The sequence below is a fragment of the Salvelinus sp. IW2-2015 genome, linkage group LG31 (genome assembly GCF_002910315.2).
Source record: "Salvelinus sp. IW2-2015 linkage group LG31, ASM291031v2, whole genome shotgun sequence".
Lineage (NCBI taxonomy): Eukaryota > Metazoa > Chordata > Actinopteri > Salmoniformes > Salmonidae > Salvelinus > Salvelinus sp. IW2-2015.
The window spans coordinates 7,614,605-7,686,693 of NC_036870.1; the positions used below are offsets into that span (position 1 = coordinate 7,614,605).

Consider the following 72,089-nt stretch of genomic DNA (forward strand, 5'->3'; position numbering starts at 1 on the left):
TTGTGAGTTGGACATACAGGCCCCTACTACCCAGTGCTGTCGGATGAGTCCATAGAGCAGACTCTCTCGCCCCTCTCTTCTTTCTCTCCCTTTCTTCCCTCTGCCTGATGTAGTGTGACAGTGTGCTAGCCCCCAGCACTCTGTTGGCGTGGAAACAATCAGCTTTGACAGAAAGGGGGTGGTGGGGGATTGGGGGAGGGAGGGCAGAGGGCTGCGGCCTGCGGCCTGTGTATGATGAACTGGATAGAAAGACCTGTGGCCAAAAGAGAAAGAGCAAACATACAGGAGAAGATAGATAGATAGATAGACAGACAGACAGACAGACAGACAGACAGACAGACAGACAGACAGACAGACAGACAGACAGACAGACAGACAGACAGACAGAACAGACCGACAACAGACAGCACAGACAGACAGACAGACAGACGTTAGATAGATAGATAGATAGATAGATAGATAGATAGATAGATGATAGATAGATAGATAGATGAATAGATAGATAGATAGATAGATAGATAGATAGATAGATAGATAGATAGATAGATAGATAGATAGATAGATAGATAGAAGATAGATAAGATAGATAGATAGATAGATAGATAGATAGATAGATAGATAGATAGATAGATAGATAGATAGATAAGTATCTTATCACTTTTACGAAAAGGATCCACATACCAAATTGAAAATGAACTAATATTTCCCATGAGCCATACAGTATATATATATATATATATATCCTTCTTGAGTATGAAATTGTGTGGGTGGTTTGAGTACTGGGCTTTTTCTTTGTTTCCCATTGAAAATAAAACAAATTATTGGTTCATTTCCAGCCAGACTTTGTATAATTTTATTTTTTATATATATATATATATATATATATATATATATATATATATCAGTATCCACAGCAGTGAATTAGAATTAAATGAATGATGAAAAGATCCTCATAGAAATACTAGGCACATTTTAATTAATGAACTGAATTTCAAACCACTTCCTGAATTGCCTAAATTGGAAATGCTTAGCGAATGCTCAAACTACCTTCGGTGCAACTGGAGGGCTGTAGCGTTACAACAGAAAGCACAACTAGGCTGTATCATCATAACCTTTACAGTTCTGTGAGGATAGAAATTGTTCAGAGAGCCTTAACAAAAGTGTTGATGGAGTGCTTTATAAATGCCAAGGAGAGTCAGGGATGGACAAGAAACATATGTCCTCATATAGAGAATGGGAAGTGCTCTTTGCATGACATGAAAATTAATTCATCCACACATTTTTCCTTTGATTTTGATAAGATGTTGAAAATGTATAAAGGTCAAATGTATCAGAAGTCCAAAGGCATACATGTTGTAAAGTTGCTATTGAAATGTAGGCTATGCCTAATAATAATATAATGTCTCCATAAAGTAATGTCTACATGTCTCCATAAAGTAAACCACCATTTTGACCTTATCTATTTATTTATTTATTTATTTAGGCCTTATTGACAGATATCCTCATGAATGCATAATTCATAGAGGCCTGTATTTGTTTTTATGTTGAACATAAAATGGCCTAATTCAATGAAGTCACCATTCATCCTGACTAATGCGTCATCATCTTAATGCACGTCATCGTAGGCCTATTTTAACATATCAGATTTAACAAACCTGTTGGCTGACATAAAAGGATGACCCTGATTGTGACCACAAATTAGCCTAGGCCGATACAGTGTGCCTATAGGCCTATATTTCAATTTGCTGACATGCCCGTGGAAATATTAGGCCTTCTGAAGTCTTGTATCACTGATCATTTTCCTGCCTTCTTGTCCAAGTCTGAGGGTTCTCTGCGGGTTTGCCAGGACATTCTGAATGTGGGGGTCTGAGACTGAGAGCATTTTTGGTGGGGTCTGGGGTATAAGGTTCAGCTGCCTCGGCTGCTTTAACCAGCTAATAAATATGAAAACAGCGTGTTAAAACTTTTATTCGTTCTCTGATTGAAATGATTATACCATTCTATAAAGTCCCATGTAAATCCTGAAACCTCATAAGGCCCAATGTTGTCCCATAAAACTGTGTCGGACAATAGATGGAGAAAGGGGGCTTTTTCACGCATAAGGGGTTTTCACAAGAGCACATTGAGAGAAGCCCCTCCGCGACACGCCCATGGATTATGTGGCTGTCGGTGAAAGCGCTTCTAGGAGCGGCAGGTGTGTGTGCCAGGCACGGGGGTCGTGCGCCGGCGACGGTAGGGGAGCTGGCTATGTCGAATGCGCGCAGCTGCCGGCAGGATTTTTTTCAGAGCTTGTCACTTCCATTTAACTTGCTCTCTTTCACCCCTTGAGATGAAGTGGTCTCTCGTGCCCAGGTTCCCTCGACGTCCTCTCCCGGTTTAGATACGAAAGGGACCACTAAACGGTGACATCCCATCAACAAAAGCGAGCGGGGCCCACTACCCATCCCGCCTCAGCGCCATGAAATTGTGGATTAAACCGATAAACGGTGCCACTGATACCGACCTCGCATTTCTTCAGGACCCATAATTGAATGCCAAAATCTAAGAAGGCAAGGTTAAACAAAGCCTTAACACAATAACTCCGTCTATTCCCTCGACACTTCTATTCAAGCCCCAGATTTCTAAATCATGATCCACCACATCATAGGCCAGTCTGTTGGTTAGTGTGAAATTGTTCTTGCAATATTGCAGTAACTTATCAAATAAAACAGGTTACAGTCTAGCCTACTTGGTCAATTAGGCTATCTCACAAATCCATGCGAATGTTGTCTAAATTCACAAAGAAAAATCTGTGTGTGAAGATCAGGAATCTTATCTCAGTAAATTGAACCATGTCAAAACGCTTGAGCCTCACAGCCACAGCCCCATCTTCCAGGCTGTTTTTATCTTTCAGTGTTTACAAAAAGACAAGCATATTTATTGTTTTTTTGTATGGTGAAATGTGGGCTTTAACCAGTGTAGGCTATTCCCTCAAATGGTTTGCTCCGTGCACCTTGATCCCTAATCTCTGTCGTTCAAACCATGTCCCATTCCAGCAGCTCTCCCCTGCGGGCAAGTTGGGTCCATACATAATCCTCCCAAACCCCGTCACGTATCCCACTGGGGTTTGGCTAAAGTGCTATGTCTGTCAAAGCACAACATTGTCTGCTTTTCACACCATTTCTGGCAAAAAGGATTAATTCCCCCTATAAATACAAACAATACGACTAAATAACAGCAACCTTACAGTGTGTATGAGTGTGTGTGTGTGTGTGTGTGTGTGCGTGTGCGTGTGCGTGTGTGTGTGTGTGTGTGTGTGTGCGTGTGCGTGCGTGTGCGTGTGCGTGTGTGTGAGTGTTAGAAGTATTGACTGAGTGTTTTGTGAAGATACATAGAAAGAAAAAAAAAATCTGCTCAGTTCACTAATGTAATTCATCATATTCTACTTGCCGTCTCGTGCGGCTTCAACCCGTGAGTCTCTCTGCTGTATCCACGGCTGTCAAAATGGACAGTGCTGCAGCAGCAGCCAGTGAATAAAATGAAATATGAAATAGTGTGATAAACTGGTAGATAATAATCTTTTCATTAAACTTTCATCCCGGGCTAACTTAAATATTCAAGAGGCCAATTACATAGCTTGTATCTTTTTTCTTTAACACGAGCAGTCAGGGTGAGTGTATCTCGCTTAAGGGTTCAGTGAGAGCATCATTACTGAGTGGTCATGGGGGAGTTGACCCATCTCTCATGTGCTGGGCAGGAACCAGACTGAGAGATGGAACAGGCTGGCTGATAGCTGTCTAAATAAAGGATAGACAGACAGAGAGGTGTATAGATTTTCCAGGCGGATAGTGGAAAGATGTGTGCATTGTGATGTGTGCCACAAACAGTGTGCGTGTGCACGCCACTCTGATCTAGTCTCTCTCTGTCTCCCTCTCTACTCTCTCTCTGCTCTCTTGCTTTCTGTGTGTGTGTGTGTGTGTATGCGTGTGTGTGAGTCAGTGTATTAGCAGTCAGAGCACTGAAGCCCAGGGGGCGATTCCTGTGTGTGCTTGCGATAAGGGGAAAGGGAGGAAGGATAGGGGGGGAAAGGGTGGGATAGTGTGTGTGTGTGGGGGGGGGGGGGGGGGGGGGGGGGGGGGGGGGGGGGGGGGGATTGTGGAGGGGAAGAGAAGAGAGGATGAAGTTGGGAAGGGGGGTTGTGCAGAGAGAAGGGGGGTAGAGATATAAAGAAAAGAGAGAGTATGAAGAAGGGGGTGAACAACTAGAAGAGCTGAGAGAGCTTCCTCTGTGCTATCAGTGCTCCTGGATCATGTCCCCATTGGGCGCTCTCTCTCTCTTTCCCTCTCTCTCTCTCTCTCTCTCTCTCTTTCCTTCTCTCCCTCCCTTTCTCTTTCCAAAAAAGAGGAGAAGAGTGTCTTGGCAGGGTAATTAAGAATGGCTCTAAACACAGGAGTATGGCAGGAATGCTCCAGATGAAAGTAAATGATTAAAATAATTACAGGCTCAGAGCTGACGAGCCGSAGTGTGGGGTGGCCGCCGGACATTTGTCGGTAATTAGATAATTAATCTGAATGCAAATGATGAGCCCTAACGAAGCAGTCAAGCTGAACCAGCGACAACTGCCGAGAGTGAAATAAGGGGAGAGAGAGAGAAATATGAAAATGAGTATAAAATATCCAGCCTCCAAAGTCAGCCTACCAACACACAAAGCCAACACACATCAGAATTGTAAATCAATAACTCTAGCATCCAGTTTGAGTGGAGCTTGTGCATAAAAAACTCCTCACATCTCTACATCTATAACTTTCACTCATTGTGACAAGTAGACATGAATAACTTGTTAAAAATACACAAGCCTACAAAGGGTGCCTGACAGTCAGAGCTCGAGCAACTGCATAGCAATTTCTAATGTTACAAGGTGCATTTCAGAGAGCTCAAACTGGAGGCTTACAGAGCCCAGAGAGACAGAAAAAGACAGAAAACTAATGATGAGTAATGCTAAGACTTTCTGCAAGCAATTTAAATGCATCTGCAAATTGTGTGTTTATGGCTTTCTAACCTGAGTGTTTATCATTCTCTAACCTGACATTCAGCAGGTTACAGAGTTTGGACCGAACAAACTGAGCGAGCAATCCCACTTGAAAACCAAAGCAAACGGAAATCATACTCAATAAAAAGACAAATTCATTATACAATCTAAGATGTATTATAAAAAATCAATTTTGCTTTTATGCAGAATGTGTGTGTGTGTGTCTCTTTCTGTCTGTGTGTTCAACAGTTTTTTTAATGTTTCTTTGTTCTTTGATCTTGCTTTAGGCTATTAAACATCCCAATTTAATTCAATACAATTAAGTAGTCTGTATATTCCAGAGATACAGTAGATTGTACCACAATCATTTGCAGTAGGCTTTCAGTGGCAGCACCCAGACCTGGGTCATCACGAGTTACCACAGCCACAAAGTCATAAACCTCGCCCATTTCGACAATTTATATTTTTGAAATATTATTTTAAGCCTAACCCTAACCACACTGCTAATCTTATGCCTAACCCTAACCTTAAATTCATGTTTTTTTTGTTTTCAATCATTTCTGACTTTGTGGCTGTGGTAACTAGTGGAAACCCTGGGTCACATGAGGAGAAAAGCGTCATATTTCATGACGTCAACATTATGCGCCTCTCATTCAAGTTTTGCTGTGTAATCTGAGGAAACGAACGAGGTTGCGTTGTTCCTCAGGCAAAGTTTTACTTCAAAATTGTTACTTGGAAGTTACAGTATGGAATATTTGATCGGAATTCAGGGACAAGACTTTGTCATAGTTGCTGCTGATAATGTTGCAGCCCACAGCATCGTTAAGATGAAACAGGGTATGACATTGCTCGTTTGCAGTTAGCTAGTCGCTAAGTTAGCCAGCTAGCTAATGTTATTTAGCCTGCTTTTGTTAGCCTTGAACTCATTTGTAAAATCAGCAAAATGTCCTAAATGTTTGTCTCATACATTTCTGTTTTGAGTCATATGACGTTACTGAAACAATTATAATTGTTGTTACCTAGCTAGCTAAGCATGCTAGTTTACATGTTATGAGTTAACAGTAGTTTAGCAAACTTGCTAGCACCTATGTGAGCTAATTAGCTAGCAAACTTCCTCCCTGGCCAATGAGTCGAGATCAGAAAAGCGGACACTAGTTACCGAATTGATTTGGSTTCCAGTTATCACCAACGTTTGTTTGCTAACAATCGTGTTGGAAGAGCTAGTAACCTTGTTTACTTGCATGTCCACAAACTCCAAGCAGATTTGCGCTAGCTACCTAAAAAGGCTAGCCATCTTGCTAACTCGCTTCATTCAATTGTGAAAGTGAAAGTAAGCAAGGAGGGCACACACTAGCAGGCCCAGATTATTATCAAAATGACTTGCAATATTTTCCTCAAAGTAAGAAACATCTGAACGAGTAGAGCTATTTGTAATCAAACTAACTTCAAGAATGTATTATTTGGCTTTATTTCCATACATCATGTTGAACATGTCACTGGAGTGCGTATGTGATTAAATAACTAACACCTTGTCTATCGCCCTCAGACCAGGACAAGATGTTCAAGCTGAGCGATAAGATTCTTTTGCTATGTGTGGGAGAGGCAGGAGACACAGTACAGTTTGCAGAGTACATTCAGAAGAATATTCAGCTATACAAAATGAGGAATGGTAAGTGCCACCATTTCTTGTTTCTCTGGTGTCAAAATAAAGATGGCCTAGTACTACTCATGCCACTGCTACTGACATATGTGCATTCAATACTCGTTGTGATTATTGTTTGGACATTTTATTCATGAATGTTTTCCCCCCGGTTATGTGCTACCCCATGGTGACATCTGATGGGCCTTTCAGGTTATGAACTCAGTCCAACAGCAGCAGCCAACTTCACACGCAAGAACCTTGCAGACTACCTTCGAAGCAGGGTAATTATTTAATGTGGACCAATGCTTTTATTTCTTTCCAATGTAGCCTAGCATACCATACTGCGATACTCCAACGTTGCTCTGTGCTATTGCCACTTAGCCCGTGTCTGGGCAAACCCATTTTGGTGATTTCTGGTATGTCATCAACATAAATCAATCACAGCACATTTTTGGACTCATTCAGCAGTTTTTACCTGAATAAATACAATACCATTGGAAGTTCAAGTTGAAAGTTCAAGTTATACTGATCAAAAATATAAACGCAACATGCAATCATTAAAACAATTTTACTGAGTTTAGTAAGGAAATAAGTCAATTGAAAGAAATGAATTAGGCCCTAATCTATGGATTTCACCTAACAGGGCAGGGGCGCAGCCATGGCCTGGCTCCCAAGGGGTTGTGCTATACCCTCCCAGGCCCACACATGGCCACACCAGCCCAGTTATGTGAAATCCAACCACTGGGGAGCCAGGCTCAGCCAATCAGAATGATTCCCCCCACACACAAAAGGTCTTTATTCCAGACAGAAATACTCCTCAGTTTCATCAGCTATCGGGTTGACTAGTCTCACACGATCCCGCTGGTTAAGAAGCCAGATGTGGAGGTCCGGGGCTGGTGTGATTACACGTGGTCTGCGGTTGTGAGGATGGTTGGACGTACTGCCAAATTCTCTAAAATGACGTTGGAGGTGGCTTGTGAAAATTCACTTCCCCCCCGGCAAAAGCTCTGGGGGACATTCCTGCAGTCAGCATGCCAATTGCACGCTCCCTCAACTTCAGACATCTGTTGCATTGTGTTGTGACAACTGCACATTTTAGTGGGCTTTTACCTGTGTAATGGTCATGCTGTTTAATCCGCTTCTTGATATGCCACACCTGTCAGGTGGATGGATTAACTTGACAAAGGAGAAATGCTCACTGACAGGGATGTAAACAAATTTGTGCGCACAATTTGAGAGAAATAAGCTTTTTGTGCGTATGGAACATTTCTGGGACCTTTTATTGTAGCTCATGAGACATGGGYCCAACACTTTACATGTTGCGTTTTATATTTTTGTTCAGTATATATTCCTAAAACTTAAATTGAAAATGATGCAGCTTCCTGTTGACACGACATATTGATAAATAGCCTAATGTCAAAACAGTTTAAGTGTCCAAGTCAATATCTAATATGCAGAAAGTTTGATATATTGAAAACTTAAACATAAAATGTGTTATCTACACATACATTTAAAAAAAATTATGAACACCGTTTAAACTGCACACGCACCAAAAACCCTGTTATTTTGTCAATTGGCAATAAATTACTGATTGATTGGGGGGGGGGGGGTGCGCTGTTAACTTCCACAAGGCAAAAAAACACTTGGAAACTGAATATATTTATGTCATTGGTTAGAGGAAAACCTGCATAACACAGATGGCTACATTTTAGAATGTTTCATTTTAATATGGCGGTCACCAAAACAGAAAGAAAAACACAACACTGTTTAGTCAATCATGTCTAAATTCCTAATCTGGCCCTCGTCCTATCATGGTCACCTAATCATCCCCAGTTTGCAATTGGCTTATTCATCCCCCCTCCTCTCTCCTGTAACTATTCCCCAGGTCGTTGATGTAAATGAGAATGTGTCCTCAGTCAATTTACCTGGTAAAATAAAAATCTATTATCACTTTGATATCAATTGCGTGAGAGGGGGGAGATGAGGTTGCATGTCCTGAACTAACATGCTGACCAAACCGAACGCGCACATGTTGATTTTGTACCCCCCACACCAGACACGATCAGGATACTATGCAGGTTGAAATATGAAAACAAACTCTGAACCAATTATATTAATTTGGGGACAGGTTGAAAAGCATTAAACATTTATGGCAATTTAGCTAGTTGGCTTGCAGTTGCTAGCTAATTTGTCCTATTTAGCTAGCTTGCTGTTGCTAGCTAATTTGTCCTGGGATATAAACATTTAGGTATTTTACCTGAAATGCACAAGGTCCTCTACTCCGCCAATTAATCCACACAAACGGTCAATCGAATCGTTTCTAGTTATCTCTCTTCCTTCCAGGCTTTTTCTTCTCTTGACTTTATATTGCGATTTGCAACTTTCATAAATTAGGTGCATTACCGCCACTGACCTCGTTCGTCTTTCAGTCACCCACGTGGGTATAACCAATGAGATGGCACGTGGGTACCTGCTTCTATAAACCAATGAGATGGGAGAGGCAGGACTTGCAGCGCGATCTGCGTCACAAATAGAACTGACTTCTAGTTTAGCCCTTGGCAACGCAGACGTTCGTTGGCGCGCACAAGCAGTGTGGGTGCAATAATTGAATAATATAGATTTCTACATTTATTTTGCAACGCTCGCGCATGCGACGCGAGCAGTGTAGTCAGCCTGTAAGGCTCCTATCTATATTTTGGAATGGTGGATGTTGATTTCAGGAGGCTGCCATCACAGAAAATAGGTATCTTTTTTCTTTGCTTATCTTCAACGAAACACAACCCACCATAGGATACCTACCAACAGTGACAACAGTTTGCTGCTATTTAAGTGATAGTTTGACTGTCAAATCCGAGTATTGGTGTGTGGCTGCGACTTTTATACAGAGACCGCCCCGAATTATCAGTGTCATTTGATAAAGAAAATCATAATTGCAGTCTTGCGACCCAGTGCGTATGACAAAACCAAAGATGTGGATCTGTTTTAAACTGGTTGGAACCAAAATAATTTTACAATCGTTTAGTTCTGAACAGAACCCCCCCCCAAAAAAATTCATTCCAATGTTCTGACCAGCAAAAAAAAAAATGTTCTGGCTTATATCGTAGATTTTTTAACCTGTGAAATCAACAGTATTTTACTTTTTGCTCATTGCATTACTTCACCAATCAGTGCGGATCTTTCAGACAAGCTAGTTGTTTACATGCATGATAGACATACACGTGTAGCAAATGGCTCGAGAGAGGGTAGAGGAGGCGGCTTGAAGCGCTGTGCATCTTGTTATGACATGTATTATATGAATTAGGTCCACAGAATTATACTTAGGAGCTGTTTCTATAGAGGAACTTTGAATGCCCTTTGAGCGCTAGCTAGCTAACAAGCTTGAGCGAGGTAGCTAGCTAACGAGCTTATGTGCGCACCAGAATTAAAAACACATCTTACCTTGTTGTAGTTAATTAATCCAATGTGGAATGTGATAACTAGGCCTATAGTATCCTTAACTAGCATTGAAAATGTTAATCCATACATCTCTAGGTAATCAAAAAGCTCTCTCCCTGTCTACTGAATCAAGCTTGTAACGTCGGTACAGTAGCCTATGCTTTGGAGGGGCAGGTAGCCGAAACACACAGGCAAAGATTTTCAGCTTGCAGGTACGCTGGAGTAAGTTTCTGAGTGAGTGAGGGCTTTGCATAGGGGTTTTTCTATAAATCATGGGGCCAATGTGTGACATTGGGATAAACAAAACCGATTTTTATCCAGTTCCACATGTGTACTTAGAGGAATATATGCACATTGGCACACAACTCCACCTATGCAACAACATAGGCCTAGGACTATACATCCTTTAAGCAGGACTCATAGAGACATTGGCAAGTCAAATTCAAGGACGTCTTCAAGCACTTAATTGTAATTTTTATATAATTGTACATAAGACTTAATATAGACCCCCCCCCCCAAAAAAAAAAGTGTAAAAAAAGTAGGCCATTATCACTTTAAGAATAATGCATTTTTAGGCCTTGTCAATGCATTGATATTCAAATTATTATTACATTTTAAATTATGTGAGAATGTGGAATTGCCTGACTAAATAAATTGGATGCATGCATGGAGATTTTTCTATAGCCTATGTGGCCGACACAGGCACARACAATAAAGCCATAAATAGCTGTAGCATTAATCTCACCATGGCTGTTTTTTTAATGAGCAACCAACCAAAAACCTTGTTCCCTTTTGTAATGGAGGGATTTGTATAGGAAGCCAAGTTAAAGCCAGCATTAGATGTTGTCGTCCTCAAAACTACACATAGTTTTACCGCAACAGAGTAGCGCAACACCTTTCAATAGAAACGGCTGGAAACAAACCAGAGTGGCCAAAAACAATTATTAAAATGAAATCGCAAATAATTATAAGGGAGCAGGAGACCCTTTTGGCTACAATAATTACAAGGACTTCTCAAGCACCAACTTTAGGAAATGTCTGATTTTCAAGGTATGTCTGTTCCAGTACTTGAATTTCTGAGCTCCAACAAGTTCAAGTAGCCTAGGCTACTTCAAGCCCCTTGTAGTATTGTTTTTAAAATTGCAGGTGTAACATGGAAACCAAAATGTATTTGTCGTGTTATTTCATTACCAGATCTACTAGGCTATGTCATTTGTCATCTTTATATACATAATAATTAATAGGAATAACGTTGGGCGCTGCGAAATAGTCTATGATTGCGCACAGTATACTCCGTGTCTAATCGAGGCGCAAGCACATGAAAACACAAACTCATTACCTTGACGCTTTCTCTGTTCAATCTAACGACACCCTGCTGAAAATCAAGCAGAGAACAGATGATCAACATCAATACGCTAGGGATACTAGATCCAACGTGGATCCGGGCTGTCTTCACCGGCGTAACGAATGAGAGACATAAATATTCTGGACGTTCCTCGCCAACACCTTTATTCCAGCACTTGAACTGTTGTGATACTCAAACAGCTATTGGTCACTTGACTGTCATTCAGGAAATTATTTCCAGGATAAGACGTGTGAAAATATCACAATGTAATTCTTTTTTAACCTTTATTTAATTAGGCAAGTCAGTTTAGAACAAATTCTTATTTTCAATGACGGCCTCGGAACAGTGGGTTAACTGCCTTGTTCAGGGGCAGAACGACAGATTTTTACCTTGTCAGCTCGGGGATTCGATCTTGCAACCTACTAGTCCAACGCGCTAACCGCTAGGCTACCTGCAGCCCCTAATTAAACAGCTCAACACCAAATGCGCATCCAGCAAGTATTATGCATCATTATTGAAGGACCACATTAATGACATTATTGATTTAGGTTTTAAGTATCAGGGTCAGGTGACTGTTTTGGTTAGAAGCATTAGATTTTCCAATTGCATACATTTTGGGGGATTTGTGTGCCCATGAACTGTTTTCACCCCGTAACATAAGGAGACACGAAATGTTACGTAGTTATGCTGTGTTTCTGATATCTATATACAAAAAAAACTGTCCAACAGCTAGATCCAGGATTCTTACAGGGTTCAAGTTCAATGTATAATTTAACGGATTAATACTTCATATATGATATAACTACAAGTTCCACTGCCATAAATGCAAGGACAGAAAAGTATTSTTTTATGTCAAACGATTTTGGACAAGTATGTCAAGACACCAAACATGAGAAATTAACAGGTTTTCAATGAATTTGATCAAATATAGCAATGTTCCCCCTTATAGCTTAATGTAATGCCATTTTTATTTATTTTTTAATAGATATCATCAATGACTTATTGACATCTATAACAAGTTGTCCGGCATAGGAAATCCTCACTGGTACCCTAGTTTATATATACCCATAGGCACTTTGTTTTGTTGTGGCACTATAAAGAAAAATGCCTGGGACGTAAAATACCGTTAACTGGTTACCATGCTTTTAAAATAACGGTTCTGTTCCGGAACAGTGTGAATCACTTTCGTTCCGTTTCTGTTCCTTGAAAACATTTTATTTTCATGTTTTCAGTTAATGTTCCTTGGACCGCTTCCAACCCCTGGTTTTAAGCACTTGATCTTGTATCATCGTGTTGACCAATCTGAGGTTTAAAAAAAAAGATGTGTAATTCCCCCCAACACAATTCTTGTGTAATGTAGTAACACATACTGTCCACATGAAAAGTAGCGTAAATATACATTAATTAGATATGACAAAATAATCTTATTTTAGGATGATGGTGAATTATTTGTTCAAATATCACATAGCTATATTTCTCACTAGTTTAACCATTTTTAAAGATGGGGGGGGAAATGCTCCTAAGCTAAATTTTACCAGGAGCTCTGGACTAGAGCATCCGTAGGGTCTGTGCAGCGGGCTGAATGTTTGACGTCCCTACTATGTCACATTCAGGTCGGAATTCAGTCTAACGGACCTGCGGCACTTAACTTTTGCGGAGCGCGAGACATTCCCATTTGTTTTCCGAGGAGAACTGGGCACAAGCATGCCTGCCTCTTCCAGTGAAGCAGCAAAAAAAAAAATACCTACTGCTGTCATGACGCGCTAGTGGAGCACACGTTACACGCATCTTGTGTCCGTTGTGCACCTCTACTATGTCGTTCTGCGATGTGGGCAACGAGTTTATTTTGACTGATCCCAGAGACTGTTGTCAATATGTTGCGAGTTGTGGCCTAAGTGTCGCTCCAGTCTCAAGGGTAAGCAACAGAAATGAAGCGCAACCCACCGGGAGCCTGTTCTACCACTCCCTGGTGTGAAGCATTGAACGTGTGTGTATGAAGATTGTGTGTGTGCCCGAAGGAGAGTGTGGGAAGGACATCCGAGTCAAGTCTCCTCGTATCCGTCCCTCTAAGTCTCATATGGTTGCGGCGAGGTTAATATGTTAGGAGTAGTGCAGCCGCTGCCTGTCACAATAGCAGAAGGATGAAAATAATTACAAAAAACAATTAGTGGGGCTGAGGAGGGAATGTGGGACACAAGGAGGGGGGAGCGGAGGGAGGGAGGGAGTGAGAGAGGGAGGCTAGAAAGGGGGACAGTCCCAAGGGCTTTGAACTAGGCCCAGAAGTCAACACGGCACAGAAGGGCGTGGGCAAGTGAGAGTCGGTGTTACAGTTGGGCTGCTACTGTTTCAATATGTGCTTTAGATATCGGATAACATTACAAAATATTCCGGAATTCATGCTTGCCCAAAGGCAGTAAAACCATTTATTTTTTTTATTTTTTTTACCCTGTGGTACATATATCCTTGTTTATGTATATTGAATTTCCGTACGCTGTTCTCAGTTCTCGCAGGGCTTCCAAACAGTTTCTCCTCGACATCCCACACCTTCCTTTAGCTGTGCTCTCCAATTCACACCCACCCCAGAGTATTTGGACATGCACATATGTTATACAAACACGTTTTCCACTCGCTCCAGAACATTTCTGAATATTTCTCTCTCGTCCACCTGAGTGGAGGGTTGCGAAGCTGTTAAGTGAAGAGGATGTCTCTTGTGGTTCGAAAACGTCAGGGGATGAGTGGTGGTGATAGAGCTTGGCATTGGGGGGGGATGCACTGTGTACCTACCAGGAATCCAGAAAAGCAACTGGGCCTCTCGCTAACCCCAGGTGCGAGCGCCAAGCGTCAGCGATGGTGTGAGAGAAGGGCAGCCTGAAGTCAACTGCATTATGTATTTCAAAAACTTTATTCTTAAAATGGACAGCACAGCCACTGTTCTTGTTTAAAACGTGAGCGGTGATGGACTTCACAGGCTTTCTCTGTTATAAACCATTACCTCAGTCGTATGTAGCGTCTTGGGTTGTATCCCAAAGAACAAGTAAGCCCTCTTGCTTTATTTAAAGATTTAGCAAAAAGGCCACGGCAACAGTTTGTCTGGGGCTAGTGTTGCATATGGGGTTTTTGTTTTTAAGTACAGCGCGGGCACAACTAATTACTAGTGCCATATTGCACATGACTCCCCTGTTCCAGCACAGATGAACAATTAATACAGCAGATTGAGGGGAAATGCCAATAAAGAGAACATGTCCTGGGGCACAGTGCAAAGAGGGTGGGAGGGAGGGCACGGTGCAAAGAGAGGGGGAGGGAAGGAGAGAGGGAGCGAGCGCTGGCACGTGGAAGACGAGAGGGAGAGCGAGCGGGGTTGATTTACCACGGTTCACTTCGTGCATCACCAGACACAACCATACATCCTTTTTAGTTGAATGCCGAATACCGTTGGACACCCCATCTCTCTGGTGTGTGTGTGTGTGTGTTGGGGTTCTTTTGAAGACATATGTGTTTGGGACTTGGCGTGAGTTCAGGTGCTGGATTTAACGAGCCTGCTGCCTGGTGGCCTCCGAGGTGACATGAGGAGGAAGGGTTATTTCGATGCCAGCTCCAGCACTGTATTTTTACGCCGTAACCTGTAAGACAGGTGTTGCTCGGGTGAGTGCGGGTGACGCCACGGGTGTTTCCCGGGGCACACCAATGAGTTCAGGCATGGCCTGGCGAGACATATCACCCCTTTCCACAGGGAGCGTGACAAGTCCGCCTTTCTTTCCCCTGTAGAAAGGGTCTCGCACATACACAACATTGATACTTGGGGCAGGTGTTCAGATTACAGCAGGTTACTGCAGCTCATGTGTATCACTTAGCTGCTGATTATTTATTTTTTTAGCATTCACTTCATAGCATCGGTAGGTTTGACTCCTTTTAAACGGAAACTCTACATTTGTCGAATGACTGGTTTCACACCATGACTGGTTTCTGAAACTTCAATTTGTCCTGATTTTAGAGGGATTATAGCAAAAGGAGGGAGGATGGCGAAAGAAGAGTATTGCGAGCGTGTAGAAGAGCTCATTGAAACGGAGTGGCTAGAAGGATGAAATAAGTAATTTAAGGGAGAGGGAAGGAGAGCGAGACTACAGAAGTTTTTAATGAGCCCTGGCGTTACTCCAGGGCATAGGGTGAAGGCGGGAGTGGGGGGGTGATGGAGGGAGCAGCGGGGGTCCGTTTCCCAGCAGATGATCAACTGCCAGTGACACCACGACCCCCCCCCCCCCCCTCAGTCTCTACAACACACCTCCCACCTAACCCCCTCAGTCCTCTCCAACCCACCTAACCCCCTCAGTCCTCTCCAACCCACCTAACCCCCACCCAGCCCTCCAACCCGTCTAACCCCCTCCATCCACCCCCCCCCCCCTCCAGGTGTGGCAGTTTCACACCCCTCCCTGTTGTCTTGTGCTGCTGCTGTTTTATCTTCCGTTTTGTTGACTCCCAAATCAAAGCTGATCATTAATAGCAGCGATGTTTGAACAATCTGAAAATAAACTGTCACTGGGTATCTTTTTAGTTGCCTTCTATTGTGCTTTTAATCACACTGCCGCTTCCTAGTGTCCGGCACCCAGCTTGTGCAATGATAGTTTGGTGTGCTGACCGTGGAGAGAAATCGCTAGAGAAGGTGTATTATTAAATTGTTTAGTCTCTATGGGACTGGCTATTGGTCAATGTCGTAACACCAACCTCGGAGGATAATAACAGAGGAAGAGAAAACAGGACATTGTTGTTTGGATGCGGACTTAGAATTGTAATTGTGTGTTATAATTTTCTGTTTATCGTCCTTCATCACATCCCCATTTGTGAGAATGTTGTCATAACACGGTAATGTCAAGATATGGCAACAGTATCGCCGTAACAATCCCAATTGTTTTTCCATATCTTCACTGACCCATACCTCTCCTTTCCTCTCTCACCAGACTCCCTACCATGTGAACCTGTTGCTGGCTGGGTTTGATGAGACGGACGGCCCAGGGCTCTACTACATGGATCACCTGTCTGCTCTGGCCAAGGCCCCCTTCGCTGCCCACGGCCACGGAGCCTACCTCACCCTGTCTATCCTCGACCGCTACTACAGACCAGGTGGGATCGCTCTCTCTCTCGCTCTCTCTCTTACTGTTCCTCTATTTTATTGGCCTCTTTATCTCTCCCTTTTCTCCTCTTTCTGCCTCCGTCGCTCACTATCTTCTGTTCCATTCCTCTTCTCGGGTTCCCCTATTCTCTCTCTCTCAACACTCCAACGGGATTTAATATTAAATGATTGACGAGTTCTTCTATTTAAGTTCAACTTCATCTGGACGTGAAGCTAACCATATCTCTCTTCTTGGCTCTCTCATCACTCTCATGCTTCAGATTTGACTCGGGATGAAGCCATGGACCTGCTGAAGAAGTGCATTGAGGAGGTGAGCTCGGTTCTTTTTTCTGCTTAGAGCTAACTGAATAACGGCACTGTGCTTCATCACCACCACCTTTATGGGGCGGCAGGTAGCCTTGTGGTTAGAGTGTTGGGCCAGTAACCGAAAGGATGCTGGATCGAATCCCCGTAAAAAAAAAAATGTTCTTCTGCTCCTGAACAAAGCAGTTAACCCACTGTTCTCCTGTAGGCCGTCATTGTAAATAAGAATTTGTCTTAACTGACTTGTCTAGTTAAATAAAATAAAAATAAAAACTATTTGTGGGGTGTCAAGTCATCACATTCAGCAGTCGGGTGCATGTGACTTTAATTTGTCAAATTGAGATGTGTTTATATTAGGAAAACGACATTTTGCGAGAACTGTTCAATGAACAGCCATAACATGCATATAGCTTTGTTTCTCCTATACACTTGCATTGGTATATGACTCATGACCTAACTCCCCCTCCCTCTCTCTCTCGCTCTCTTTCCGCTCCAGCTGAACTACCGCTTCATCCTCAACCTGCCCTCCTTCAGCGTCCGTTTGATTGACAAGGACGGCATCCATGACCTGGAGAAGCTTATCCCTGTGGGCGCCAAGTGACCGCTCACTGCTTACCCCTAATGCCCACATTTTTGTACCGTAGACCTTGCTCTTTATGTTCCAATAAAACGTGACGCACTGTTGAGATATCTTTTTGTCCTCGTAGTGCTTTCTTCAGGGTCCCCTATAAAGAGAACAGCCTTCTGGCTGTGTTCTCTTGTTGACGCTGTAATCTGTGTGTGTGCTCCTCTGTGTTTGTATGTGTCCTGTACGTGCGTTGTCGACCATGAGAAAGTGGAGAGCCGTATGATCAGAAATGAATAATGAATACAAATATATAATAATAATGATGGACCTTTTCATCTAAAAGTACCTAAATTAAATGTGGGTATTTTCATGACTTTATTTCTGCTGTAGTTAAGTACCAAATAAATTATAATTACATTTTACAGATGTGTATTCTGTACACAGTATATTTTAAGTATTATGTTTATATACTATATACATAGGCTATTGACTCTTACCTACAGTGGTGTAAAGTACTAAAGTAGTTTTTTGGGGTATCTGTACTTTTATATTTTTGACAACTTTTAATTTTACTTCACTACATTCCTAAAGAAAATAATGTGTGTTGTACTTCATACATTTTCCCTGACACCCAAAAGTACTCATTACATTTTGAATGCTTAGCAGGACAGGAAAATGGTCCAATTCACACAATTATCAAGAGAACATTTATTTCAATAAAAACTGCCGTCTGGTTTGCTTAATATAAGCAATTTTAAATTATTATTTTTTGAAACTTAAGTATATTTAAAACCAAATACTTTGATACTTTTATTCAAGTAGTATTTTACTGGGTAACTTTCTATTAAGGTATCTTTTACTAAAGTATGACAATTGGGTACTTTTCCCACCACTGATTATGTAGCTGTAACAAGTATCACCCTAATTTTCCTCTGCATTCAGGAAAAACTAAACCGCTATACATCCGGATAGGAAAACTGGGCCACGGTAGTGAACATCAAGCCAGTGTGTCTCCAACTCCTCTCTCCTATATCACAGACAGGTGATTAATAAACATTAAACAATCCCTCCTCTCCCAAACACACCGGAATCTGACGGGAAGAGCAGCATATGTTTGCCTGGAGGCACAGAGAGATGGAGAACAACCCTGCTGAGTGTCAGATATTGGAGAGGGAGGGGGAGAGAGAGGGAGGGAGGGGCAGGTCACAGGGAGATAGATGGATGGGGGAATTGACACTTGGGGTAATATGGAGGGAGGGGGCAGGTAAGGAGGTGAAGAGAATGGAGAGAACCAGAGAGTACGAGCAGGTGATGAGAGGTGGTGTAACAGATGAGGGAGGGGGACGGGAGCTGAGGTGTGGAGTTTGTTGTGCACTGGGGTCGTGGCGGTCTCCCAGGTACCGGTGGGGCTGGCTGCTGCCTGGCGCGGTGACACAGTTGCCGCTGTGATGGTTAGGGATCGCTTTCACCTCATCGCTTTGGTGTAAATGGGCTCTGAATTTTGAGTGGCCCCCGGGGTGCAAGTTCGCATCAGTAATTATTTTGTGTGTGTGTGTGTGTGAGAGAGAAAGRGAGGTGGGTAGTGTGTCTATGGTTAATAAGTGGTGAATTGCTACTTTTTCAGAATATTCTGTTTTTGTAATGATTAGCAACAAATACTTTTTTTWAAACTTTTTTGTAAATATTTGAATTGAATATCTTAAAAATTATTCTTCAGATTTTTTATATTATTTTCTAATCACCAGAAATTGTACTTTTTTTAAACCATTAATATTTTGAAGATAGATCTATTTTATAGCCAGTGGCTTGTAGGTATTAAACTCCTGAATAAATAAACGTATTAGAATAATCCTTGAATTGACATTAAAAATACTGCCGTAGGAAAAGCATCCTTTCACCATTATCGACAGTGAATGATAAAACACGATACCCAGACAGTCCGCATCAGTGATTCTTTAATAATATATTACATTTATGCCGTAATACAAGAATTATAACAGTAATAACATTAACAATAAACATACACAGTAAGTACAAAATGATTAGGTTTTTTTCTTAACTTACCCACACCTACCCTCCCCTTCAACAATAGCTGCCTCTGACACCACGCCCCCATGCCCACCCCCAAAAACTCAATACCCAGCAGCACCCACATAGAATCGTAGTACACAAACTGCCCATCCTATGGGGTGGAGTTGGACGGTATCCAATGTCCAGATGAGGAACAAGCAAAACTGAGAAGGTTGGTTGTAATGGATATGGCTCATCTCTTGTGACGAGATGTTTTCAAAGCGGGTCCAAGTCCAGACAGTCAAACAGACCTTGAAGGGAAGTAACATAGAGATAAATAGTTGTATCTCTTTGGGAAGTAGAGGGGGATCCTATGAATGCAGGTTGGGGTATCATCTTGACAGTCAGACAGGGACAGAAGACCAGAACTCATCCAGAAAATGTCATTGGCAGTTAGAATTGGACACTGCCTAGAAAACCAGCAGCCCAGAAGAAAAAGTCCATGCGTCTTTGAGTGAGGTGGCCGACACATATACAGTACAAACATCACCACGCCCTTCCCTGTGAGGGATCGGGCCATAGCAGGAATTTCAGAAAGAAATCTCAGTCATTGTCTTCATAAAGGAGGCTACGAGAAGATGGAATAGAGAAATCAGTCCGTCCGTCAACCTCCAATCTCCATTCTCCTCCAAAGACGTCGTTTCATTATTTGCGGTGCTTCATCTCCTTCTCGTGGTGGCCCTTGCCAGCCCCCTGGTCCTTGTCCAGCATTTTGATGGCCTCCACCAGGTAGCTCTGGAAGGCGGAGAGGGCGGCGCAGATAGCAGGGGTACCGAAGCCGTGGGTGAGCAGGCTGAAGTGGGTAAGATTGCTCTGGACCCCGTGCTCCAGACAGGGGTTGGGACGACTCGCCCCCAGAGGAGAGCGGTCCTGGGACATCAGGTCCACAAACTCCTTGCAGATATCCCTGAGGAGAAAAAGTAGGAGAAGGGTTAGAATTGTTCAATGCTAATGTTAGTTTTGAATAAAATGTTCTTCATTATACCCGTTAACATTTTCAGGTCAACATGTAACAATGTAATGGGACGATAATCACTGTCATTAAAACTGTACACATTTCCTAAATAGCTTTGTCTGCTTAAGTTGAGCTGAAAATCTTTCACTCAATGCACACTATGTATATCTGTTTGTATATGCGATACTGGAGATAGTCTCACTAATACTGAACAATCTACTGTAAGAGTATACTAGGCCCAGACGGGGATTATGAGCCACTCACTTGGTGGCCAGCAGCATACTGCGTCGTGTGGGAAGCTGCTCGGGGTCACTCTGCCTACACAGATACTCTGCTGTCGCTCTGGCAGGGAACTCCGTCTCGCACACGTACCCAAAGTCACGGGCCAGGTGGACCGCCTCACCTGGGAAGAGATAGAAAAGGTTGGTGAATGACTGGATGTCAATTTGGAAGGTTGGCAGGAAATAAGGCAAAACATAGCTCTTTGTGTGATGCTCTTGTTTGGATTCACTATTGGTTTATGTTACTGAAGGGACTCACGTTGTTATTACCAATTTACATTCAATTTAATTGTGCAAATACATTTTTGTTGAAAAGTGAATTACAGTGGCAGTAGATTTTACTAAGCGATAACTGGGAAGTATGTCCTCTACCTAGAGTTGTTCTTTAAATCTCTGTGTGTGTGTCTGTCAGTACGTCTACAAGTCACTGTGGGCCCCTTACCCTCCACTAGAGCCGTCAGGAGGGTGACGTTGGCGGCCTTGCGTCGCCCGGCGGGGAGATTAAGCCCGATCTTTTCCAGACGCTCTCTCAGACAGCGCCCGCCATTCTTTGACTTTGCCCTGAGGGAGGAGAGAGGAGACAGAGGGAGCAGCTTAAGACCTGTCTGTGTGGCCACGTAACAAACCACTGAGCCTAGTCCCTGGCTGCTCACTGAGTGTCCTCATGGCCATAGTCTAGTGCTGCTGCCACTTGAGGGTTTCATTTCATACCCYGCCATCATCATGTCCTGAGACATCTTAAGACCTGTCAATTAAAGACGTCTGGTAGACGTGTTCAAAAGTGAAGACGTCTGGATGACATGTCTATGGACGCATCTTAAAGACACCTCAAGACATCTTAAATATAGAAGACGTCTTAGAAATAATGCGACGTTTTAAGGAACACTATAAATAGTATTTCTGTGATTCCATTGCTTTTTACCACTTTTTCTACAGTTAGATATGGTGCCGAAGAATTTCATAGTAGGCAATGATTTGAAATATGAACCACTGTAATATAATGTATGAYCAACGGACAGGAAAAGCGCTTCATTAAAAAAAAAAGATGCATTAAAAATGAATAGAGGAATTTAAAATGTTTTGTATAATGTATGCATTATTACATTCTCTGTGGAGGAGTGGGACTTTTCTCACTGGATACATTAAGCAATCAGGGGTGACAAATAATGTATTCTATGGTTCAGAATACATGAATATATCTATTGTTCAGACTTTTCTTATTTGATTTATTATCATGTGTGAAGCCTCTCCACTGTTTCTCTCTCCCCACCCCTAACTCCAAACCCCACCCCTCTCACCTGCGCAGGACTCCGCCCAACAGGGAAGCGTTCAGGCACTCAGGTGGGGCCAGCCGTCGCTGCACCTCCCCCACGGTGACCTTGTACTTGGAGGTGGAGCTGAGGAGGGAGAGGCGGCCGGGGACGGAGCAGAAAACCTCCCCTGGGTTGGACACGGAACCAATCCCTAGACCATCCTTACTGAGGTGGAGAGCCGACAGGGACGAGCCGTTCAGCTTGGAGGGGATGGGAACTGTGGAGAGAGAGAGAGAGAGAAGGGAGGGAGGGAGAGATCGAGACAGATAGAGAGAGACGGGGAAATGGCGAGATAGGAAGAGAAGGAGAGATGAGAGGGAGAAAAAAAGAGTGAATAAAAATCATATTTCCACAATCCTTTCTAATAGACTTGAAAAATGGTCCTCCTTGATGTTCTAATGAAAGTCATGTGTTTATTACATTTACAGCTCTATTTCTGGTACCACTATTGTTGTTGTTGGGGTCACAGCAGCTGGGTGCCATGTTTCTTTTAAGTAACACATCTCATATAGATCTTATTCACGCCTCACTACTTTCACAGTCGCTTTTCTCTGACTGCTAAGCTTGAAGACCTTCATTCTCATGTACTGAGTGTTGCTACAACGTCAATTGCCACTTTACAGGTTTAAAAATGGGGACAGGCAACACTATCATATGAACGCAAATTATAGAATTGCCGTGGCTAAGACAGCATTTGAACCGTCAAAATCGGAAGCGTTGTGGTGATATTTGCCGTTTACTTGAGAGGAGTATTCGAAAAATGATTACGATTTAAACTGCCATTCAGTTCCTAATAATGATTTGTGTTGACGTTAAAAAAAAAATGGTCCCCTTAGCTTTTTCATTTGTGCTCAAACATCTTTGTTACATCATCTTTTAAACCTTTAATTTGTTTTCATGAGATTAGCTGGTGTAGCCCACTAATCACACATCATCCCATGCCAGGACTGTGGGCTTGGATCTAAAGCCTGATGAATTGAGAGCATTGAATGAACCCTTTCCCTCTGTGAGCGTGTGTGTGTGTGTGTGTGTGTGTGTGTGTGTGTGTGTGTGTGTGTGTGTGTGTGTGTGTGTGTGTGGTGTGTGTGTGTGTGTGTGTGTGTGTGTGTGTGTGTGTGCAAATGTGTGTTCTCTTTTCCCTCTTCTCTCTCTTGTATATGTTCCATAGAATCTTACCCAGCTCCTACTACCCTTATCCCTTTGGCTCAGTGCATCCTCCAGTGACTAGCTATACTGAATCTATACCCAGCTCCTACTACCCTTATCCTTTGCTCAGTGCATCTCCAGTGATAGCTATACTGGTTGCGGAGTTATTATCTCTGTGCTACTGCCAACTGTGCTAGTGCTGCCGATGTGATGCCGTCTCTCAACTCTCTCTCCGTGGGCGGGTGCATCTCTTTGCGACGCCCTGTGGCGGCACAGATTCCCGGACAGAAGGGAGCTCTCTCGATCCCCATTCAGAGCCGCAGGACGCGGGCGGAAGCAGCGAAGAGGTTCTCTCTCCTCTCTCTCTCTCCTCTCCTCTCCCTCTCTTCCTCTCTCCTCTCTCTCTCTCTCTCCTCTCTCTCTCTCTCTCTCTCCTCTCTCCCTCTCTCTCTCCCTCTCTCTCCCTCTCTCCCCTCTCTTCTCTCCTCTCTCTCCTCTCTCTCTCTCTTCTCTCTCTCTCTCCCTCTCTCCTCTCTCCTCTTCCTCTCCTCTCTCCGATCCCCAGAGCCGCTTATTCATGTGGGCTTTGAGTTTGTTCTTATGCTCTTAAATCTGTGGCCATGAGTATGCGCTGTAATTGATACATAGTCAACTCGGCGAATCACTGGAACGATAGTCATCCCTCATGAAAATGAGTGTTGGTTGCAACATTTTAAGCATTGCTCATGCATAGACGCCATGTCTCATGTGTAGTTACTCAAGCTGATTTGGGATTCAACTTGAAATGGTTAATCGTGCCCTGTGTCTTGTGAAAAATCCTAGTTCTAAAGTGTTGGTAATATTAGAGTGATCATACGGCTGTGAATTCCCCAGAACTCCTCTTTTATCACTCTCTTTCCTCCCTTTTTCTTTGCCCCACTTCTCTTCTCTCCTTGCTCTAATCCCCTCTTCTCTCCCTCTCTCTCTCATATGACCATGAACAGTTCATTAAGAATGACTGCTTCAGGTGAAGTCTGCAGCCGAGTATTAGAGGACTTCAAATGAAATAGCAAAACGAATTATTTTATAGTGTGTGTGTTGTGTGTGTGTGTGTGTGTGTGTGGTGGTGTGGTGTGTGTGTGTGTGTGTGTGTGTGTGTGTGTGTGTGTGTGTGTGTGTTGCTGGAGGGGTGGTTGGTGTTTATAGGAAAGGCTGCCCACAAACAACACACACACACACAACAGAGTTCTGCCATCCCTTACCTTTCTTAATGACGGAGTGGTCCAGGATGCCCAAGGCTGATCCCTCCTCCATTCCCTGTGTTGGGTAGATACAGTGGGCAGTCAGGATCATTTATTCACTACCCCCACCAGCCAATTCAAAACCAGTCTGGGCCAAGTGCAATCTATAATTTAGCTCTTATCACAGTGTATGAAAATTGTAACAGTTGATCGGCAGTTTTGCTACAGTCTCGCGGTTCGTTAGTGCAGTTTATTGAGAAGCCGGCATTAATTCTATGTTGAGGTGGTTATTGTAGGGCCAATAATACGGTATATTCCACTTAGCAGGCGCTTTTATCGAAGGCCACGTGAATACATTTACAGTGTATGTGAGCTCTATGAACAGGGTGGAGTTGTGGTCCACACCCTATAGGTGTGGAAGAAAAAGCAGTTAATTGCACTATTTGTTGAAACTGGCAGTGCAAATATACAATGTTGTGTGGTCAGAGAAGAAAAAAGAAGACAAAAGTTGGCCCTGCTTAACATTGTCTTTACTCTATGAAAACCTGGACATAGAACTGACATATTTTGTGTTTGTGAGTTGAGGGGGGGAATATTGGGCTATTGGCATGAGAATGAATCACTTTGGCAAGTCTATATGTCTTTTGCACATTTTATGTGTGTATTGTGTGTACTGTGTGTATTTTTGATATGTTAAGTTGTAAAAGAAAAAAACTATAGCCTAAATATGTTTTCACTTAAATTTACAATGAGGCTAATCACGAGCTAAATCTTGAAATCGCACCCCTTTTCAATGTGAATTCAATCCGCATCGGAAATTGTGAAAAATTTCATRTTAGAGCCCAATTTTCAAGTCCCTCTAAATCTTTATATAATGATCTATCTTAAGCCTACATATTTTTARATGGGCGGATTAGGCTGCCTACTTGTCTATTCAGCAAAGAAACAAAAAACTAAGTTGCTTGTTTATACTAATACACTCAGACATCAGGGGCCTGCCATTACTTTTTTTGTTTATATCATTGAACTCCAAAATAAAGTAAACAAAAGATTTCCCTATAACAAATTCAACAAACATTTCAACATGTTAAAGTGTGAAGTGTTTGCCATTTCTGGGGTCTTTCTATGATATTAGTTGTTTATGAATGTACTTTTACTGAAATTCTACATGTGTCATGAGAAGTATGATAAACATTCTTCTGCAGAGCGAGATGCTCTTTGTGTCGGTTTTATAAGGGGCTCAAACGTGCGAATTGAATGCGTTAATCAAATAAAGGGTCTGTCAAAAGAGGGCGTTTAACACAAACATGCCCCGGATGACTCCATGCCTGCCGCTTGAGTAAGTGTTTCTTTGTATTAATGACCACGGGAATCAATTTGTTGCGCCGAATTTTCTGTGAGAGATGCAGGATGCTTTGAACAAATGCGTCTGAATCTGCAGCTGCTTGCGTGTGGTTGACTACTCAATAAATCCATAGCAACGTTTAAACTATTCTTCTTGCTAAATTGAAAATGCATACCATAATATGTTGAACACTTCTCCCTATGACTTCAATGGATGTCGGCTAAAGCCATCAACGAAACGTTGGCTTGCTTCATGTGGTTGTGGATAGACCATAGGCTTAACAAATAACAATACAACTATTTAGTTAGAAAAGAATTACAATATTCCTAATATTATATTTAATATTATTACTATTATGTATTTCTAGGCTATTTCTGTTTTTTRTTTTCTTCAGGAGATGAATATAAATGGTGTTATTGTTTTCGCTGCAATTAATACATTGTCAATATGCTATTGAAATTAGAAATAAAGTAGGTATATATGTAAGACAATTGTATAAATCAGCCTATTAATTTGTTGATATTTCCGATATCCATGTCTACTTAAATTTACCTGAAAGAAATGGCGTATCCAAATCAACTATTTGAGAATTGCGTCCACAAAGTAGGCTAATGTAGTTAAACAAGGTCTAATAATGTAATTGTTAGTTGCTATCAGATGTAATTGTTTGATCTCTGCTCGCTATATTTACCTTAACAACACTTTGGGGATTAGGTTGAACTAATATCGTTTTTAAGCTAACGAGACAAGCGAGGCCCTGCAATTAGTGTACCAATTCCGTTTAGCGTGATTAGGCCTACATGTATCCATCAACGCAATCATCACGTTTCCAGCCTATTTACAAGGAAAAGATGTCCACGGTCTCTAAATAAAGTGTTAAAACTGTGCGTATACTRTCACAATAAGATCAGGGCGAAGAGCAAGGTCATTTKAATTTGACAGGTGACCACTTCGAGACAACTATTAGTCCAAATGTTGGGAAATATGCAATATTTGACTATATGAATTGCATTTACAATTAGGTATTTTGGTAGGGTGGGCCCTTTGGGAGATAAAAAACGATTGCGTAAAATACGCACCAAAAAAAATGACTATCACAGTAACAAAAGAAAAGTGACAGAAAGAATCCTTGCCATACACACAATTATTAGAATAGTTGTTATAGATTATTCCATTAAAAAATTGTAAACTAAATGCAGCAATTATCTACATAATGGGTGCATGGGTTAGGCTATGCGCTGGAAGGTGACTTTTACGCACGACCAATATAGTGTTTGTGAATGAGAGAAGGAATAATAAAAAGGTCCACGCACAAATAAACCCACCTGCATGTCCTCCAGTCCGTGATGTCCAATATGCATTCCAAGAGGACCGTCTCCTAGAGCTGCGGCACCCTCCCCGAGTCCGTGGAGAAGCCGGGGTACACCCGGGTACTCCCGACGGTGGTCGAGGCTTAAAGCCCGGTGTGACTGTGACAATAGCCCTCCCTCGTCCGACCGCGACCTCTGCGAGTGCCATGCCGCTTGCTGATGCTGATGTATGGAGTTGATGGAGTTGTAGGGGTCCGATAAGTGAGAGTATGCAGAGTCCTGGCTCTGGGAGTATGAGAGCGAAGACTGTGGGTATGGAGGGGGGAAGTACGGAGGTTGGAAGTCAGAGGCCGGTGTGTGGCAAAGCGGGGGAGCCGAGGAGTAAGCTGCCTGGTTCAGCGAGGAGAGTTGGGACAGTCGCCCACTCGGCGAGGAGCCGGTCAGTCCGTCTGCGCGGTCCTGTGCGTAAATTWAAAAGTTGGTTAGGCTTGTAAATCCACACATTTTTTATATTACATGCAAATGCGTCGATTAAATGCACCAAATGTCAGGCCTATAATTCAAGATTATTTTTTCGATTCAAATAATCTTTSCAAAACTATAAATAGTATCTTAAACTTTATCATAAGCACATTATAATTCGTTATTATTGTGTTAGGTGATTAACTGAACTGCAATGTAATTGCAATATAACACAAAAAGAAAAGGACCTTAGAAATACAATTTAAATCAGTTCGATAGCCTATATAAAACCGCACAAAACTTAGTCTAACATCTTGACCACAAAACAATACAAGTGTAGCCTAATATTCAACTATTTAATTCTAAAATGTCCAAATAACTCAAACGGAGGGTTTGATTTGCATGTAGACAGGCAGCAGGTGCCCCTGGCATCGCTGCCTGGCAGTGTCAAAAAGGTCACGGCCACTGAGAACCCCAACAGAACAAAGGACAGGTATCTAATGCGCTACAGCATTATATTGCCCCGGGAAATACAACACTCAATATGATGAAATATGTGCACACATTTATGACTACAAGAGCCTATGAAATATTTACAAAATATTGCAAATATTTTCAAGTTAAATATAAAGCGATATAACCTAAACATAACTTCTTTAGGTATTTTGTCTGAATGAGTCATCATGTAATAGTGTAATAACATACAATTATCAATGCAGTCATTTTGAAATATTCTCCAATCGTCATGTAGCCTACATTCCTCTCCATATGCATGCACTTCCTGGTTAAAAATCGATTTTTCTAAAGCTGGGTCACTCGGATCAATTTTGTTGTTGGAACAATGTCCATTTTTAGAAACGAGCAATGAGGGGATTTAAAAGCAAAAGGTCATTTAAAATATGTATACAATTATAAATGTCAACATATAACTGATAGCAACTAGACTAATACAGGCTACCATCTGTTTGCCTTGTACACTTCACATGTTTAGCAGTTTCAACTTTCATTATGCTCACCACAGCAAAACGCAATGGGACTTTTCAACATGATTATTATCTACCATCTCAAAGTGTCATCCTCGTTTAGTTGGCCCTKTTTAAATTAATATTTCTACGGACACTTTGATGCCGTCCGATTCTCCCTCCATCTGACATTCCGCATACAGCCGATCTATCCAGACAGCTGACAATGACAATAGGGGCGCCGCTAGTGCGAAGTTAACGTCACGTATCTGTGCCCACTCAAGTCAAGACAAAGTTGTAGAAATTGAAGATGACAAGACCATACAGGACCTAATCTGGGCTGCAGACTAGCGCGTAGTATTGAATGTACAGGGACTCACCATAGCCGAATATGTGTGGACTAACATCTCTTCTGGTAACCAAAATTCACAGTCTAGGATATGGATGCCGTCAATGTCTTAGCTACGTCACCAAATAGTTATAATCCAAGCTACTTTCATCTGTCTACAAGATCCATGCAGGAAGTAGCTCAAGTTTTTTTTCTTCTTGCTTTTAGAAATGTCTCAACGTGTCAACCCTCAAGCACGTGCGGTTTAAGGATGCTTCTGCGACACGCTGTCAGAAAGTGTCCTAAATTTTCCCCATGCGCGCGCTACTTATAGGTTTCTGAACGCGCTCAACAGAATGAAGGGAGGGGTTGGGGGGTCCAGTTCTCTTAAAGAGATATTCATTCAGACATTCATTCATTCTCCCACATTTATGTTTGTTTGATAATTGACCTACCTTTCCTTTCTTTTTAGATTAGACGGTTGTTAAACGTAGTTATTAAACTAGCCAAACATCCTTCATATTATTTGCCTCCTGTTTTAAACGCCAAATGAGAGGTCTTGTCCCCAGACAACCTAAAATCATTTTGGCACGCAATATGCATCAAATATCCTATTTGCTAGGCTATGAATCAATATCCAGCCTTCTTTTTTAACTGCCTCGTAATCAAACCATTACGCACGCTATCCATCTTGTTCAACTTTTTGTTAGATGATACAGATAATTCAAAACAACTTGTAAAGTGTTTWTGAAATATATTTACAGAATTTTGAATAATTTAAGAGTGCTGTCTTCTACAATGAGTGAATGTTATTTATAGCATTTCATGCACCCAAATTGGAAAATGTACCATTTGCTAAATCGGTCCTCAAACTCATTATAGCATCAAACAAGTTCTAACACTAGTTCTTGCCACTTTACACATACTATTTAAAAAATGTATATTCATTACAAGCATCCCTACCAGTAAAAGCATGAGAGAAAARTATTTTCCAAAATCGTTTACCATTTTATAAACTTCAAGCATAGCCAAATAKTGTTACCTGAAGACAGAAGGGCTCAGTCTTCGTTCGCGATTTCCAAAGCATGATGACGTTGTTGTAAAGGGCGGCCGGGTTGCAGAGATTGGATTTAGGCTTGAGCAGGAGGTTATAGCGGGTACCAGGAGGATGGATAGAGACGAGCTGAAGGTAGACTGAAGAGTGAGTTAGTTGGAGTAGGGAAGCACTAGTTTTGTATGAGTCACAGAGACAAAAGACGGAAGTTTGGGGAGGGGTGTAAGGGCGGGAGGTGAGGGGAGTCAATAGGGCTGCTAAATTGGGGCTGAGAGAAGGTGAGAGTTTCATGCCAAAAGGAAACGTGTAGAGATGATAATAACACAATCAGATTTACCAAGTCGAATCCATGAAGTTGTAATTATGCCATTAATGGCATTATGCCATTATTATGGCAATTATGCCATTAGGTATGACCATTACATTTTAAGCAAACTGTATAGTGACCAGACCAAATAATTATTCCAATTAAGTGTTTTCATAGATATAGCCATTCAAAATGAATTATTAGAAATGTACACTCAACTTCTGGCAACTGGTGTCTTTCTTGCTACTGTATCATTTGAAAACTTTTGTCRGGTATTTGGAGACCCTGCTGATTTTTTTGACCAATTACATTTATCGGAAATTAAACATCATCGTCAAGCAGTGACATTCTCTTTTTGTAAGAAAGAAATTAAGAAGGTTAAATTCAGCGTTAAAATCTAAAGGCCAACGAACGGTAACTTGACATTTCGGAGAAAATAAGTCAAAACTAAATTCTTTCAGTTTTATGGATTGRGAATCTCATCTGCCAAAAAAACGATTGTTACACTGATATATCAGTGTCAAAATAACTTCAATAAGTAACCCATGCATAATTCTGGGATTTGCCATGACCTGAAGTGCCACACTGCGGTCAGAATGCCATCTAGTGGTAGAAAAAGCAACATGCATGGAGACGTGGAAAGATATTTATTTACCTTAACTACAGTACCATAAACAGTACCAGTCAAAAGTTTGGACACAGCTACTCATTCCAGGGTTTTTCTTTATTTTTACTATTTTCTACATTGTAGATACACTATGAAATAACACACAAGGAATCATGTAGTAACCAAAAAAGTGTTTAACAAATCAAAATATATTTGATATTTGATATTCTTCAAAGTAGCCACCCTTTGCCTTGATGACAGCTTTGCACATTCTTGGCATTCTCTCAACCAGCTTCACCTGGAATGCTTTTCCAACAGTCTTGAAGGAGTTCCAACATATGCTGAGCACTTGTTGGCTGCTTTTCCTTCACTCCGCAGTCCAACTCATCCCAAACCATCTCAATTGAGTTGAAGTCGGGTGATTGTGGAGGCCAGGTCATCTGATGCAGCACTCCATCACTCTCCTTCTTGGTCAAATAGCCCTTACTCAGCCTGGAGGTGTGTTGGGTCATTGTTCTGTTGAAAAACAAATAATAGTGCCACTAAATCGCAAACCAGATGGGATGCATATCGTTGCAGAATGCTGTGGAGCCATGCTGGTTAAGTGTGCCTTGAATTCTAATAAATCACAGTGTCACCAGCAAAGCACCCCCACACCATCACATCTCCTCCTCCATGCTTCACGGTGGGAACTACACCTGCAGAGATCAACGGTTCACCTTCTCTGCGTCTCACAAAGACTCGGCGGTTGGAACCTAACATCTCAAATTTGAACTCATCAGACCAAAGGACAGGTATCCAACGGTCTAATGTCCATTGCTCGTGTTTCTTGGCCCAACAAGTCTCTTCTTATTATTGGTGTCCTTAATAGTGATTTCTTTGCAGCAAATTTGACCATAAGGCCTGATTCACGCAGTCTCCTCTGAACAGTTGATGTTGAGATGTGTTCGTTACTTGATCTCTGTGAAGCATTATTTGGGCTGCAATTTCTGAGGCTGGTAACTCTAATGAACTTATTCCTCTGCCAGCAGAGGTAACTCTGGGTCTTCCTTTCCTGTGGTGGTCCTCATGAGAGCCAGTTTCATCATAGCGCTTGTAGTTTTTGCAACTGCCACTTGAAGACTTTGAAATTTTTAAAATTTTCCGGATTGACTGACCTTCATGTCTTTAAGTAATGATGGACTGTTGTTCTTTTTGCTTATTTGAGCTGTTCTTGCCATAATATGGACTTGGTCTTCTGTATACCACCCCTACCTTGTCACAACACTACTGATTGGCTCAAACGCATTAAGAAGGAAAGAGATTCCACAAATAACTTTTAACAAGGCAAACCTGGTAATTGAAATGCATTCCAGGGACTACCTCATGAAGCTGGTTGAGAGAATGCCAAGTGTGCAAAGCTGTCAAGGCAAAGTGCTACTGGTCGGAAGAATGTCAAATATATTTAGATTTGTTTAACACTTTTTTGGTTACTACATGATTCCATGTGTTATTTCATAGTTTTGATGTCTTCAATATTATTCTACAATGTAGAAAATAGTGAAAATAAAGAAAAACACTTGAATGAGTAGGTGTGTCCATACTTTTGACTGGCACTGTATACTGAACAAAAATATCCATGTAAAGTGTTGGTCATATGTTTCATGAGCTGAAATAAAATATCCCAGAAATGTTCAATTTCTCTCAAATTGTGCAGTTGTGTAAAGTACTTACATAAAAATACTTTAAAGTACTACWTAAGTATTTTTTGTGGGTATCTGTACTTTACTTTACTATGTATATTATTGCCGACTTTAACTTTTACTTGAGTTTGAGTTTATTTTATTTTTACAGGGACAGTGCACATTAATKAACGTTTCAGTAAAAGTGCCGGTTTTAGCCTGCCGGCTAATTTTCAACCGCAGTCCCTGGGTAGGTTATTAAAAACAATTACAATATAGACAATCATTGAGCAGTGAGCACACGCAGCGCAACATAGGACAAGCAAGACGTAGCATACAGACAGAGCAACATAGGACAAGCAAGACGTAGCATACAGACAGAGCAACATAGAACAAGCAAGACGTAGCATACAGACAGAGCAACATAGAACAAGCAAGACGTAGCATACAGAGCAACATAGAACAAAAAGCAGCCAGACAAAATTCATAAAAACAACAAAGTGTTTCCACACCTCACAAGCTACAGACAACAGACAACATGGAAAGCGGCAATACACAGCTAGGGATTATGTTCACAAATCTGATTGACCTTTAGCCAAGTCTTCATGCATTTTGTGAAAGTGTGATATGTGGTGCAGTTATGTGTGTGTGATGGCAGTGTATTCCAGACATGGGAAGCTCTCACAGAGAAAGCGGATTTACTAAAGGTGCTTTTCCTTAAGGGAACTATACAGTCACCTCTTATGGCAGACCTTGTGGATCTGCTGCCATATGTTTGGGTTTTCTGTTAAACAAAAATACTGAGTAGAGGGGGAGCCAGGTCATTTAGGATCTTGAATACAAGACATGCGTCGGTGTATTGCACAAGATTTTCCCAACTCAGGAGCTCATGCTTTCTGAGGATGTAACAGTGATGATGGCTATTGGGCTTCCTATCAAGCACTTTGAGAGCCTGTTTGTAGACAGACTGAATAGGTTTTAATGTTGTATAGCAAGCTTGGGCCCAACTAGTCAAGCAGTATGTTAAGTGGGGGAGTATCATAGATTTGAGGTACAGTTTTGCTACCTCTGTAGTCAAACAATTTCGTATAAATCGGAAATTAGCTAGGTTGAATTTGGTTATCTGAATTACCTTTTTCACATGCTTTTTAAAAGAGAGGTTGGAATCAAGTATGATGCCAAGGTACTTAAAATCAGATACCACCTGGAGCRTCTCCCCTGACACATAGACATCTGGCTCAGTAGCATCAGTTGCCCTCTTTGTAAAGAACATGCAAACCGTTTTTTTCACATTGAGATGCAAARACAAGTCACTGAGCCACTTTGTAACCTGGACCATTACAGTAGTGAGTTCTTGTGCAGCTTGTTGTTTGCTCTTTGCATGCAGATATATCACTGTATCATCTGCATACATTTGAACTTCAGACCCAGTACAGACAGAAGGCAGATCATTAATGTACAGGCTGAACAGGAGGGGCCCCAGTACATCATAGCTAAGAGTGGGCGACAGCTCATTGCTCACTCTGACACACTGAGTTCTGCCTTCAAGGTATGATTTCATCCATCTCAAGGCATCGGGGGAAAAGTTGAACTTGGACAATTTTGTGATGAGAATCTCATGGTTAACAGTATCAAAAGCCTTCCTTAGGTCCAGAAACACAGCCCCAACAACGCCCCCTTTGTCCATCTTGGACTTCACATTTTCCAGAAGAAAGCAGTTGGCCGTTTCTGTGGAGTGTTTCGCTCTGAAGCCAAACTGCATGGAGTGTAATGTGAAGGGGCTGTTGTTGAGGTGGGCAATCAGTTGTTCTGCTACACACTTTTCAACAACCTTTGACACCACAGGTAGTATACTAATGGGCCTGTAGTTACTCACGTCAGCAGGGTTGCCCGATTTAAAGATGGCCGTTATTATGGCCGACTTCCATACCCTTGGAATCACCCCGAGACCAATAGATGTGTTGGTGACCTTAGTAATGGGGCCAATGAGTGACTCTTTGTAGTTTTTAAGAAAGGTTGAGTCCAGCCCAAACACATCTTTGGCTTTAGAGTTCTTTAGTGAGCTAATCACTTCACTGCATTCCTAAAGAAAATAATGTACTTTTTACTCCATACATTTTCCCTGACACCCAAAAGGACTCGTTGCATTTTGACAGGAAAATGCTCCAATTTGAACACTTATCAAGAGAAAATCCCTGGTCATCCCTACTGCCTCTGATCTGGCGGACTTACTAAACACAAATGCTTAATTTGTAAATTATGTCTGAGTGTTGGAGTGTGCCCCTAGCAATCCACCTGGTTTGCTTAAAATAAGGAATTTGAAATGGTTTATACTTTTGATACTTAAGTACATTTTAGCAATTCCATTTACTTTTAATAGTTAAGTATATTTAAAACCAAATACTTTTAGACTTTTACTCAAGTAGTATTTTACTGGGTGACTTTTACTTGAATCATTTTCTATTAAAGTATCTTTACCACACAATGCCACAGAGTTTTGAGGGAGCGTGCAATTAGCATATTGACTGCAAGAATGTCCACCAGAGCTGTTGCCAGAAAATTGTATGTTCATTTCTCTACCATAAGTATAAGCCGTTTTAGAGAATTTGGCAGTACGTCCAACTGGCCTCACAACTGCAGACCACATGCTGAGGAGTATTTCTGTCTGTAATAGAGACCTTGTGAGGAAAAACTCATTCTGATTAGCTGGCTCCCATGTGGGTAGGCCTATGTCCTCCCAAGGCTGCGCCCCTGCCCAGTCATGTGAAATCCATAGGTTAGGTAGGGCCTAATGAATTTATTTGAAATGTCTGATTTCTTTATATGTGTAACGTCGTCTGTGTGTAGCTGGTGAGATGAGTCAGGCGCAGGACAGCAGATATGAGTAATAAAAACACTTTTACTCAAAAATCAAAATATATACCCGATGGAACCTCTCCCTCCTCCCTCCCTCCCTCCCTCCCTCCCTCCCTCCCTCCCTCCCTCTCCTCCCTCCCTCCCTCCCTCAGCTTCCTGAAGTGGACCAGCCACCACCGGCCTGAGGAGAGACACATGGAATGAGGGATTAATACAATAATCTGGGGGAAGCTGTAACCTGTAACATACCTCGTTCAGTCTCCTCAGGACTTTAAATGGCCCCACAAACCGCGGACCCAGCTTCCGGCAGGGCAGGCGGAGGGGCAGGTTTTGGGTCGAGAGCCAGACTCGGTCCCCTGGTGCGAACACCGGGGCCTCACTGCGGTGGCGGTCAGCGACCTCTTTTTGCCGCCTCACGGCCCGTTGAAGGTGCACATGGGCAGCGTCCCAGGTCTCCTCCGAGCGCTTGAACCATTCGTACACCGCAGGAGCTTCGATCTGGCTCTGATGCCATGGTGCCAGAACCGGCTGATAACCCAGTACGCACTGGAAAGGAGAGAGGACTGCCAGGACCGGCCCACTCCCCCGGCCGGTCCTGGCAATATGACCATAGAAACCTACCCACATCCTGGTTGACTCTCTCTACCTGCCCGTTACTCTCGGAGTGAAAACCTGAGGTGAGGCTGACCGAGACCCCGAGACGTTCCACGAATGCTCTCCAGACCCTGGACGTGAACTGGGGACCTCGATCAGAGACTATGTCCTCAGGCACCCCGTAGTGCCGGAAGACATGAGTGAACAGGGCCTCCGTAGTCTGTAGGGCTGTAGGGAGACCGGTCAAAGGGAGGAGACGGCAGGACTTAGAAAACCGATCCACAACGGCCAGGATCGTGGTGTTGCCCTGTGAGGGAGGAAGATCCGTCAGGAAGTCCACCGACAGGTGCGACAACAGCCGTTGTGGAACAGGTAGGGGTTGTAATTTCCCTCTGGGCAGGTGCCTGGGAGCCTTGCACTGAGCGCACACCGAGCAGGAGGAAACATAAACCCTCACGTCATTGGCCAAGTTGGGCCACCAGTATATTCCCACTAAGGCAACGCACCGTCTGCCCGATGCCAGGATGACCAGAGGAGGGTGACGTATGGGCCCAATAGATCAAACGGWCGCGAACAGGAACGTACAGGCGCCCAGCTGGACACTGGGGGGAGTGGGCTCTGTGCGTAACGCCCGCTCGATGTCCGCATCCAGCTCCCACACCACCGGTGCCACCAGGCAAGAGGCCGGAAGTATGGGAGTATGATCCATGGACCGCTCCTCTGTGTCATACATCCGGGATAGTGTGTCTGTCTTAGCATTCTGGGAACCTGGTCTGTAGGATAAGGTGAAAACAAAATGGGTAAAGAACATAGCCCACCTTGCCTGGCGAGGGTTCAGTCTCCTCGCCTCCCGGATGTACTCCAGATTGCGGTGGTCAGTCCAGATGAGAAAAGGGTGTTTAGCTCCCTCAAGCCAATGTCTCCACGCCTTCAGAGCCTTGACAACAGCCAACAGCTCCCGGTCCCCCACATCATTAGTTTCGCTCCGCCGGGCTGAGCCCCTTCGAAAAGAAGGCACAGGGGCGAAGCTTTGGTGGCGTGCCCGAGCGCTGAGAGAGCACGGCTCCTATCCCAGCCTTGGACGCGTCCACCTCAACTATGAACGTCAAAGAGGGATCCGGATGAGCCAGCACGGGAYCCGAGGTAAACAGAGCCTGCAGGTGACCAAAAGCCCTGTCCGCCTCAGCCGACCACTGCAGCTGCACCGGTCCTCCCTTCAGCAGTGAGGTAATGGGAGCTGCTACCTGACCAAAACCCCAGATAAACCGCCGGTAGTAGTTGGCAAACCCCAGAAACCGCTGCACTTCCTTTACCGTGGTGGGAGTCGGCCAATTACGCACGGCTGATATGCAGTCACTCTCCATCTCCACCCCTGACGTGGAAATGCGGTACCCTAGGAAGGAGACGGACAGTTGGAAGAACAGACATTTCTCAGCCTTGACGTACAGGTCATGCTCTAACAGTCGACCAAGCACCCTGCGCACCAGAGACACATGCTCGGKGCGTGTAGCGGAGTATATCAGAATGTCCTCAATATACACCACTACACCCTGCCCGTGCAGGTCCCGGAAAATCTCGTCAACAAAGGCCTGGAAAACTGATGGAGCATTCATCAACCCGTACGACATGACGAGGTACTCATAATGCCCTGAGGTGGTACTAAATGCCGTCTTCCACTCGTCCCCCTCCCGGATACGTACCAGGTTGTAAGCGCTCCTGAGATCCAACTTTGTGAAGAAGCGTGCCCCGTGCATTGACTCGATCGCACTGGCGATGAGAGGCAGCGGGTAGCTATACCTCACAGTGATCTGATTGATCCCTCGATAGTCAATACACGGCGCAGACCCCCATCCTTCTTCTTCACAAAAAATAAACTCGAGGAGGCAGGTGAAGTGGAGGGCCTCAGGGATTCGGAGACATATGTTTCCATAGCCACCGTCTCCTCCRGTGACAGAGGATACACGTCACTCCTGGGAAGTGCTGCATCTACCAGGAGATTTATCGCACAATCCCCCCATCGATGAGGTGGTAATTTAGTCGCCCTCTTCTTACAGAAGGCGAGAGCCAAATCGGCATATTCTGAGGGGATGTGCACGGTGGAGACCTGGTCTGGACTCTCCACCGTAGTCGCACCGATGGAAACCCCCACACACCTCCCTGAGCACTCTCGTGACCACCCCTTGAGAGCCCTCTGTTGCCACGAAATAGTGGGGTCATGAAAGGCCAACCAGGGTAAGCCCAGCACCACGGGAAACGCAGGAGAATCAGTAAGGAAGAGACTGATTCTCTCCTCATGACCCTCCTGCGTAACCATGTCAAGTGGAGCGGTGGCCTCCCTAATCAGCCCTGATGCTAATGGTCAACTATCTAGGGCGTGCACAGGGAAAGGCATATCCACAGGAACAAGGGGAATCCCTAAACTACGAGCACGAAAACAGCAGGTGAACTCTGCGTAATGATCCATCCAGCCGCATCTCCCTCACACCATACGGCGTTGGCCCATTCCAGGGCTTTGCCTGAGAGGCCGGAGACGAGGGCTGACACACTCTCACGCCCCGAAGGAGCTGGGTGGACGGTCGCCAGGTAGAGCTCCAGCTGTAGTAGAAAACCCTGGCATTCGGCAGCCGTCCCATCATATTCCCTCGGGAGCGAGTCGAATCCCGCTGGGACCAGGGGAAGGAGGGGTAGACAGTGGGACCTGTTGTAGTGGAGCTGGTGGAGGCGCTGGAAAATCTCCTCTCTCCAAATGATCCATAGTCTGCAGCACGCGATCCATGGCAGTGCCCAGACGTTGCAACATGGTCGCGTGCTGCTGAACGCGCTCCTCCACTGGAACAGGGAGGGCGTCTGCTCCTGCTGACTCCATTCTTAGGTGAGTGATTCTGTAACGTCGTCTGTGTGTGGCTGGTGAGATGAGTCAGGCACAGGACAGCAGATATGAGTAATAAAAACACTTTTACTCAAAAATCTAAATATATACACGTAATATACACGGCCACAAAATACGGACCACAATACAACAAACAATCACTCACAAAAACCATGTGGGGAACAGAGGGTTAAATAATGAACAGGTGATTGTGGGATTGAAAACAGGTGTGTGAAACAAAGACAAAACAAATGGAAAATGAAAAGTGGATCGGCAGTAGCTAGAAAGCCGGTGACGTCGACCGCGGAACGCCGCCAGAACAAGGAGAGGGACCGACTTCGGCGGAAGTCGTGACAATATGAACTGTAACTCAGTAACATCTTTCACATTGTTGCATGTTGCCTTTATATTTTTGCTCAGTATAGTTACTATACCAATTACATTAGTATAGTAGTGTAAAGTTAGTTCATAAATCGCATCACCTGTTTCAGAAAACAGGAAGAACATAGGTGTTATGCATACATTCAGTAAGTGTTTTTAATTTCAGTAGTAAGCAGGACAGCTTGGAATGTGCACATACTATCGTGTCTCTGTTGAAGGAACATTCTTCTTCCAAATGAAATCAACATTTAAGTTGAACTATTTATCAAAATAATTATTTATTTTATGCTTCACTTACTTTCATACATGTAACAGACTGCTTATATACAGTCATACCATCTTACAAACAACAAATGTTTATCAGGAAGCGCATGACAATGCAAATACAACCTGTTACTAAACACACTGATATATTCTGCCATTTTGTCTTGGTCTCTAGAGGCTGAAGGGCCAGGAGTTTTCCCTGGTCAGGATACGTTGTCTGCTCAGGAAAAACTCCTGCCCCTCATCTTCATGATCATTAATTACACAAGTGCATCAGTTTGTGGTAGGGGATTTCCTCAGATTGCCCATGCTACCCAAGGCTCCCTTGGCCCAGTCTCCACAGCTCCCCAGCCTCCTCCCACCACTCCTCTCAGGCAGGGCTCACCCAAACTGGGCCCAGGCCCGAGCTGGAGTCCAGGGCACCACGGAGGAACCGCAGGGCTGAGAAGAACAGCCTCTGGCCTGCTTCAACCCGAGCTGGAAAATGGTAGAAGAAATATGAAGACAGGCTTCAATGAAGTTCAAGGGAATGTATTTGACATACATTTATACGATTGCAAAAATAAACATTTCTATAAAGACAAATTTGCCTATTCATCTAAAAACAAAGCCACGTAACTCACCTTTAGGAGCCGGTTTAAGCCTGGCAATCATGAGCCCTAGAGTACAAAGACTGGCCGCCAGGATCAAGAGGCGGGGCTTGTGCAGGAGAACAGGAAGAGCTTCACTCAATAGTGACTCAAGGCTTCCGAAACAAGGGTCCTTCCTGAGAGACAACAAGATTGTGCATAAATAACACACATTACAGATTCTGTCACACAATTTAAATTGTAATCTTTTGCTACCTATTGTGAACTTGCAGTTAGTGAAAGATTTACTACTGACAGAGGGGGAGATTCATTTTCATAATCTTCTATAGTCAACAACACAAAACGACCCCACTTTTGGTGTACACAAATCCATCCCACCTCGTCACCAGTATCACTCCATGTCTGTCATTGAAACTATGCTATACGTGTTTGTTTCACATATGTGTGTGCATCTCTGTCTCTACAAAATACACACTTATACGATATACAATATATACATGCGCATTTGGGTATCTACAAGGACAGTTGTGTGTTGTGTTTATTTTGTACCTGACTCGCTACGGCTCCGTGACAGCAAAGTTGAGCAGGGCCAAGCAGACTGGCTCCATACTGTGGTTCCGGGCTAACGCTGCCTTCCTTTCCCCCCGCAGGTCTCCCCATTCCTGGGTTAGGAAGTTCACGAGGAGGGCCAGGGTGTACAGGTTGATTAACACCTTCCTTGGGGTGTCATCTGTAGAGAGGTGGCATAGAGCAGGGAGGAGATACCTAGACAGGAAAAAAGAGAGATGGAGGGAGGCTGTGGCATAAGATTCTGTTTCCTAAATGCAGTCAACTCCTGATCAATACACACAGCTTGGGACTGTCAGGACAGCGTGCACTAAACCCAGCATGCAGTTATCAAGAGCAATTTTAGGAATCAGAGTCCCTTTCCTTTGTGTTCAGTCAACCTACCTTAGGAGCAGTGTTGCCAACTCCTCAGTAAGGAAAGTAGCTATTGGCTGTCCTAAAAGGCGCTAAATGACGTCATCGCCTAATTTGCATAATTGGCCATGTGCATGTAATCGTGATGGACGCTGTCACGTTCCTGACCTGTTTTCTGTTAGTTTTGTATGTGTTAGTTGGTCAGGACGTGAGTTTGGGTGGGCAGTCTATGTTTTGTGTTTCTATGTTGGTTTAATGGGTACCTGATATGGTTCTCAATTAGAGGCAGGTGGTTTTCATCTCCTCTGATTGAGAATCATATTAAGGTAGGTGGTGTCACATTGTTTGTTTGTGGGTGGTTGTCTTCCGTGTCTGTGCACCACACGGGACTGTTTTGGTTGTTCGGTTCGTTTATTTGTAGTCTGTTCGTGAGTTCTGRGTGTTTTATGTAAGTTCCATGATCAGGTCTGTCTACTTTGTTTGTTATTTTGTATAAGTCGAGTATAGTTCGTGTCAGTCTTCGTCTTTTCAATAAATTCATTATGTCAACATACCTCGCTGCGTATTGGTCCACCGATCCTTCTCTCCTCTCCTCGTCCGAGGAAGAGGAAAACGACAGCCGTTACAGACGCTGTAGGAGAGGAATGTCGTGGTAGAGACAAAAAGTGAGTAAAAAACACCTTAAATATGTTTAGAACTACAAATGAACTTTGTTCCAACCTTCCTCCTTTATCCGGGCTTGGGACCGGCAAAAGAGACACTCTGGCGGAGTTACTTAGTTTTTTATTTTATTTTTTATTCTATTTTTTTGMTTTTTTTGTTTAGTTTTCTTAGTTTGGTTTGGTTTTTAACCTTATGGTCCACTTAGGAGCCTACAACAAGTCACAGTAAAACATGAACACTTAACCATAAAAAAAAATACTTTTTTTTTGTGTACAATCCACATTAACAATCTAAATGGACTAAAAAGAGACAATAGAAAAAAACTGTCAATGGCAATGTGAGAAGATTAGGTTAACTAGTCTGGCCCTAATTCAGGTTAATTGTTTTTTCCCCCAGACCCCCCTCCACACACACACAGGCTGTGCTGGCTCACAGAAAGAGTGGGTCATCGTCATTTTGGTCAAGGCTCTCTATGGCAGGTTCAGCAACTGAGGGAGCTGACATAAATAAGTAAGCAGCTGATGTGCCAAAAATCTGCAAAACATTATCAGGCAGCTGGTGCTCATAGCAAGCCTCACCAGACAACTTCAGTCCATATCGAATGTAGAGGATGGAGTTAAGGGTCTGCAAGGACATCTYATTTCTAAGTTTTCTTTTTACCATACTCATCTGGCTGAATACTCTTGACTTCATCATTCGATTGTGGCAAGGACAACACAGACACAGCAGCCAAGGCAAGTTCTTGAAACGGGTTGATATCAGCTGCATCCCTGAACTTCCAAATCTCACTCCAGAAGCCCAGTGTGTTTTTTGTCTCATTCCATTTACTAAGATGGATGGCACGCCATCGCTGGACAATCTTGTCTATCTCTGCAGGGGAGTAGCCAAGGAAAATACTTGTACTTAAGTCATTTTTTAGGGTATCTGTATTTTACTTTTTATATTTGACAACTTTTACTTCACTATATTCCTAAAGAAAATGATGTACTTTTAACTCCATACATTTTCCCTGACACCCAAAAAGTACTTGTTACATTTTGAATACTTAGCAGGACAGGAAAATGGTCCAATTCACACACCTGTCAACAGAACATCCCTGGTCATCCCTACTGCCTCTGATCTGGCYGACTCACTAAACACATGCATCATTTGTAAATMATGTCTGAGTGTTGGAGCATGCCCCTGGCTATCTGTAAATTCAAAAAAACAAGAAAATGATGCCGCCTGGTTTGCTTAATATAAGACATTTGAAATGATTTATACTTATGATACTTAAGTATCAAAAGTAAATGTAATTGCAAAAATATTCTTAAGTATACTTAAAACCAAATACTTTTAGACTTTCACTCAAGTCGTTTTTTACTGGGTGACTTTCACTTGAGTCATTTTCTATTAAGGTATCTTTACTTTTACTCAAGTTTGAAAATTRGGTACTTTTTCCACCACTGTTGGTCACAAATACCCCCCAAAAAGGTAGAGACGTGAATCAGAAAACCAGTCAGTATCTGATGTGACCACCACTTGCCTCATGCAGTGTAACATCTCCTTCGCATAGAGTTGATCAGGCTGTTGATTGTGCCCTGTGGAATGTTGTCCCACTCCTCAATGGCTGTGTGAAGTTGCTGGATATTGGCGGGAACTGGAAAACTCTGTCGTACACGTCGATCCAGAGCATCCCATGCATGCTCAATTGGTGACATGTCTGGTGAGTATGCAGGCCATGGAAGAACTGGGACATTTTCAGCTTCCAGGAATTGTGTACAGATCCTTGTGACATGGAGCCGTGCATTATCATACTGAAACATGAGGTGATGGCGGCAGATGAAGGGCATGACAATGAGCCTCAGGATCTTGACACGGTATCTCTGTGCATTCAAAGTGTCATCAATAAAATGCTATTGTGTTTGTTGTCCGTGGCTCATGCCTGCCCATACCATAACCACACAGCCACCATGGGGCACTCTGTTCATATCAGCAAACCGCTCGCCCACACGACGCCATACACGTGGTCTACAGTTGTGAGGCCGGTTGGACGTACTGCCAAATTCTCTAAAACAAGGTTGGAGGCGGCTTATGGTAGAAAAATGCACTAAATTATCTGGGAACAGCTCTGGTGGACATTACTGCAGGCAGCATGCCAATGGCACGCTCCCTCAACTTGAGACATCTGTTGCATTGTGTTGTGAAAAAACTGTACATTTTAGAGTGGCCTTTTATTTTCCCAACACAAGGTGCACCTGTGTAAGGATCATGCAGTTTAATCAGCTTCTTGATATGCCACACCTGTCAGGTGGATGGATTATCTTGGCAAATGAGAAATTCTCACTGACAGGGATATAAACAAATGTGTGAAAACAAATTCAGAGAAATAAGCTTTTTGTGCATATGGAACATTTCTAGGATATTTTACTCCAGCTCGTGAAACATTGGACCAACACTTTACATGGATATTTTTGTTCAGTTGTAGTATGACAACCCTGTTTGTAAGATTTTTTTATTATATCAAACTTAACCGTTTATCTTTTCCAGAGATGAAGACATGAATGTCTGATGGTATGGTGGGGTATGCAAAATGGGTCAAATCTGAGAAACTTCATCACCTGAATGTTGAATTTCTAATGGATTTACCCTATTGTGAATTCTGTGTGTGTCTGTACTGTCTAATGTACACACACACACACACACACAGTTATCTTGTGGGAAACATGATTTTAATTTAAACTAACTATACTTTCTTACAGACACTGGCTGGCGAGTATAATGAGTATGAATGCATCTTGTTTGCCTCGTTCTCTTACCTGCTGCAGGTGATAGATGACTGCCGAGAAGGCCTCCCCCAGAACCCGGAGGACCTGCCTGCTCTGCTGCAGACTGAGCCCAGTGATGGCTCTCTGAGGCTAAGCATCGCTCTGCTGGGCGACTCCCTGGCTGCTGCAGGCCTGCTCCATGGCCGCCTCCATGACGCGGTAGCAGGCGGTGAGCGTCTGTTGCAACTGGGGGCTCAGCTCTGTATAGGGGGGCTCCTCCAAGTCCATCACCTCTACACAGGCCCGGTTTACCAGCAGGCAGCAGAACTTAGGTGGCCCCACAGGCTCCTAGCTGCACAGGTCCAACAGGCAGGCGGAGAGGACTAACACAGTGCCTAACTTACCTGGTGTCAGTTTGGCCTGCAGCATGGGCCTCAGGGCCGCRCACAGACTGACCATAGTTGGCGTTAGGTCAGTATCCTTTGGTGTCCCACCTGGCGAGGGGAGGAACTGCGGCACCAGGACACACATATCGAGCTGGGTGTGGCCAGTGGCTTGGCAGAAGTCTTGGAAGACTGGCCAGGAGATGGAGGTCGACTGGGTGCTTACTCCAGGCTCTCTCTGGTTTTTCCTGTGAGGAGGACGCTCAGGAGGAGTAGTCCCTTTTCATGACTCTGTTTCTGCTCCAAGGCTTTACATAAAGCTGGGACAGCACCCCTGGCCAGGAGCTGATTTGGGCCCCAGGGTAAAGCACACACTGTAATCAGAACCTGGTAACAGTCTGTAACCAAGGCCTCGTCCAGTTTGACTGTTGAATGGGAAGTTGGAGCTCCATTCTCTGCAGTACCTTCCTCAGAGCCTGTAGGGCTCTTCGCATCCTGAGCTGGTGCTTTGACTCCTGCAGTCTCCTGGTAGTGTTCGTGCTCTGTGATGACTGTTCAGTCTGGCTTGGCTGGTCTGGTTCCATCTCTTGTCTAGCCTGGTGCTTGTTTCTGCGGGCTCCATTTGGGCCCATCGACCAGCAGCSCTAGCAGTAGAGGGATGGTGGTGAGGAGCTGAGGGCAGCCAGCAGAGCTGTGCCCAGAGACAGACGCTCCTCTGGGGGCAAGCCGGAGGCGTCACTCCCCCGGATCGCAGTCACCAGCAGGCGAACTGGAAGACTCAGCCCCACCGCCTCCATGATGCGCCACAGCGTTGGACTGTCGAGCTGGCCACAATCGTGTGATCTATAGAACAGAAAGGATTGTGAATATAAGGGTGAGAAAATGTTTACCAACAATACCAGATTCAATAGAATTCCTAAGGGTTGAGCGATTAKCCGAAATGTAGGTTATTTTTGACCAACATATTGACCGACATATTGCACAGTTTCTCTAGATATAAATCCGATCCAACCTGAACTGTGCAATGTAGTAGGGAGTTGTAGTGCATAAAAAAGTGGTAATTAACTACAATGACAATAGTCCACTGCGCATCTACTGGTCTGTGTTAATTTTATGCCAGCTACTGAAGAGACATTAGAATGTACAATCTTGAGGGGGATATAGAGAGCAGCTGTTGCTTCACAGGGTGTCTTTACCTGAAKATACATGATCTAAATGATTGATAGTTGCTATTCAGCAGTCATAATAATATGCCTTATTTACTTTGAAGAACTACAAAATAGTGATTTTTGTCAGACAGCGTAGGCAGCTGCATTATAGAGATGACGTCTTGGAATGAAATAAAGTCTTCAAATAAAACAAATGTAATATACACAACTGAAATATTTTATTAAAGTAAAGTGAATAAATTATGGTTAATAAGTGATAAACAGTAATAGACAGTCACTACCATTATGGGACATTTATTAACCGTTTTATTCTGTGTTACAGCATTCAACTAAAATAATCGAAACCCAAGATAATTTTATAATAATCAAACCGAAGTCAAACCGACCTCAAAAAGCAATAATCGCTCAGCACTAACAATGACATATATTTCTCACTCATTTACCCATTTGGAGAGTTTAAAAATGCTCTCAAACAATTTAACCTGGCAATCTAGTCTAGAGCCTCCAGTGTATGTGCAGCAGACAACGTTTGACGTCCCTACTTTTAAAGGAGGCTAGCATTACCGTTACCCTATTTCTTAAGGTCCAAGGGACTTATATTATTTCAGAGGTAGACTGGCCCTGGCTGCCAAAACAGCCAAATACTCCATCTAAAAGTTAACTGATTCTCAATTGCGATATGGTTCTAGAAACATAAAGCGCTTTACTTTCATAGCACATCAAAATCATTTCACAAATGCAAAAGCCACACCAGTGGCGGTCGGTGCTGTTTAAGATGYGGGAGGACGCAACATTTTTTTTCATGAGCATGGCTTTTTTTCTATTACAGCATATTGGATGACTGTCATTCATATTCCTTTCACCCAGCTCAATGTAACATCAATAGGTTAAGGCCACTACATGACACTCAAATTTTCCCTGCACCCATTATGAGGTTGCTAGAACCTAGCCTATGAATGAAAGTTTACAATGTAGGTGTACACAGGTTGAGAGACAAATTTGAGGTGACAGACAGTGACACATGGACAGACGATGACATATTCAATACCGCCTTGCACACGCTTGCCTGCATCTAGCTGATCTAGGGTGTAATCATTATTCATGAGAGTTTCTATTGGACAAATTCAGGCATGTTTATCCCTGTTTTGTTCCGTTTGCTTCCGTTTAAGAAAGGTTTTTCAACAGAATTGGCGGAATGAATACACCCCTGATCATAAGTAAACACAGTTCACTTTCATAGCAGCCACGTTGTATTCCTTCTCGCGTCTATGCGCTCTCCTCTCACCTTTTCCCTTCACTTGTGGACTTGCACAACACATCAGTTGTCTGTGACCTGCCGAAAAAATCTTTCCAAGCCAAACCATATAATAACTGCTAACCTCTACACACAGCCTACATCATTGTCAACATATTAGCTAAAGTAACGTCACAGTCAACATAGGAAATAGAACTAACGCGTTAGTAAACCAATTTAAATCAAAATCAGATCAAATTTTATTGGTCACATGCTTAGCAGATGGTAATGCGAGTGTAGCGAAATACGTGTGCTTCTAGTTCCGACAGTGCAGTAATATCTAACAAGTAATCTAACAATTCCACAAGAACTACCTAATACACACAAATCTAAAGGGATGGAATAAGAATATGTACATAGAAATATATGGATGAGCGATGGCCGAGCGGCATAGGCAAGATGCAATAGATGGTATAAGATACAGTATAAACATATGGAGATGAGTAATGTAAGATATGTAAACATTGTTAAAGTGGCATTATTTAAAGTGACTAGTGATCCATTTATTAAAGTGGCCAATGATTTCAGTCTGTATGTAGGCAGCAGCCTCTGAGTTAGTGATTGCTGCTTAACAGTCTGTTGGCCTTGAGATGTTTCAGTCCCAGCTTTGATGCACCTGTACTGACCTCGCCTTCTGGATGGTAGCAGGGTGAATAGGCAGTGGCTCAGGTGGTTGTTGTCCTTGATGATATTTTTGGCCTTCCTGTGACATTGGATGCTGTAGGTGTCCTGCAGGGCAGGTAGTTTGCCCCCGGTGATGCGTTGTGCAGACCGCACCACCCTCTGGAGAGCCTTGCGGTTGAGGCTGGTGCAGTTGCTGTACCAGGTGGTGATACAGCCCGACAGCATGCTCTCAATTGTGCATCTGTAAAAGTTTGCCAGGTATTTATGTGACAAGCCAAATTTCTTCAGCCTCCTGAGGTTGAAAAGGTGCTGTTGTGCCTTCTTCACCACTGTCTGTGTGGGTGGACCATTTCAGTTTGTCTGTGATGTGTACGCCGAGGAACTTAAAACTTTCCACCTACTCCATTACTGTCCCGTCGATGTGGATACGGGGGTGTTCCCTCTGCCGGTTCCTGAAATCCACAATCATCTCCTTTGTTTTGTTGACGTTGAGTGAGAGGTTGTTTTCCTGACACCACACTCCGAGTGCCCTCACCTCCTCTCTGTAGGCTGTCTTGTCGTTGTTGAGTAATCAAGGTGACAAACAGTGACAAATTCAATACCACCTTGCACACGCTTGCCTGTATCTAGCTGATCTAGGGTGTAATCATTAATCAAACAGTTGTAAACAAGTTTTTATTGGACAATTTCAGGTATGTTTACCCCGTTWTGTTCCATTTGCTTCCGTTTAAGAAATGTTTTTCAACAGAATGGGTGGAATGAACACATGCAAACACAGTTCACTTTCATAGCAGCCACATACAAACAGCATGATCACTTTGCTCATTGTATAATTCCTTCTTACATCTATGCGCTCTCCTTCTCTCACCTTTTCCCTTCCCTTCCCTTCCCTTCTTTCACCTTTTCCCTTCCCTTCTGCTTGTGGACTTAAGTGCAGAACACATCAGCTGTCTGTGATCAGACAAAAAAAACATTCCAAGCCAAACCTTCATATCATAACCGCTACACAACCTGAAGTGAAAGTGAAAAAAATAAAACAAAATACAGCTAGCTCTCTTGCACTTCTCCTTCATTTTTAAAATAAATKAATTTGTTCAAAACTGTTAAACTATTGTCTCTCTTTCTTTGAGTAAACTACTCATCACATTTTATGCACTGTAGTGCTAGATGAGCCTCTTAAGGTTTGTATTATAGTCAATGTACCCAGAGAAGGATGGAAACTAGCTGTCCTCCGGCTACACCATGGTACTACCCTACCGAGTGCTGTTGAGGCTGTTTCATTGCAAAACAGTGTGTTTTAATCAATTATTTGGTGACGTGAATATATTTCGGTTAGTTTTATCTAAAAATATATATTTTTTTAAAGTTTCACTATTTTTACACCGCTGTACACTGTTTTAACCAACTTTATCACAGTTGCAGCCAACAGTATTTTTCACAACAGGTTTCTGGCGGCCTTCTTCCTTTAGGAGCATGCTAGATAGCTAATTAGCACAGGTGGTCCCTCTGTCTWRCATAAAAATACYTGCTGTAACAGGGAGATATGGCCGTGTGGGTACACTAACCCTAAAAATGTGTGTATCAATTTAACGTTGTCTTTTGAAAATTATTTCTGACTGATATGAAAGATGAGGTCTTTATGCTTCCCAAACCGTACCGCAAGCGATGAGTGGTAATGTTCAGACCGAACGTTGGGGCTCTTCCCCTGCTCCATACAGAAGACGCATTTCATCACTTTAGTGTAATGGAATGGAACTGAGAGTCATGGTCAAGGGGCTAAGCTAACTCATATTGTTTTACGTTCAGCGTACATATCTTTTAGCATTTTATTTGGCATACATTAAAAACTACTGTGATGAAATAATACATGGAATTAGTGCAAGTAGCTACAAATATTCTCACATTTAGGCTAGCTGCGCTCTTTAGTTATTCATTCAACTTTCCGCACTGCACATGAGAATGAGATCCACCGTAGTCAGCTGTCAAAACAAAGATCGTTACAACAACCAATCAACATGATTAAAATATAATAATCGGTCAATCATGATTAGCTTCTTTGACATGTAAGGTCGACATTTTGGTTGGTGTTCTGTTCGGGGGACGTATATTTTTGTATTGGCAAAGCGAAATTGCACATGATTTATTTCCCATTTTAATGTTCTTTGATAATATTGTGTTTTGTCATGGTAAAAATATATTACTCCAATCGTTTGCAATGACATGGCTGGGCGAGACGGAAATTGTTGGATTAATCGTGTTCAGGTTTATTCCCGAGTGAAGGCACAAACGCTGCAAACAAGACCTCTGAGAAGCCAGCAAGAATAAGCAAGGCCGTGACTTCGGCGATTTTCCTTAAATAAAAGTCCCGCAATGAAGATGGTAATAAATTATACAAATGGTCGAAATTCATAACATTTATGTTGGAAATGTTAGCGGAATTTTGTTTAACAATATCAAAAAATGAAAAAAAGTTAATAGGTTTGATAGCAAAAATCTTATTATAACAATAACAATATTGATAACACCATTAAAAGTAATGATTACTAGATAGTTATTATTGTAACATCAGCAATACAAATATCAAAACATTATTTATAATGCTAGTGTTAATAATAATATATTAGGCCTATACGCCGCTAAGGTCATTAACAACATTTAATAATAATAATAATAATAATAATATTAGGCTAATAAATTAATATTATCAGAACAAACTTTACAAAACACATTTAAATCCCATTGTTATGTAGCACATTCCTATTGCACGATGTTCAGTATGTTTAAAAAAAAAAATTGGACATGCATATTGCACCGTACATAATTGCCTATATGTTGAGTCAAAGTAAAATTTGGGTCAATTCTACTCAGGGGCACTTCTAGTTTCCTAATCCAGAGTTTACACTCCAATGAGCGTCGCTGCTCATTTTGCGCCCCTTAAAGAGTGGCCAGTCAGTTTAAGAACAGAACGTTTTTTCATATTGGACAGACATATTGCACCGTACATAATTGCCTGTTCATTGTGTCATCACCTTACACCCCGCTACCATCTAGAAGGCCGAGAGAGGACAGGTATATCAAAGCTGGGACCGAGAGACTGAAAAGCTTCTATCTTCAGGCCATCAGACTGTTAAATAATCACCACTAGTCGGCCTCTGCCCAGTATCCTGCCCTAAACTTGAGTCACTGTTACCACCCGGCCCTATGTAGATAGTCATTGAACACTGGTCACTTTGATCATGTTTACACACTCTTTTACTCAATTCATATGGGCTCCCGAGTGGCACAGCGAGAGGTGTCACTACAGTCCCTGGTTCGAATCCTATCTTTATCACATCCGGCTGTGATTGGGAGTCCCATAGGGCGTTTCACAATTGGCCCAGCATCATCCGGGTTTGGCCGGGGTAGGCCGTCATTGTAAATAAGAATTTCTTCTTAACTGACTTGCCTAGTTAAATAAAGGTTAAATTTAATTTACTTAACTTAAATGCAACATGCATCCATTTTACTGAGTTACAGTTAAGGAAATCAGTCAATTGAAATACATTCATTAGCCCCTAATCTATGATTTTCACATGACTGGGCAGGGGCGCAACCATGGGTGGGCCTGGGAGTGCATAGGCCCACCCACCTGGGAGCCAAGCTCGTTTACTGCCTTTTAAAAAAACATGGCTGACTTGCTTAAACAAATGTGGTTTCTACTGACWATTGAGATGTACAAACTATGGCTTAAGGGGACGACAAGCGGATAAGAGGCAATCCGTCATTTCAATTAAGACATTAATGAGCGAGCTAGGACAGACGTAGTCAATAGAACTATTAGTTCAGCACTTTTGAAATGTACAGCGACACAATTCAGATAATGGGCCGTTCTTATAGTGTTCTTCCTTTACACCAAGTCAGAACCGTTGTATAAATAAATAAAATCAAAATCTATTCGTCACATGCGCCGAATACAAAACCTTACAGTGAACTTACGAGCCCCTAACCAACAATGAAGTTTWAAAAAATATGGATAAGAATAAGAGATAAAAGTAATAAGTAATTAAAGAGCATCAGTAAAATAACAATAGCAAGACTATATACAGGGAGGTACCGATACAGAGTCAATGTGCAGGGGCACCGGTTAGTTGAGCTAGTATGTACATGTAGGTAGAGTTATTAAAGTGACTATGCATAGATGAACAACAGAGAGTAGCAGTGGTGTGAAGAGGGGTGACAGGTGAGGGGGGGGGGGGAACTGTAAATTAGTCTGGGTAGGTCATGCTGACTAGATGTTCAGGAGTCTTATTGGTTGGGGGTAGAAGCTGTTTAGAAGCCTCTTGGACCTAGACATGGCGCTCCGGTTCCGCTTGCCGTGCGGTAGCAGAGAGAACAGTCAATGACTAGGGTGGCTGAAGTATTTGACAATTTTTAGGGCTTTCCTCTGACACCACCTGGTATAGAGTTCCTGGATGGCAGGAAGCTTGGCCCCAGTGATGTACTGGGCCGTTCACACTACCCTCTGTAGTGCCTTGCGGTCGGAGGCCGAGCAGTTGCCATACCAGACAGTGATGCAACCAGTCAGGATGCTCTCGATGGTGCAGCTGTAGAACCTTTTGAGGATCTGAGGACCCATGCCAAATKTTTTCAGTTTCCTGAGGAGGAATAGGTTTTGTCATGCCCTCTTCACGACTGTCTTGGTGTGCTTGGACCATAATAGTTTGTTGGTGATGTGGACACCAAGGAACTTGAAGCTCTCAACCTGGTCCACTGCTGCCCCGTCGATGAGAATGGGGGCGTACTCAGTCCTCTTTTTCCTTTAGTCCACAATCATCTCCTTTGTCTTGATCACGTTGAAGGAGAGGTTGTTGTCCTGGCACCACATGGCCAGGTCTCTGACCTCCTCCCTATATGCTGTCTCATCGTTGTCGGTGATCAGGCCTACCACTGGTGTGTCATCGGCAAATTTAATGATGGTGTTGGAGTCGTGCCTGGCCATGCAGTCATGAGTGAACAGGGAGTACAGGAGGGGACTGAGCACTTCATGGCTACAGACGTGAGTGCTACGGGTCAGTAGTTGTTTAGGCAGGTTACCTTAGTGTCCTTGGACACAGGGACTGTGGTGGTCTGCTTAAAACATGTTGGTATTACAGACTCGGACAGGGAGAAGTTGAAAATGTCAGTGAGGACACTTGCCAGGTGGTCAGCGCATGCTCGCAGTACATGTCCTGTTTAAATGTTGACCTGTTTAAAGGTCTTACTCACATCGGCTGCGGAGAGTGTGATCACACAGTCTTCCGGAACAGCTGGTGCTCTCATACATGTTCCAGTGTTATTTGCCTCGAAGCGAGCATAGAAGTAGTTTAGCTTGTCTGGTAGGCTCGTGTCACCTGGCAGCTCTCAGCTGTGCTTCCCTTTGTAGTCTGTAATGGTTTGCAAGCCCTGCCACATCCGACGAGCGTCAGAGCCGGTGTAGTACGATTCGATCTTAGTCCTGTATTGATGCTTTGCCTGTTTGATGGTTCGTCGGAGGGCGTAGTGGGATTTCTTATAAGCTTCCGGGTTAGAGTCCCGCTACTTGAAAGTGGCAGCTCTAGCCTTTAGCTCAGTGTGGATGCTGCCTGTAATCCCTGGCTTCTGGTTGGGGTATGTACGTATGGTCACTGAAATCCCGGAACATATTCCAGTCTGTGCTAGCAAAACAGTCCTGTTGCTTAGCATCTGCTTCCTCTGACCACTTTTTTATTGATCTAGTCACTGGTGCTTCCTGCTTTAATTTTTGCTTGTAAGCAGGAATCAGGAGGATGGAATTATGGTCAGATTTGCCAAATGGAGGGCGAGGGAGAGCTTTGTATGAGTCTCTGTGTGTGGAGTAAAGGTGGTCCAGAGTTCTTTTTCCTCTGGTTGCACATTAAACATGCTGATAGAAATTTGGTAAAACGGATTAAAGTTTCCCTGCATTAAAGCCTGCATTAAAGGCTACTAGGAGTGCCGCCTCTGGGTGAGCGTTTTCTTGTTTGCTTATGGCGGAATACAGCTCATTCAATGCTATCTTAGTGCCAGCCTCTGATTGTGGTGGGATGTAAACAGCTACAAAGGATACAGATGAAAACTTTCTCGGTATGTAGTGTGGTCTACAGCTTATCATGAGATACTCTACCTCAGGCGAGCAATAGCTCAAGACTTCCTTAGATATCGTGCACCAGCTTATATGCCACCTCAGAAAGGGGCTCAAAAATGGATGGGTCGCCACTGTGCATATTCCAGACTCTGACATTGCTCGTTGTAATATTTTTTAATTTCTTTATTCCTTTCTTTTTATTTTGGGGGATTTGCGTGTATTGCTTTGTATTGTTTGGTAGCCTATTACTCCACTGTTGGAGCTAGGAACAAAAGCATTTCGCTACACCCAAAATAACATCTGCAAAGTATGTGTACACGATCAATAACATTTGATTTGATTTGATATTGCACTCCACAGGAAATCTCTTGATTGTTTGTCCAGAAAACCAGGTTCCAGTATACTCACTAGAATATAAAACAGGTGAGTTTGAACAAACACCTGCGTCATAGGATGCATTGCATACCAAAATAGCTTAGAATGTAAAAGCCAAATATCTTACTGTCTAACTTCTGGTGGACACTTTGGAAAATATACAACAAGCACATATTTTCAAAAAAAGCATAATTTATTCATAACAAATTATATCACGATAAAGTTAATAAATCAAACACTTTTAAAGAAATTGATCATGAACAGTAACACAMAAGTTGCAAATTATATGCAAGATCATCTCTTGGTAGAGTCAGCCCACTGGGCACAAACTGGTTGACTCAACATTCTTTCCACGTCATTTTTAAAATGTGAATGGGTGATTCTTACATTTAGCAACATGATCTTACTAGTGTAACGGATGTGAAATGGCTATCTAGTAAGCGGTGGTGCGCGCTAATAGCCTTTCAATCGGTGACGTCACTTGCTCTGAGACCTTGAAGTAGTGGTTCCCCTTGCTCTGCAAGGGCCGCGGCCTTTGTGGAGCGATGGGTAACGATGCTTCATGGGTGTCAGTTGTTGATGTGTGCAGAGGGTGCCCGGGTCGAGGGGACGGACAAAGGTTACACTAGGATACTGACTAAAAATATACATTTTATTTGTCTAGCCAAAACTCTTGAGCTGATGCATGTTTTGGCACATAAATGTGTAAAGTCTGCAGCCTGCTGATCATCATTAGGATAATATAGGTCATTTACAGGTATGCCAGTCAGTTATTAACACTCCACCTACTGATCACATTGTTTGCTTCAGCAGTTAGCTTCTCACCCACATAATCACCTGCTAATAGTCGGAATTTGGCACCGCCATTATAGGGCAAGCCAAGAGTGCAAGTCTGGATTGGATGGCGTTTTATTTCACACTGGAAGCAAACATTGAGTAAACTAAAATAGTTAATGTATTCCTTTGAAATTAAAATATAGTCTTGAATTAGTCAGTCAGCCAGCAGAGCGTTAATGTGACAATACAAAAGTGCAGACTGCACCCTGGTGTTGAGGTTGGGTTTTATGGACACAATTGATAGTTTTTCCTGTACAGTGCTATATTTGTACCATATGTGTTGGGTGTCCAGAAGCCCCACGCAAACATTTTGTTCAAACTCACTCTGTTTTGTAGGCTAAGGACTCTAGTGAATAGGCTGGACCCTGGTTTTATGGACAAACCGATTATCTACTGTGCAATATCTGTCCAATACGAAAAAACTGTTGGATTTAAATTTATTGGCCAAACTTTAAGGGCCTCAAAATGAGCAGCAACACTATTCGGGGTGTAAACTCTGAATTTGGAAACGAGAAGTGCTCATTGGATTTAAGATTATTGGTAACACAATAATCAATGTTCTATAATTTTCGCCCTAATTATTGAGAAAGTATACAGGACGGSACTCTTATTCTGAAGGATTCCAAAACTCTGTGACCCGGAAATAGTCAGTTATTCTTGCCTGCTTCACAGCGGTGTCAGTAAGAGATGACCCATAGTGAACAGCGAGAAACTACGACGTATCCTAGCTCAAGCATAGGAACCGAAACATTTCCTACAACGACTGGTGAGTTTATGCATATATTATCCCATACATCAAAACAGTGGCGTGACACGTCTTGCGCACGATACACTGCGTGCATTCGATCAGTGAGTGGGCTAATGATGCCAGGTTCTAAAGCCACACCATGATAAACTGCTGGTGCCTGGACGGGGGGATCCAGGATTATACCGAGATATGTCATTGTTACACCTGTCACGCTGAATATCAATAGCATATGTATCAGTATGATTATAATGGTAGAATGTTGTCTGTATTCAGCCATAGATAATTGTCAGTGTCCACTGCGCAACCTTGGCTACCACTAATGTCGACTGTGAGGCAGGTTTTTAGAGATGAGTGGCTTGCTTTGCCTATGGCTAAATTCAGCTTGTAAAACAAAATTGCCTAACTTTCTTATGGGCCATAATTCTAGGCTTCTTCGTGATTATTATACATTTTGTTTCATTTGCAGGGTTTGAAATGTACATTAATAATATCAATGTGTCGTAATTTCAAACGAGGCAGCGCCAAAGACTGGGGGCATTCTGTCATCTGAGAAAGTGCTCCCCTGAATTGTCTGTCTACAGCAGCCAATAGTGGATTTACGAGTGATCTTCTTTTTCATTAGCCTTGCTGAGAGAATGGGAGGAGGAATTAGAAAAAGCCAGTGAAACCTTACCAACCTTGCCCGGATCTAAAGTTGACCATCGCATAGATCCTTGTTTGCTTTTTTCCTCATGGGAATTTGCGTCTAAAAAGTTGATGACAGAGGTGMCCTCCCAGTGACCGCGTCACATGGCAGAGGGAGGGTACCTCTGCAGGCACCACGTCACGACTGATCTCGAGCCACTGCGCTGCCAAAATGCAAATAAACAATTATTTAGAATATCTGATAGCTAAGTATTTTTGTACCTGTTGATTTTTGTGTTACAGTATATGAAAGCAACCTAGAAGATCTGGAACGAAGCCATTTGGACTTCTAAAGCCAGAAACAACTTCTAAAAGCCAGGCTTTTGTGACAGCTGTCATCGCAGTTGGTTTCATTATCAGGATACAACTGTTGATAAGACTGAGGCGGATGTAAGTGTGGCATGATCTGCTTGCTGTAATGCGATCCGAGACATGACCTATATCATGCAGGTTTGCTTGTCATGTAAGTGGGAGGTTGATGTTAAATGACTTTCTAGCTCAGCAGTTGCCACATACTCTCAGTTCGATAATCAGCCAGAAAATGCTGTGTGTGTGAGAGCCTATGCACCATGCCATGGGATTGCTTTCTACTCCAACCTGAACTAAATGTGCTCATGCTGATTTTGTTTTGTTTTTCTCTCTGAACTTCCTGTAAGAACTTGCTGAGGAATTGTGAAGGGAAAAAATAGTAGCCTACTGCTATTCTACTTGGGTTAGATTTTCAGCATGTGGCGAGCAGTCCGCCTTTTATAATTCTATAGGAGTATAATAGACATACACTGACTGTACAAAACATTAAGAACACCTGCTCTTTCCATGACAGACTGACTAGGTGAAATCTATGATCCCTTATTGATGTCACTTGTTAAATCCACTTCAATCAGTGTAAACAAAGGGAAGGAGACAGGTTAAAGAAGGATTTTTAAGCCTTGAGACAATTGAGACATGGATTGCGTGTGTCCCATTCAGAGTGAATGGGCAAGACAAAATATTGAAGTGCCTTTGAACGGGGTATGGTAGTAGGTGCCAGGCACACTGGTTTGTGTCAAGAATTGCAACGCTGATGGGTTTTTCATGCTCAACAGTTTACCGTGTGTATCAAGAATGGTCCACCACCCYAAGGACATCCAGCGAGAGGGGGCTCATGGGTAGGTGTCACTAAGAGCCAGATAAGGTGACATTAATTGGAGAGTGAGAAGGAGGGGTTGTCCAGACTCTTGCTTTAACCATCAGGMGACAGAAAGTGAAAAAACAGCTGAATTTAACAGTATGTCAGTGGAAGGGTGAACAGTAGCAGGTGACCCAACTGTGGTTTGTGACTGCTATGTATCCAATTCAATTTTTGGTAACAGAATTTTAAGTTTTAATCACTTAATTCATAAACAAATTGATATCAGTAAAAACACTAACTAATTGATAGGTATACATTTACTTGTTACTTCTGTGAAATTTCATTTTCCTCCTTCATGAGGGCGAGAAATATGAAAATATCTTGAAGAAATGTGGTATTTTGGTAACAGTACTTCAAGGCAATGTTTCCCAAATTTGCAGAAGGCATATTAAAAAAAAAAAATAAAAAAAAACTAAACTGAACATAAGTGTTGATAGTAGTTGGCAGCAATGTTCCCTCTAAACTGCGTGCATGCACACGGAGTAGCCCCGAGACCGCCACGGAGCAGGGGTCACCAACCCGTCGATCGCGATCAAAGGCTTTCCTAGTCAACAGCCAAACATTTCTGTAAAAAACCCAASGATAAAGCTTTGTGTTCCAAATTTTTTTAATTCGTTTTAGGGTGTTGGTGGAAGGTGCACCCGATTCTGCTGCCCTGCGAACTGTTGCCATTTTGAACCGTTTCATGTGTCTGTYGGTACAAAATGTACCTTCACGGCGGGCCCAGAGAGCCAATGAAGTGCACTATAGGCCTACCGCTGGCCAGTCGGATGGCTCGGATTACAGTGTCTGCAGTAACGTAGCAAGCATAAGAAATCAACAGCAAAGTTGATACTGTGAGATTTCAAAACGTTTCAAACTATGACTAGAGAGAGACTGTCAAGGAAAAGAGCAAAGAGCTGCTGTTTTTATGAGTGAGTTCATGTTTAAGTTCTTACTCAGCACTGTCAACACTTTGTATTCAACACTTTTATAAGCCATGAAATCTGCGTTCTTCCTATTTCCACTCAGCGCGTCAACAAGCAGTGCAGCAGTAATAAATGAGTATGAACGTGTATCTATAGGCTTGCGTTGTTGTTATTATTAGCGACTTGGGTGTTTTTTTATATCGAGGAATATTTCACTTTCTCTGTTCACAGGAGTAACAACATGAATTTGTGAGGCAGAAATAATACGGTGCGACTCGAGTTACGCCATCCGCTGGAAGACGGTGTCCCTTTTTGGTCAGTGTCAGTGGAGGAAAGGGAGTGCCGAGGGATGTTGAGAGGCAGACCCTCAGTCTGTTCCTCTCTCCCTCCGCTGAGACTGACCATCAGATGCAGGCACCATCAGCCGAGTAAAATATAAAGCAAATTATTTAAATGTATGCTCACTAAGCTGTGCTTCTTAAGTAATACAACAACGGATCTATTACTGGTGTGATCATATAGCCTACCTCAAAAMAATTGATATAATACAAAGAAAATGGCCTGAACAACAATGCATTGGCAGAGCAATTCAAGCAAAGCCAATATGCGGTGATAATGTATTTGGCCTATAGTTTACTGCACAAACCTCATTGCTACAGTACTGRTTTTAATTGGTTGATGTTGCATAGGTTTACGTTTTTAAGTCATGTCAACAACAAAAAATCTGAGCGGTAGATCTCAGGTTGCATTTTYACTCAAAGTGATCTTGGTTGGTGACCACTGTTCTGGAGTTTTCCCTGTTAACACTATCAACTTTTCCCTTTACTGTGCCAGTTGTGATTGAATCAACACAATATTAACCACTTTCAATGTAACATACCCGAAACAAAACAAACTTGTTTTWGGCAAAACGCATWGGAGTAGGATTRTATTGCATTGACATGCATGACTCAGCCGTACTCTACACAGACCGGAGTGGCATAAACAATCAGAGCTGCAGGAGACCTGTAGGCAAACAAACCATTGCCATATATGGATCTGTGCCATTTACTTTGAACAGGAATGTGTTTACAGCATGAGTAGATGCGCTTGTTTTGAGATCAAAGCGAGAGCTGCATGCAGCCACGTGCACATTTTGTTCTTCTCCTTTGCTAGTGTGTTAGTTATTAGCCAGTTATAGACCATTTGTAGTCAGCAATAGGGGWGTGATTGCTTCCAACAAGAGCACAAAATGTGTACATTTCTAGACATCTTTGAAAAGCTAGTCACYTAAAGAGATTTTTTACTTAAACGTGCAGTGTTATATTTTGTGGCGTTCAAAGTAGGCCTGCAATCCATGAGACTTTCAAAAACAAACATGCAGGGCTTGACATTAACCTGTTTGAAGGACAAGTGGACAAAGGAGAAGGTGACTGAAAATGTTGTGTTTGATGCAAGAAACCACTTTACAAAATAAAATGTATTATTGCTCAATCTAATTCATGCTGATAAAAAAAGAATGAATCCATAGGCCTAATGGACACATGCTCAAACTCGCCCATTTTGATTGCCCTTTTAAGTCTATCTGTAGTTCTTACATCCATTTTTGGACTTATAAATTATATATATTAATGTAAAGATATTATTATAAGTAATAGAAAGCGATGGGTTAGAAGAAGCCTACATAACCAACCCATAAAGTAAAATGTAACATCCATACATGTCCAGCTATGTAAACTTTAACATTGATTTATCCTGCAATAGATGTCATTCAATTGGTAACATACATTTTTGTCTTCTTCTAATGCCTCTTAAGYGGAAAGTAATCTAAAAGTAACRCAATGTAATCAGATTACGTCACTGAGTTTGGGTAATTCAAAAGTTACGTTACTGYTTGCAATTTTGGACAGGTAACTGGAACGGATTACATTTAGAGAGTAACCTACCCAACCCAGGTGTTTTGATGTATTTATAATACCTTTTTTAAAAGTGTCAATCAGCAGTTCAAAAAATAACAAAGGTGTCCCCGCCCCTGTTTCTATAAAAATTTGAGGGATTGGCCTGGGGTAATGTAACCCCTCTCAAATTCATAGACAGAGGTATGGATGCAAGGACTGACCATCAATTATATCCAAGTTATAATTTTAAGGCTATACAGTGTTTGTTTACATGTACTTTGTTTTCAAACATTGTACATACTGTATCTACCTCAAATACCTCGTACCCCTGCACATTGATGTGGTAGTCGTACTCCCTGTATACAGTGCTTTCGGAAATGTATTCAGACCCCTTGACTTTTTCCACATTTTGTTACGTTACAGCCTTATTCTAAAATGGATTAAATAAAAACATTTCCTCAGACAATACCCCATAATGGCAAAGTGAAAACAGGTTTAAAAAAAACAAACAGATACCTTATGTAAATAATTATTCAGGCACTTCAAGCTTATATTTMGGGTTCTGATGGAGTACAACAGTTGATCTAAGCTCATTAGGCATTTATGTTGTATTGTTTTAGAATCAATSGGTTCATGTCATTAATTTATTAGTTAAAAAAATTATGTAGCAACTGCATATTGGCCCTTGAAGACTTTTTCTGCGAGATGTTTTTTAAGACCCCTTTTTTCCATCTGTTTGACAAGAAATCGAAGCCTTTGCTRATTCRTKATTTTTAGGATGGAAAATGGTGAAAAAATTTATATATGCCTTAGGTTTCATTTGACTCCCAATTTGACATGTTCCTATGAACTTCACACGTTGGTGTTTATGGACCCTTTTACATTGAAATGACCAGTTCAAGAAATGGACTAATTCAAGAGCAAAAAGATTATTGTTGGAAATGACCTGAAACTCTCCACATGTTGATGTTGTTTTTGAAAGGGCTTTTTCATCGTGCGTGTTTGGTACCTGCTGCCATCTTGTGTTTTCAGAATAAAAAAATCTATCAAGGATAGATACAGAATTGTTTTCAGCGTAAGGACTAATAACCGTAAAATGCAGTCCACCTGCTGTTCTGCTGTCCCTTCAACATTTGAAATGTGGCTTAACCACATTCCATCAGCACCTTCACCTTTTACAATAAACAATGTTCAGAAGAAGAGTGCATGGACGTGAACGCTTAGGTTAGTGGGTGGAGAGACAACACTGACGACACCTGTCGGGCAGATATTTAACAATGCTCATTAGTCTCTCAAACAGAATTTCTGTTAAACCGAAGCCTGTTCCAAGTGCTTCTAGAGCAGCCACTCGTTACTACGTTATAAAACATCWCCAGGAAAACCTCTTTCTTCCCCCTCTCCTCCCCCAGGTTGCTCTCTAGTCTGCCAGRGCAGTAGAGGGTCAGGGGGAGTGTCATGTTGAAGCTGCTCTTCCACATTCTGCTGGTGTTGACCTGTCTTCACCCTTCACCTCACCTCCCTCCCCACATAAGCTAACTCCAGCTGCTCTCAGTCTCCACCCTCTTCCACCACTTGGCCAGGAGAAAGGTAAATATACTGTACTATAAAAGATTGTGACCTTAACGAGCGCAATTGTATTTGATCACCTGTCTGACTCTTTTTAATGTCCTGAAATGATACAATGCGTACAATCGCCTTAGCTGGGATTTACAGTAGAGGTTGGGCTATTGCCTGGGGTAAGTGAACTGAATAGTCACGCAAGTTGAGCCTGCTCTGAGGTTGCTTCATTGGGCAGGCGCAATATTTTTTAAAGAAGTGAAAACCACCAAACTGCAAAGAATTCCAGTAGCCTAAAACGGATCATTCTGGTTCCGCCACCATTTGTTGAAGTGAAAGACAGACAATTTATGGCGGTCAGAGCCTGCTCTGAGATTTATTTTACAGAAAACAACCAAAATACAAAGACTTTCAGTACTGATCTTTCTGATTCCTCCCCTATGTGTAGGTGAAAGGCAGACAGTATATGGTTCTTCTGCGCGGAAATAGCTCATTTTACAATTTCGCAAAAGTGATCCTAATCTTCAGGGCAACCAAAAATACTCCTGACTTGTCTATCAGACTTTWAAAAAATATTWTTTATTTACTTTTTACCCCATTTCTCCCCAATTTCGTGGTATCCAATTGGTAGTTACAGTCTTGTCTCATCGCTGCAACTTCCGTACAGACTTGGGAGAGGCGAAGGTTGAGAGTCGTGCGTCCTCCGAAACCAAACCCAGCTGCTTCTTGACACAATGCCCACTTAACCCGGAAGCCAGCCGCACCAATGTGTCGGAACCAACGGAAACACCGTACACCTGACGACCGTGTCAGCGTGCACTGTGCCCGGCCCGCCACAGGAGTCACTAGTGATGGGACAAGTATATCCCTGCCGGCCAAAACCTCCCCTAACCCGGACGACGCTGGGCCAGTTGTGCGCCGCCCGATGGGTCTCCTGGTCACGCCTGGCTGCGACAGAGCCTGGACTCGAACCCAGAATCTCTGGTGGCACAGCTAGCACTGCGATGCAGTGCCTTAGACCACTGCACCACTCGGGAGGCCGCCTTTCAGACTTTAAATGTCAATCCCTGCTTAGTGCCTGGTTTGTGCCGGTGTTGAATTATATCAAGGTGGTGTAATGTTGTAGCCTGGAAATCCAYACTGAAGCATACTACGCTTCACTAWTYTTTTACTATTGAGCGGAATTTGGTCTGGATTTCCAGGCTCGTAATGTTGTACAATCCTGACAACTGTTTCTGTTCTGTCCAGGTCCTTGGTCCTCGTGGAAAATGTCCTATGCATATCAGAACCTGTTCAGCTGGAGTCGACCTCGATTGACACAGCCACATCTCCTCTTCCTATCACTGAGCTTCTTGTGCCGCTTAGTTGCTCCCGCAGGTAAAATGCACCAATACATTTCTCTGGAATTATTTGTGATGTCATGATTGTCCAGGATGTTAGAATGAATGAGATCTATTCATTGATTTGATTKTTTTGTTGTACTTACCAGAGGCTTTATGGAATCTGAGACATTGCAACATAAATACCATTGTCTAACAATAGATGCTTGTCTTTATTACATAGTTTGTGTCATAAGGCGTCCGCATTCTTCCCAGCCGAAAGAGTTCGGTAGAGTTCGTGCATACATTATGACGACATTTTGTGACGTTTTTGTTCGTTTTGAACTTCGGTGAGGGTTATTTTACCTGTTCGGGGGAACACTTTTTTGGGGGGGAGGCAAGCCGAAGTTCAGAGCCGAAGACTACGCCCCTTTGTCGGTGATTGGTCAACAGTAGGGATTCTTCAATAAAGTCTTTGTTGTTGTTGAACAAGAGACGACTCGTTGGCATGCACATTTATTAATTGAAAAAAATACTTCACCAAACATCTTAGTTAACTGTAAAATTGTGTGACTAACATGCTGACTAGACCGGGCACTCGCGTGCGTCTGCCATCCCGCGCATGTTGATTTTCTCCATCCACACCAGACCGACCAGGACATGAAGGTTGAAATATCAAAACGAACTCTGAAGCAACTATATTAATTTGAGGACAGGTCGAAAGCATGAAACATTCATGGCCATTTAGCTAGCTTGCTGTTTCTAGCTAATTTGTCCTGGGATATAAACATTGGGTTGTTATTTTATATGAAATGCACAAGGTCCTCTACTCCGACAATTAATCCACAGATGAGGGTAAACCTAGTTAGTTTCTAGTAATCTCTCCTCCTTCAGTCTTCTTCAGACCAATTGGACTGGAGTGTGGACCTCAGTTCAGCTTTCACTCACCAACGTGGGTATATGCTCCTATAAACCAATGAGATGGGAGAGGCGGGACTTGCAGTGCGTCAAATATAGAACCAAGTTCTATTTTAGTGCCTGGCTACGCAGACGTGCGCGAGCAGTTTGGATGAAATGATTAAATAACATGTGCAGTTGAAGTCGGAAGTTTACATACACTTAGGTTGGAGTCATTAAAACTCGTTTTTCAACCACTCCACAAATTTCTTGTTAACAAACTATAGTTTTGGCAAGTTGGTTAGGACATCTACTMTGTGCATGACACAAGTCATTTTCCCAACAATTGTTTACAGACAAATTATTTCACTTATAATTCACTATCACAATTCCCGTGGGTCAGAAGTTTACATACACTAAGTTGACTGTGCCTTTACACAACTTGTAAAATTTCAGAAAATGATGTCATGGCTTTAGAAGCTTCTGATAGGCTAATTGGCATAATTTGAGTCAATTGGAGGTGTACCTGTGGATATATTTCAAGGCCTACCTTCAAACTCAGTGCCTCTTTGCTTGACATCATGGGAAAATCAAAAGAAATCAGCCAAGACCTCAGAAAAACAATTGTAGACCTCCACAAGTCTTGTTCATCCTTGGGAGCAATTTCCAAATGCCTGAAGGTACCACGTTCATCTGTACAAACAATAGTACGCAAGTATTAACACCATGGGACCACGCAGCCGTCATACCGCTCAGGAAGGAGACGCGTTCTGTCTCCTAGAGATTACCGTACTTGTGTGAAAAGTGAAAATCCATCCCAGAACAACAGCAAAGGACCCTGTGGAGATGCTGGAGGAAACGGGTACTAAAGTATCTATATCCACAGTAAAACGAGTCCTATGTCGACATAACCTGAGCAAGGAAGAAGCCACTGCTCCAAAACCGCCATTAAAAAGCCAGACTACGGTTTGCAACTGCACATGGYGACAAAGATGGTACTTTTTGGAGAAATGTTCTCTGGTCTGATGAAACAAAAATATAACTTTTTGGCCATAATGACCATAGTTATGTTTGGAGGAAAAAGGGGGASGCTTGCAAGCCGAAGAACACCATCCCAACCGTGAAGCACAGGGGTGGCAGCATCATGTTGTGGTGGTTCTTTGCTGCAGGAGGGACGGGTGCGCTTCACAAAATAGATMGCATCATGAGGGAGGAAAATTATGTGGATTTATTGAAGCAACATCAAGACATCAGTCAGGAAGTTAAAGCTTGGTCGCAAATGGGTCTTCCAAATGGACAATGACCCCAAGCATACTTCCAAAGTTGTGGCAAAATGGCTTAAGGACAATTTAAAGTCAAGGTATTGGAGTGTCCATCACAAAACCCTGACCTCAATCCTATAGAAACTTTGTGGGCAGAACTGAAAAAGCGTGTGCGTGCAAGGAGGCCTACAACCCTGACTTAGTTGCACCAGCTCTGTCAGGAGGAATGGGCCAAAATTCACCCAACTTATTGTGAGAAGCTTGTGGAAGGCTACCCGAAACGTTTGACCCAAGTTCAACAATTTAAAGGCAATGCTCCCAAATACTAATTGAGTGTATGTAAACTTCAGACCCACTGGGAATGTGGTGAAAGAAATAAAAGCTGAAATCATTCTTTCTACTATTATTCTGATATTTCACATTCTTAAAATAAAGTGGTGATCCTAACTGACCTAAGACAGGGCATTTTTACTAGGATTAAATGTCAGGAATTGTAAAAACTGAGTTTAAATGTATTTGGCTAAGGTGTATGTAAACTTCTGACTTCAACTGTATGTATACATTTATTTTGCAACCCTCGCGCACATAATGTGAGTGGTGAGGTCATCATGTAAGATCTCCTCAGCAAAAATGTGTTGAGATTTGTTGAGTTAAATAAAATCGGACTGTTATGAGGAATTCTATACTGGCTATGGGGTCTCAAAATGGACAAACGGTACAATTTTTTTTTTTTTTTCATTTTTCAAGCGAAGGTCTATTAAGGGAGTATGCGAGCACACTTGTTTGGTTCGCCTAGCTGATTTCGGCTAGATACCAGCCGAACTGAAGCATACCGTGTGTTTATCGGGTTGTTAGTAATTGTTTGTACTGCCTGCTGGTTCTGAGGCGTGCATGCATATTTCAGTGGTAGCTCCACGTCGAATGGCTGTTTTTACAGTGTGGGTGAGTGATGCCACAAGGCCTGGGAGGGAGGAAATTACTAAACAGAGGCAAAAGGGTCCATTCTCTAAAAGAAAGCAGAAAGGCTCAATTGCTGCAAGCAGTGTTACAGGGAGTTCAAGTTACACCCACATCCCACAATATTCAGCTCTGGAGCGTCTGGAGCTATGGCAACAATAGCCATGGGAATAGGTGCGCTTTCAGTGAGTGTCTGAGTTGGTGATGGTTGGTGCCATGTCTTGTCTAGAGACACATCAAATCATATGTATTTATAAAGCTCTTTTCAAATCTGCAGATGTCAGAAAGTGCTTATACAGAAACCCAGCAATGCAGATGTACATTAGAAGCACGGTGGCTAGGGAAAAATCCCTAGAAAGGAAGGAACTTAGGAAGAAACATAGAGAGGAACCAGGCTCTGAGGGGTGGCCAGGGGGGGGGATTATAAGAGTACCTGGCCATTAAGGCCAGATCGTTCTTCAAGATGTTCAAACGTTCATAGATGACCAGCAGGGTCKAATAATGATCAGTGGTTGTAGAGGGTGCAACAGATCAGGAGTAAATGTCAGTTGGATTTTCGTAGCCGAGCATTCAGAGGTCGAGAGAGAGTGGTCGAGAGAGAGAGCCAAASGAACTGAATAATATTAAGAAATGCTACAAAAGGAAGGAAAGTAGTGTGGAAACCTACCAAAAATCAATTAAGCAACAACAAATTCAATCCCTTTTAGACAACGTCCTGGACAACTTGGCAGTAGAAAACCTAAACGGTATATTTTACCTCTCAGCTACCTTATCAAATCTTAATTTCAAGCAGAAAACCTAAGAAAATGAACAACAATGACAAATGGTTTGATGAAGAATGCTAATACCTAAGAAAGAAATTGAGAAACCTATCCAACCAAAAACATAGACRCAGAACTTGATCCTACGCCTTCACTATGGTGAATCACTAAAACAATACAGAAATACACTACAGAAAAAGAYGGAACAGCACGTCAMAAATCAGCTCAATGTAATTGAAGAATCCATAGACTCTAACCACTTGTAGGAAAATTGGAACACACTAAATAAACAAAACAAAGAGTTATCTCTCCAAAATGGAGATATGGATAAAGCACTACTCCAATCTTTTTGACCCAATAACAAAGAACAAACAGCAAAAACATATACATGATCAAATACAAATCTTAGAATCAACTATTAAAGACTACCAGAACCCACTAGATTCTKCAATTACATTGAATGAACTACTGGACAAAATACAAACCCTCTAACTCAAAAAGGCCTGTGGTGTTGATGGTATCCTAAATTAAATTATAAAATATACAGACCACAAAATTCCAATTGGCTATACTTAAACTCTTTAACATCATCCTCAGCTCTGTCATCTCCCCCAATATTTGGAACCAAAAACTGATCACCCCAATCCACAAAAGTGTAGACAAATTTGACCCCAATAACTACTGTGGGATATGCGTCAACAGCAACCTTAGGAAAATCTTCTGCATTATCATTAACAGCAGACTCGTACATTTCCTTAGTGAAAATAATTTACTCATCAAATGTCAAATTGGCTTTTTACCAAATTACCATATGGCAGACCATGTATTTACCCTGTACACCCTAATTGATAAAGAAACAAATCAAAGGCGAAGTCTAATTATGCTTGGTTGATTTCAAAAAATCTTTTGACTCAATTTGGCATGAGGGTCTGCTATACAAATTGATGGAAAGTGGTGTTGGGGGGGGGGGGACATACAACATTATAAAATCCATGTACACAAACAACAAGTGTGTGTGGTTAAAATTGGCAAAAACACACACATTTCTTTCCACTGTGCCGTGGGGTGAGACAGGGATGCAGCTTAAGCTCCACCCTCATCATCATATATATATCAATGAATTGGCGATGGCACTAGAACAGTCTGCAGCACCTAGCCTCATCCTACTAGAATCTGAAGTCTATTGTCAACTGTTTGCTGATGATCTGGTGCTTCTGTCCCCAACCAAGGAGGGCCTACAGAAGCACCTAGATCTACTGCACAGATTCTGTCAGACCTGGGCCCTGACAGTAAATCTCAGTAAGACAAAAATAATAGTGTTCCAAAAAAGGTCCAGTTGCCAGGACCACAAATACAAATTCCATCTAGACGCCGTTGCCCTAGAGCACACAAAAAACTATACATACCTCGGCCTAAACATCAGCGCCACAGGTAACTTCCACACAGCTGTGAATGATCTGAGAGACAGGGCAAGAAGGGCCTTCTATGCCATCAAAAATAAAATAAATMTGACATATTTGAATCAATTATAGAACCCATTGCCCTTTATGGTTGTGGTCTGGGGTCTGCTCACCAARCAAGAATTCACAAATTGGGGCAAACAGAGCATGCTAGAATGCTATTTGGCCCTAAACGGAGAGTAAACCTGACCACTGTGACTGACCCAAACTTAAGGAACGCTTTGACTATGTACAGACTCAGTGAGCATAGACTTGCTATTGAGAAAGGCCTCCGTAGGCAGACCTGGCTCTGAAGAGAAGACAGGTTTTGTGCACACTGTCCACAAAATGAGGTGGAAACTGAGCTGCACTTCCTAACCTCCTGCCAAATGTATGACCATATTAGAGTCACATATTTCCCTCAGATTACACAGACCCACAAAGAATTTGAAAACAACAAACCGATTTTGATGAACTCCCATATCTATTGGGTGAAATACCACAGTGTGCRATCACAGCAGCAAMATTTGAGACCTGCTGCCACAAGAAAAGAGCAACCAGTGAAGAACAAACACCATTGTAAATACAATCCATATTTMTGCTATTTATTTGCCCTTTTGTACTTTACCTATTTGCACATAATATGACATTTGGAATGTCTTTTATTATTTTGTAACTTCTTTGAGTGTAAWGTTTGCTGTAAAAAAATATATGTTTATTTCACTTTCAATAAAGCCCTTAAATTGAGGTAGCGAGAGAGACAGATAGATGGGTGGGACACTGTGACCCTGTCCGACGATACCCCCGGACAGGGCCAACAGGCAGGATATAACCCCACCCATTTTGCCAAAGCACAGCCCCTACACCAAGAGGTCGAGAGTGAGGTCGAGAGGGAGATAGACGGGTCGGGGCTCACTGTGGCCCCGTCCAACGATACCCTAGAAGGCCATCATCCCGGAGTCGCCTCTTCAATGTTGACGTTGAGACTGGTGTTTTGCGGGTACTATTTAATGAAGCTGCCAGTTGAGGACCTGTGAGGCGTCTGTTTCTCAAACTAGACACTACAATGTACTTGTCCTCTTGCTCAGTTGTGCACCGGGGCCTCCCACTCCTCTTTCTATTCTGGTTAGAGCCAGTGTGCGCTGTTCTGTGAAGGGAGTAGTACACAGCTTTGTAAGAGATCTTCAGTTTGTTGGCAATTTCTCGCATGGAATAGCCTTCATTTCTCAGAACAAGAATAGACTGACAAGTTTCAGTAGAAAGATCTTTGTTTCTGGCCATTTTGAGCCTGTAATCAAACCCACAAATGCTGATGCTCCAGATACTCAACTATTCTAAAGGCCAGTTTTATTGCTTCTTTAATCAGAACAACAGTCTTCAGCTGTGCTAACATAATTGCAAAAGGGTTTTCTAATGATCAATTAGCCTTTTAAAATGATAAACTTGGATTAGCTAACACAACGTGCCATTGGAACACAGGAATGAGGGTTGCTAATAATGGGCCTCTGTACGCCTAATGTAGATATTCCATTTAAGATCAATAGTTTCCAGCTACAATAGTTATTTACAACATTAACAATGTCTACACTCTACTTCTGATCAATATGATGTTATTTTAATGGACAAAAAGTTGCATTTCTTTCAAAAACAAGGACATTTCTAAGTGACCCCAAACTTTTTCCAATTAGAATGTGGTGATTGACGGTGTCAAAGGTTTAGGACAGACGCAGAGCCTTGGTCTGACGTCATTAAAAGGTAATTTACCACTTTCACGAGTGCAGTCTCAGAGCTATGATGCGGTCTAAAACCAGACTGGAGCGTTTCGTATACATTATTTGTCTTCAGGAAGGCAGTGAGTTCTGCGCAACAGCTTTTTTTTTTTATTGGAGAGGAATGGGAGATTCCTCGATACAGGCCGATAGTTTTTAACATTTTCTGGGTCAAGGTTTGCCTTTTTCAAGAGAGGCTTTATTACTGCGACTTTTATTGAGTTTGGTACACACCCGGTGGATAGGGAGCCATTTATTATGTTCAACATAGGAGGGCCAAGCACAGGAAGCAGCTCTTTCAGTAGTTTAGTTGGAATAGGGTCTAGTAGGCAGCTGGAAGGTTTAGAGGCCATGACTATTTTTGTGAATGTTTCGAGAGGATACAGGATTAATAACCTTGAATGTCTCCATTTATCTTAGGTGCTGGCAGTTGTGTTTAGACTCAGGACAACTAAGTTTTGGAGAAATACACAGATTCAAAGAAGAGTCCGTAYTTTGCTTTCTGATGGTCATGATCTTTTCGTCTAAGAAGTTCAGGAATCCATCGCTGCTGAATTGAAGGCCATCCTCTCTTGGSGAATACTGCAATTTTGGATTGTTTGTATTCTCCTCAATCAGGTTGGAAAAGTAGGCTGATCGAGCAGCCGCAGGGGCTCTTCGATATTGCATGGTACTGTCTTTCCAAGCTAGTCAGAAGACTTCCGGTTTGGTGGAGCGCCATATCCGTTCCAGTTTTCTGGAAGCTTGCTTCAGGGCTCGGGTATTTTCTGTCTACTGCCTTTTTGTTTATGTTCTTGAGGCCCTGGTGATAGGACTTTTGACCTTGGTGATAATGTAGCCTAACCTCTGCCTCATTTCCCTTTTACCGCTATGACTTGGTTGAACAGTTGAGCTTCATGCATGTCTGGAGTGTTACTGTATGTTAAGAGATTGCGTTTGCAAGGTACATACGCCTATAGAAAGATAACATASTAAGCTAAAGCTTGTTACAAGTTAAAAAAGGTATTGTCAATAAAGCAACATCCATGACTTAAATCTGTGGGGTGCAAAACCAGTGTCAGCTGCTGTTCTCATCTGCCTAGCACATTAGTGTCACCGATTGCTCTGACTGCATGCAACTGGCTTCCCAGCGCTAAGAAAGAAGGAACTAAAACCAACACACTCAGGRGCCAATGTATCTGAAATTACCCATCCTTGACCCAGATGGCAAAGTCACTGATCTCATCCTCTTTATACACACACTGTAACAACTCTCTTTCCCTATCCAGGTGTATCTGCTGAGATCTGCAGGGTGACGGGGGGAGTGTTGGGGATCCACTGGAGCAGCGTGGTCGATTTAGGCTGGCGACCCCTGGCCGTGGGGAGGGGCAGCGCCAGCTGCTGGGAATCCTGCTGCGTTGAGCCAGCCTGCAGCGCCGTCTGGAGCCTGGGGGGGCACTGTGTGCTGCTGAACTGCTCCAACAGAGGAGTCTGTGAAGTCACATCTCTCCCCCAGCCCCACGTTGAGTCSCTGGGGCTCCTGCAGCTATTTTCAAAGGGCACCACCACAGCTCGGAGGAGAAGGCTCAGGCGGGCACAAACAGGAAAGGGAAGTGAGGCCGTAAGCCAGAAACATGGGTCGGACCA

At 42.7% G+C, this 72,089-nt stretch overlaps 3 protein-coding genes and 1 pseudogene across 7 annotated transcripts in view; 2 read left to right on the forward strand and 2 right to left on the reverse strand.

The window, feature by feature from the left end:
• The first annotated feature begins 5,639 nt into the window (after positions 1–5,639).
• LOC111956008 (proteasome subunit beta type-2) lies at positions 5,640–17,548 on the forward strand. Its single transcript, XM_023976422.2, has 6 exons — positions 5,640–5,845; positions 6,555–6,677; positions 6,861–6,931; positions 16,383–16,545; positions 16,816–16,865; positions 17,355–17,548. Exons 1-6 carry the CDS (start codon positions 5,755–5,757, stop codon positions 17,457–17,459), a joined length of 603 nt encoding a protein of 200 aa, XP_023832190.1. The 5' UTR covers positions 5,640–5,754; the 3' UTR covers positions 17,460–17,548.
• Positions 17,549–19,364: 1,816 nt separating this feature from the next.
• Positions 19,365–30,028, reverse strand: LOC111955996 (transcription factor AP-2-epsilon). Of its 4 annotated transcripts, none has more exons than XM_023976404.2 (7): positions 29,861–30,028; positions 27,070–27,525; positions 24,433–24,487; positions 22,031–22,262; positions 21,175–21,293; positions 20,716–20,854; positions 19,365–20,403 (listed from the first exon to the last, which is right to left on the reverse strand). In XM_023976404.2, the coding sequence occupies exons 1-7, from the start codon at positions 29,903–29,905 to the stop codon at positions 20,142–20,144; spliced, it is 1,308 nt and encodes a 435-aa protein (XP_023832172.1). In that variant the 5' UTR covers positions 29,906–30,028; the 3' UTR covers positions 19,365–20,141. The 4 variants fall into 4 exon arrangements, with proteins under 4 accessions (XP_023832172.1, XP_023832173.1, XP_023832175.1 ...); XM_023976405.2 differs by having other exon boundaries at positions 27,082–27,525; positions 29,861–30,027; XM_023976407.2 differs by lacking the exon at positions 29,861–30,028 and adding an exon at positions 28,871–29,119 and having other exon boundaries at positions 27,082–27,525.
• A 14,292-nt stretch (positions 30,029–44,320) lies between these two features.
• Positions 44,321–45,691, reverse strand: LOC139023325 (neurochondrin-like; annotated as a pseudogene).
• A 10,101-nt stretch (positions 45,692–55,792) lies between these two features.
• kiaa0319l (KIAA0319-like ortholog) overlaps positions 55,793–72,089 on the forward strand; it is a 24,635-nt gene continuing 8,338 nt past the window's right edge. Inside the window, exons 1-4 of one of the 2 annotated variants that reach the window (XM_023976378.2) lie at positions 55,793–55,880; positions 61,912–62,089; positions 63,308–63,436; positions 71,732–72,089. The exon at positions 71,732–72,089 is cut by the window's right edge and continues 16 nt beyond it. In XM_023976378.2, the coding sequence (XP_023832146.1) occupies positions 63,328–63,436; positions 71,732–72,089 (467 nt within the window). In that variant the 5' untranslated portion in view covers positions 55,793–55,880; positions 61,912–62,089; positions 63,308–63,327. Of the gene's footprint in view, positions 55,881–56,660; positions 56,937–61,911; positions 62,090–63,307; positions 63,437–71,731 lie in introns of those variants that run through there. The other variant, XM_023976379.3, reaches the window with a different exon arrangement.

Coding starts and splice junctions, on each gene's coding strand:
- LOC111956008 (XM_023976422.2), top strand. CDS start 5,755: ATGGAATATTTGATCGGAATTCAGGGACAAGACTTTGTCATAGTTGCT. Junction 6,932..16,382: donor CAGACTACCTTCGAAGCAGG/GTAATTATTTAA, acceptor CTCTCTCACCAG/ACTCCCTACCATGTGAACCT. Junction 16,546..16,815: donor CGACCGCTACTACAGACCAG/GTGGGATCGCTC, acceptor CTCATGCTTCAG/ATTTGACTCGGGATGAAGCC.
- LOC111955996 (XM_023976404.2), bottom strand. CDS start 29,905: ATGCTTTGGAAATCGCGAACGAAGACTGAGCCCTTCTGTCTTCAG. Junction 24,488..27,069: donor ACATGCAGGTGGGTTTATTT/GTGCGTGGACCT, acceptor TACCCAACACAG/GGAATGGAGGAGGGATCAGC. Junction 20,404..20,715: donor AGTATGCTGCTGGCCACCAA/GTGAGTGGCTCA, acceptor TTTTCTCCTCAG/GGATATCTGCAAGGAGTTTG.